Source organism: Python bivittatus, unplaced genomic scaffold (genome assembly GCF_059951505.1).
Source record: "Python bivittatus isolate LINGU-HERP-01145 unplaced genomic scaffold, Pbiv_v1 ctg000090_np1212, whole genome shotgun sequence".
Taxonomy (NCBI): Eukaryota; Metazoa; Chordata; class Lepidosauria; order Squamata; family Pythonidae; genus Python; species Python bivittatus.
In genome coordinates this window covers 3564076-3633553 of record NW_028277046.1, presented here as the reverse complement: position 1 = coordinate 3633553, position 69478 = coordinate 3564076, and the positions used below count along the sequence as shown (strand labels likewise).

At 47.9% G+C, this 69478-nt stretch overlaps 3 protein-coding genes across 3 annotated transcripts in view; 2 read left to right on the top strand and 1 right to left on the bottom strand.

The window, feature by feature from the left end:
• KLHL17 (kelch like family member 17) overlaps nucleotides 1-11199 on the top strand; it is a 19553-nt gene extending 8354 nt beyond the window's left edge. The window contains exons 6-12 of the mRNA XM_088136761.1: nucleotides 444-657; nucleotides 1954-2098; nucleotides 3568-3735; nucleotides 4686-4774; nucleotides 5945-6018; nucleotides 6252-6433; nucleotides 7076-11199. Of these exons, the coding sequence (XP_087992887.1) occupies nucleotides 444-657; nucleotides 1954-2098; nucleotides 3568-3735; nucleotides 4686-4774; nucleotides 5945-6018; nucleotides 6252-6433; nucleotides 7076-7304 (1101 nt within the window). The 3' untranslated portion in view covers nucleotides 7305-11199. The remainder of the gene's footprint in view (nucleotides 1-443; nucleotides 658-1953; nucleotides 2099-3567; nucleotides 3736-4685; nucleotides 4775-5944; nucleotides 6019-6251; nucleotides 6434-7075) is intronic.
• A 6188-nt stretch (nucleotides 11200-17387) lies between these two features.
• PLEKHN1 (pleckstrin homology domain containing N1) lies at nucleotides 17388-50813 on the top strand. The gene is made up of 16 exons (XM_088136760.1): nucleotides 17388-17587; nucleotides 21338-21437; nucleotides 30870-31016; nucleotides 31183-31263; nucleotides 32307-32394; nucleotides 36524-36648; nucleotides 37490-37639; nucleotides 38644-38724; nucleotides 43499-43568; nucleotides 44450-44604; nucleotides 45317-45502; nucleotides 46111-46377; nucleotides 46593-46745; nucleotides 47544-47765; nucleotides 48325-48373; nucleotides 48586-50813. Exons 1-16 carry the CDS (start codon nucleotides 17508-17510, stop codon nucleotides 48759-48761), a joined length of 2130 nt encoding a protein of 709 aa, XP_087992886.1. The 5' UTR covers nucleotides 17388-17507; the 3' UTR covers nucleotides 48762-50813.
• A 4724-nt stretch (nucleotides 50814-55537) lies between these two features.
• PERM1 (PPARGC1 and ESRR induced regulator, muscle 1) lies at nucleotides 55538-63227 on the bottom strand. The gene is made up of 4 exons (XM_007439956.3): nucleotides 62916-63227; nucleotides 60068-61874; nucleotides 57803-57916; nucleotides 55538-56902 (listed from the first exon to the last, which is right to left on the bottom strand). Exons 2-4 carry the CDS (start codon nucleotides 61872-61874, stop codon nucleotides 56820-56822), a joined length of 2004 nt encoding a protein of 667 aa, XP_007440018.2. The 5' UTR covers nucleotides 62916-63227; the 3' UTR covers nucleotides 55538-56819.
• Between the last annotated feature and the right edge of the window lie 6251 nt (nucleotides 63228-69478).

Sequence of the window (69478 nt, the reverse complement as noted above, 5' to 3'; positions counted from 1 at the left end):
GGACGTTGGGTTGGCTGGGGATTTGGGGAGTTGTGATCCCCCGCCTAGATGTAGGACCCAGAAGCAGTGGAAAGGTACAAGGTGGTGTCTTTGCGTCCTTCTAATTCTCTCTCCTGATTCTTGTATTGCAGTTATAGTTCTCAATACTTCCCGAATCGTAGAGCTGAAAGGTTCCTTAAAGGGCATCTAGACAAACTCTCTTGATAGAGGGACATCTCCCTGGTGGAAATCCACCTTCTCCTTAATGAAGCAGAATCTAGTGCTTGAGGGGACTGATGTTTCTGCAGCTTCTCATCCATAAGTTCTTTCTCACCCATAGTGCAAGCGAGAATTAGTCTGTTCCACGCCCAACGTGACAGCCTCTTGGTTGTCTCATGTGGGCCTCAGCTTGGTCTCCTTCTGGACTTTCATTCTTCCTCCCCTCCCGCCTCCTTCCTTTTCAGCTCATGAAGTGCGTCCGTCTTCCCCTGCTAAGCCGGGATTTCCTCATGAGCAACGTCGACACCGAACTGCTGGTGCGCCACCATTCTGAGTGCAAGGACCTGCTCATCGAGGCCCTCAAGTACCACTTGATGCCCGAGCAGAGGGCGGTCCTGAGCAACAGCCGCACCCGTCCCCGGCGCTGCGAGGGGGCGAGCATGGTGCTGTTTGCTGTGGGTAAGGCCCGGACGATGGAGCAGTGGGGGACGAGGGCAGGAAGAGGAGGGATCACCGGCGGAAGGGACCTGTCAGCCTTGCGAGGTAGTTCAGACCAGAAGCACACCCAGAAGTACTAGCTCTAACTTTATTGTCAGGTGGCATTTAACAGAATCTTGCAAGTCTGGAGGTACATCTCTCCCACCTCACCTTTACAGCCCAAGCAACTAGGGAGGGTCCCTTCTGAGACGCTTTCCACGCCCCCATTCCTTCTGCAGGCTCAGCTGCTGCTTATCTGACCATTGCGTAGTCTGAGATGTTTACCACAGCCCCATTCCTTCTGCGGGCTCAGCTGCCGCTTATCTAACCATTGCCTAGTCTGCTGCTCTTTCCCCATCTCCCAAAGTCATTCCTACATACCATTACAGGACCAGACATGGAGAACAGCTGACTAAAGTAACCGTGCACCCCCTTTTTGCTTGCAGGAAGATTCTGTTAAGGTGGCCTGCCTTGGGGATGGGTTCATCATTCCTGGAAGGGCGTAGAGTGGCACTCTTGAGGCTGTGCTTCCGAATATGAGTGGGGTCAACCTCAAGGCCACTTTTATTTAAATGCTATTCCCATGTTCGTTGGCTACTTTAGGGCAGAGTGTCCAAGCTTCCAGGAGTCGCCTTAAATGATTCTTGATTTGGGGACTGCCAGCTGGATAGATGGCATTAAAACCCCCACATACTCTAGATTTACCCAACATTAAATGATTCTTGGCTTGGAGACTGCCAGCTGGAAAAATGGCATTTAAACCCCCACATAACCTAGATTCACACGGCCTTATTCTTGGTTTGGAGGCTGCCAGCTGGACAGGTAATACAAAAGCAGATGATCCAGATTCAGATATACTCTTCTTGCAACCAGCTCGCCCTGGTTCCTGAATGAACCCATTTTCTTACCCAGTGGGCTGGGTCTGCACAGCAGGTTAACCGACATTGTGGAAGTTGCTAGCACAGTGTTTCTCAACCTTGACAACTTCATAAGATGGGTGGACTTCAACTCCCAGAATTCCCCAGCCACACATCTTAAAGATGAGAAGGTTGAGAAATACTGTGTGAGATCGTTCCGCTGGGAAGAAGCAAGGAGAGCAGGCAAGATGTCCAGAACTGACGGAGGGGAAAGGTTGGTTTCCCAGCTTGCCCTCGTTCAGAATTCATCTCGCCACAAGCAGGGTTTGTCCCCAAGCTGGTAACTGCGTTGAGTTTGAGATGCATCTTCCCCATCCTTAAGAATAATTGCCACGTTTCTCCCTTTCTCTCTCTCCTGCAGGAGGAGGCAGCCTTTTCGCAATCCACGGGGATTGCGAAGCCTACGACACGAGGACCGACCGCTGGCACATGGTTGCTTCCATGTCCACCCGCCGGGCCAGGGTGGGGGTTGCGGCAATTGGGAACAAGCTCTACGCCGTGGGTGGGTAAGGAGGACTCGCCCGCCAAGGAGGAATCGCTGCAGATGCTCCTTGAGTTGATTTTTAGATATTTGGATTGAATGGCTTGGACGAGTGAGGAAAGGATGATGATGCGAGCATCTCAAAAAAAAAAAATTGCACCGACAGGGTCAAACCTAGAGAAATATAAAGCACCCAGGGTTTTGGAGGTCTCCTGGGTGTCTAAGAGATTGTCAAGCAGGCCTCCTTAGAGGGGTACACTGAATACAGCCCAGCACTGAAGAAGCCCTCTCTCCCAGCTGTTGATTTTACCTTATTGGGTAGGGCCACAGGAAGAAAAGTGGACGAAACAGGGAGGGTTCATAGCAGAGGTTATATGGCTGAAGCAAGAAGGCCTTTTAAAGAGAGAAGGCATTTGGCCAGCCTCCAAAGGGGAAGTATTTGGTAAATTTCAGCTCAAGTCTAGGTTAGGGTCAGGACATTGGCTCACGATCAGAATTGGTGCTAAGTTAGAATCTGATTTTTTTTAAAATCTTCTGAACAGAATGAGAGCCATCCTGGACGGCATTCCCTGGTGAGCCCCATTTGATCCCGAGAAATTGTAGAAGAGCACAAGAGGGTCACTATCTCTCTTCCAACATCTTGACTCCCACAGGAGCCAACGGAGGAACACCGTGTAGAATTTACAGAATTGCAGAATTATAGAATTACTACTGTTATTGGGGTTTGTTTTATGGGATTGTTATCTATTTTAACTGCATTATAGAAAGAGGAATATGAGCTGCTTCAAATGAGTTGTAGAAAAGAAGGAAGGAGGGAAGGAAGGGGAGGGGAGGGGAGAAGGGAGGGAAGGAAAGGAAGGAGGGAAGGGAAGGGAAGGGAAGGGAAGGAAGATGGATGGATGGATGGATGGATGGATGGATGGATGGATGGATGGATGGATGAAAAAATGGATGGATGGATAAATACAAATGGAGGGAAGGAGGGAGAGAGAGAGAGAGAGACAAGTAAGTCTTGTGGCAACGAGTTCTAAAAAACCCTTGAACTGCTGTGGAAAGAAATGCTTATTTTTTGCTTGCTCGGGGTATCCTGCATTATGGAATCCCTTCTTCCCTCAGTCCCTTTTCTCCAACTTCTCTCCCCGTGGATTTTTTTCCCCTAAGAAAAAGGGGAGCAAATCTTTGCCACAGCAGATGGCAGCACTTAGCCAGCCTTGGCTGATCTCCGAAGCCGAAGCGCCAGGAAAACCCAGCGTGAGATAGATCGGAAAGTCAGTTAAAGCAGAACCCAGATCCCATCTCAGAAGTAGGCAACGTCAGGTCTTTTCCACGTTGCAGTCAAGAGAGCTGTGTGGAGATAGCCAGGGGCCATCTCACTTTCCTTCGAGGAAAACGTCTCGGCTTCTGGACCATTGTCAATAGCCTTTTCTCATTCTCTTCCAAAGTTTTGCTTCAATGTTGTCATCCTTTTTTTAAAAAAAAGATCTCTCTCTACAGTTACGACGGAACGTCCGACTTGGCCACTGTGGAGTCGTACGACCCCGTCACCAACTCGTGGCAGACGGAGGTCTCCATGGGGACCAGAAGGAGCTGCCTTGGGGTCGCAGCCTTGCATGGACTCCTGTATGCTGCTGGAGGCTACGATGGAGCATCATGTCTGAATAGGTAAAGGCTACTTAAAAGCATGAGGATCTGCCAGGTTTCCCCCATCCCAACCAAGATCTTGGATCCTCTTCTACAAAAGTATCATCATCCAAACACCTTCAAGACGAATTTCTCATTTTTCAGAGGACCCAAATGTGTGTAAATCATCATCCAAGTCATTTTGATAGCAACATACAAAAGAGAGAGAGAGAGAACCATATATCATGGAAGAAGCAATGCCCTAAAATCCACCTTTGGTCCCCAAGATGGGTTTTATACTACAACGACTCTCTTTGGGACAGAAGTTGATATATTCATTTTGTTCTGCAGGACGTTGGTTTTTATAGACATCCATGTTGGTTTCAATTATATCGCAATGGTTTGCTAACTAACCAGAGATAGATATTGTCCATTTTCACGATTGCAAAGGGAAGAAAAGCCAACTTGGAAGGACACCAATTCTCCTTCAGTTTTACAACCATCTGAAGAATCTCCCTCTCTATATTGGAATAAGCATTTTATTAAGTGGAGCGTTAAGACATTTGGGACGTGTTTACCGGGTTATATGTTTGATTTCTCTTTGTTGCTTTATTTTCTCATTAACTGAAATTTTGGTCATTTGAGGGTAATATGATTGGATATACATGTAAGATTAGCTTTGATTACTCTGTGACAAGTTTCTTCTTCTTTTTTCTTTTTCTTTTCTTCTGTTTTTACATGTAAAAAAAGAACCTTTGAACGTTTGTTTTTAAAGCCATGAATTCTTAAACAAATTCATCAGTTAAGGTAGTAAGCAAAAATAAAACTGCTTTAAAACAAGTCATGGACCTTTAAGTCTGTAATGAACAGGATCCAACTGCCCCACCTAAAATCATCCTTATTACTTTCCAATCTTTTGCCTTTTTAAAATTGAACCATCTCTTGGGCCTTAAGAGTGACTGATTCTGTTTCTTTCTCTTGATATGTCCCAGTGCTGAAAGATATGATCCACTAACAGGCACCTGGACCAGCATCACTGCTATGAGCACCAGGAGAAGATACGTCCGGGTAGCAACATTAGGTAAGACCAACTTGTCCCAAAATATCTGCCATTTTAAGGAGACGAGATGTTGTGGAATTCTTGGGGCCTGGGAACCAGAATGGACATTTGCAAAACTTTGCCAAACGAGAACGGTTGGATATTCCATCCGTCTCTGTTAAACACGTAATGTAATGGGATGTGGGAAAGACCTTGGGAGACTGGGACAAGAGACGCTACCTAGATAAGAGATGGTATAGCCCACAGATGGATAGTGGATGGAGCAAGAGAAGGGACCTTCCTTGTTTCTTGGGCTGTAAAGGAGACGGTGGGAGAATTGTCCTTTCAAGCTTGCAAGATTCTGTCCATGTAGCTTTACAATAGAGTAGAATTAGCTCATTGGGTCGTGGGTCCTGTCTGGTCTACCTAGTAAGGCTGACAGGTAGCCATTTTTGATTGAAAAAGAGTTAGAAAGAGGATCAGAGAGACTGTGGAAGATTCCTATCCTCATTCTGTGGAATGCCTCCTTGGAGGGCATGTTTTGTAGCTGATGGGGTGGGTGGCGTGGCTTCTGAGGGGCATGGCCCTTCTGCTCCAGTTTGCCAGGTTTTCCAAGCGCTACTCATCTTCCTCCCCTGCACTTCGCCTCTTGGAAAGTAAGCACCCGAGTTGCCTTCTCTTGTTGGCTGGGCTCTGTCGGCCACTTCCCTGCGTGATGAACTGCCAAGACACAAGTGGGAACTGGTTCTGATGGCCATGCAAGCGTGGCTTTCTGAGAGCGGCTGAGACTTTTTGGCTGCTGCCGTGAACTAAGTCTTCTCCAAGCTTCATTCTCACGGAGTTTTCTTTAGCAAGATTTATTGAGAAGAAAAAGACGTGGTTACAAGGATCCCAGCAACCGAACTCTTTTCAGTTCAGAACCACTGTATCCCCAAGAACATTAGGGTTGATTTTCTTTCTAACAGCCTTCCAAGATCTGACAAGAAGGCAGGTCTTCTTGTTGATAAAGGGGAAGCTTGCAGCTGGCTGTTGACATGACATCTCCAGAACCTTTTCTGTCCAGGAATCAGCCCTTGCATTTGCACGCTGAATCCATTGGAAAGACATCAGTTTGGGGAAAGCTGGCAGCAAATCTTTAGTTTCTACTTTGGATGGGGTGCCTCTGCGTGCTCCCTTAAGGTTGCTTTTTCTTCTTCTGCTCCTCCGCTGCAGATGGCAACCTCTACGCTGTTGGAGGATACGACAGTTCCTCACACTTGGCAACTGTGGAGAAGTATGAACCACAGGTAAAGGGGAAAAGGCAAAACATGGGCCATATTCTCAGACCTCCCCTCCTGCTGGGGTGGCATGACCACCGAGGGAGAGATGGAGGCTTGTGAGTAGCAGAGGAGGTAATATCTGAAGAAACTCTGGACCCTCAGGTGTGTCTCTTACGACTCTAAAAAAAGGGGAGGAGGATTTTATGAAGCTGATTTACTCTTTTTGTGAACTCTCCCCTTCTTTGTCTCTTCCCTGCCAGATCAACACGTGGACGCCGATTGCCAACATGCTCAGCCGCCGTAGTAGTGCAGGCGTGGCAGTCTTGGAAGGGATGTTGTACGTGGCCGGCGGGAACGACGGGACCAGTTGCCTTAACTCAGTGGAGCGCTACAACCCCAAAACCAATACCTGGGAAAGCGTCGCCCCCATGAATATCCGGAGGTAGGGAGAAGAATCCAGAAGGACGTTGGGTTCTCTTGCTTCCCACCAAATCTGGGCCTCTGGAAATGTTGGAAGTGGGATCTCCAAGCCTTAAACCCACCGCTTCAACAGAAGTGAGTTGGGAAGCAAATAGAGACTTTTCCAGAGCCTAAAGTGCAGGATTGTTGCCACTGAAGCGGTTGGTCCTGGCTAGTAATCTAGCGCTGGCATTTTGCACCGGCTTGTTGCAACCACTGTAGTTTTAGTAATGTCACAGAAATGGTAGATGAAGCCGGGGGAAAGCATTCTTGCTTCTCTTAGGCGAGAACAGAAGAAAACCAGGATTCGGCTCCAAACACGAGTAGATCTAGAACCCCCCATGACTAAACTACAGCATATGATGATAAAGAATGGGCATGAAGGCCATCTGAGGGTTGGCAAAATTGTGGGGAAGAGCTTTTGAGATTCTAAAGAAACCATCCGCGGGATAGTTTTAGAACTCCAAAGAAAAGCAGAGAGAGGAAGGAAGCCTGTGGTGGAACCTGAAGCCACCTCTGCTCCAGGACATCCGTCTTAAGTGAGTCCTATAGGGTTACGTTGCCCTCTGCGTAAGATCCAGCTGCTAGAGTTTGGCCATAGATGTAATCCTCTTTGTTTTTTCAGAAGCACCCATGACTTGGTGGCCATGGAAGGCTGGCTCTACGCCGTCGGTGGGAACGACGGGAGCTCCAGCCTCAACTCCATTGAAAAGTACAACCCGCGGACCAACAAGTGGGTGGCGGCCTCGTGCATGTTCACCCGGCGTAGCAGCGTGGGTGTGGCGGTGCTGGAACTCCTCAACTTCCCACCCCCTTCCTCGCCCACCCTGTCGGTGTCCTCGACGAGTCTTTGACGAAGAACCCCGTCGTTCCTCGCCTCGAGCGGACTGCAGCGTCTGTGGGAGCGCGAAGCCGGCTTGGTCTGGCCCCTGCGGAAGCCGCTCTCTGTAAAGGGGGTGCTGCACCCAGACCATTGTGGTCCAGACACTTTCCCCAGGGGCCCGTTTCAAGAGGGGATCTCCTTAAAAAGAAATAATAGAGCAGAAGGAAATAGAAAACAAGAACTCTCTGCGTGTCCATCGTTGATTTCGCCATAACTAGACCGGTGCCGCCTGGTTCTCTTCGACCAGACTCAACCACCTTCGAGTTCCATGGTTCAGCGTGATCGCCGGATTCATCTCATGCCACAGACCGAGATTGGCAATGACAAAAATCCAGAAACGGGAACAATCTAAGCCAACTACGCCGGCAATGGGGTTATTGCGTAGGCTGTGCCAACAGCAGAATCTAAGCTGTGAACGTCACAATTAGCCAAAAACTTCTTACCAAACTTACAGTATACTGTCTGAAGGTGAGGAGGCGAGGCCTCTCACTTGGTGTCTATCGAAAGAGATGCCTTAACCAGAAACACAAAACAGGGCTGAGATGATCACAGATCCTCTCAATGTTCTCCATGTCTTTCCCATCGATCGATCGGCCAGCTCATCTGCTGCCAGTTCGGACATCCCCTTGCCATCGGTTCCGGCACGCGTTTGGAGTTGTGCCCACGGGGTCGCTCAGCGCCTCATCCGAACTGGGAAGAAGTTGGTCAAAGTTAGGGCTGGTGCTTTTGTGAGTCCACTGTGGACAGTGTGGAGTGGATTTTATAGTTGTATGGGCGCTCGTGGCGTTGCTTGACTGGCTCGCCTTTGGCTTCCCTGCTTGCATTTGAACACTGAAGATGAGGGCCTTTTAAACTTATTTTTCAACATTTGTCAGTCAGTCTGCTGCCTGCCTTCTTCCTATTTATTTACTTATTTATTATTTAAATTAGAGGGTTTGCCGGACAGGAAACGGCTGCTACGGCACTTTGTTAATCTACTGTGAGTTAAAGCAGTGGGCGCCATGTACTGAAGTGATTGCCTGCTTGGGGAAACCTTGTGCAAAATATTCTTGTGAATTAACCAAGGGAGGCCTAATAATACAGCCTGCCTTTTGAATGGACAAATCTGGCATTCTGCATCTCATCTTTTTGGCCCTACGATAGGCCAGACGTTTGTTCCAGAGCCTCGTCCAACAACTCCTGTCTAAAAATGGTCTGATTTCAGAGTATTATCTTACAACGCTCGTTCCTTTAAGTGAGTGTGAAACTACAGAATACTGCTGCGTAATGTGGATTTTGCTCTCAAAGCGCTAACAAGGGGGTAAAAAAAATTCTTACGGAGGGCAACATGGTGCCACCTAATTTGGAGGAATTCTTTTTCAAGCAAGAAGATGCACTCGCGTTGGAGGACTTGCCTGGGAACGTCGGCAACTCTCGTGTTGACCCAGCACTGAAATCAAACGTCTTGAATTGGGTTTGGACTGCAAAGCCCAGCTTGGATGCCAACCTGCCATGAAAAACTTTGGGGGGGGAGGGAGAGGAAAGGAAGTTGCTTGAAGATAGGTTCCACTGCGTTGGATGACATCGTCTTTGCAGTTTGGGCGCAAAAGTGAGGATTTTGAGAGACCATCTGGGACGACGGATAAAGCTCTCTGCTTTATCCCACGGTCACCCAATGATCCGAGCTGACTTTATCGGTTACCGCTCTGCTGCTTCTGTTTTCTATTTTATTTATTTGTTTGTTTGGCCACCGGTTTTATCGTGGCAATAGCAGGCCAGTTTGCAGCGATACTAGGTGGGGCTGGGGTGGGTTCATCACCCCTCTTTCCTGAAGGGAGTCTGTCTGTGTCGAGGGACCTCCAACTTGCAAGCTTAGGAGCTTAATAATTAGAGGCAACTTCAAATTCGCCCCAGGTGGCCGCGTTTCTGGGTCAGGATCCACCCCAGAAGTGCTGCCCCAAAAGTCAGGGTGCTAACAGCAAAAGCTGTGGGTTGGGTTCATATATCAAGCCATGGCTGAACATGTCCTTCTAGGACTAGTCCATAAGCCCATGCTTTGCAGACCACAATTGTTGAGCTTCCATAGCTGGCTAAGCCACAGCCAGATTGTCTAATGCTTGCCATTTTTGTTAGCAGAACAGCTTATGGATCCACACCTTCAGTTCTCCAACCCATATGGCCATGGCTGGGAATTCTGGGAGTTGAAGTCCACCCATCTGGACTTCAGTTTGGGGGAAGCTGGCGTGAAACCACCTACAGGACTTTAGTCAACAAGCATGGTTGTGCGACCTACCCCCAGGGGTGAATCCAAAAGCCAAGATTTATCCCCACTTTGTTGTGTCCATGGTTGAGATTGAAAAGCATCGTTGGTTAGCTTTTAAGGGACGTTTGCAAAAAGACAGTTCGAACAAGCATTTCCGTAAAACTGTATTACTTTCCTAGCTCCACTGGTATCGTGCTCAGCCTTCCACCCAGATGCCCGCATTGGAGAGCAAGGTGGACCTTGGAGGAAAAGAGCTTCTGAACGTGCTTTTCCAAAACCTGAGGGCTCTGGGTGAAAAAGCTTTTATCAGGGTTTTACCAGTTGCATTCATTTTGGGAGATTTGTTTTCGTGGTGTTTTATTTTTTTTTTACAAGTGCCTTCACTTTGCTTTTGGGGTCGCTCGGTGGGCCAGATTACATGTGCCGAGCAAAGCCTGTGGGATCTCCTCTGCTAGTTTCATCCATCTGTGCCGGAGTGGGGTAGAAAAGGCTCGCCATCAGAAAATGTCGATAAAATGCCTTTTCACACCTACAGTCGCGTGCAGCCCAAAGATGATTCAGTTGCAATGCTTGGAGTTCCTCCGAGCAATCTCCATTTTCAAGGTCTCCGTGGTCCCCAGATCAGACGTTCCCAATTTGTCGTGGGAAACGGGTTACAAACGCCAGAGATTTTTGCCCCGAGATTTATCCTTAGAGAAGGCCTACCTGACTTTTCTCAAGTAGCTTCTGAATTCCTGGCCTGAGGACCACAGAAGGAAAAAGGGAAGTGTCACCTGTCAGATTTGCTCTTCACACCCCTGAAGCGAAAATGTGTAAGGCGGAAGAAAAGCCTTGCTGCAGTGAGTCCCTGAGACCTTCCTTTGGGGGTGTGGGAGATGACTTTTTTGCAGAGAACTTACTTGGGTCAGGGTCACTTCATTCCTGGAGATGGGAAGGGACCAACGGATGGGATTTTTCATCCTTTTTGCTAGAGTTCAAGTGGCATCTGGGAAGGCACTGAGCTTTGCAACCATAGAGGATGATGTGGGCTTAACAATGAGGAAGAAGGAATTGCCAGCTGTTGTCCTTGTTAAAGCCTTTTTTGCTCACTCCCTTTTTCCCCCTTCTTCCCAGTTCAGCCTAAAGCCCTTTGAAGTTCTTCCCATCTGAAGTACATTAGTGCATTAATGGCCAACCCAAGTCTGCTACAGTTGGGGACACTTTGTCATTCAGAATAGAGCTTGTATTCTGTGTGTAGCAAAAGCTGCTGGGAGGAGAAGGAAGGAAGGAAGGAAGGAAGGAAGGAAGGAAGGAAGGAAGGAAGGAAGGAAGGAAGGAAGGAAGGAAGGAAGGAAGGAAGGAAGGAAGGAAGGAAGGAAGTCTGAACTTCCTTGTTGCCCCAGTGCTCTTCTAGAAATACAAACTCTGATCTATCCATGGTGCAAATCCCCAGCTTATTCACCCTAGGTTGGAGAAGCCTTGTTTGGGGGGGGGGGTAATTTATCTGTATATGTGTGTCAGATTTATTTATGTGCTGTTAAATGTCCTCTTTATTTTGTGTTTCTCCATTTTTGCACTATAACGAGGGGGAAAGTATGAGCAATACAAGCCAGTGTGTAAAATAAAAAAAATAGATTTTTCTTGACTATCCGACGCCGCCTCGGTTTGTCTCCCCTGCCCTGATTTTAGAGGTTGCTGTCAAGGCAACAGCTTCCTGCCCATGCGATGTGGTCCAAAGTGGGATTGTGACTTTCAAACAGGTATGCCCGGTATGTCTGCACAGAAATGGCTGGTTCCATGTAGAAATTCCCTCCGTGCAGCAGATCTGGTGGTTGGGCACGAATTTTAGCTTCCTTCCTGGAAGGCTCATTTCATACATGCAAAGGCATCCCCCCCCCCCCCCGCACCCCACCTTGGAAGTCCTAACAACACAATTCCAGTGGTTTAAAAAGCAGATATTTTTGTGACAGGAGGGGGCATCATCTGCTCCAATAAAAATGTCTTGGCTAAAACGTGCATTTACGGGGGAAACCTGATCCCATAAGAGAAGCCACGTTTGCGTGTCTGCTAAGTCATATTGCATGCTCGCTCAGCCACTCTGAAAGCAAGGGTGCGTGTATATTTGTCCCCCGTGCCCCCTGCCACCAATTTTCTTTAACTGGGGTAATGAAATGTCCCTGTCCAGATCCTCACCCTTAGCCTGATGTCCTGCCCTCGGTTTGATAACAAGCAAAATCTTTCTTGATCTCCGCCGGCAAGGTTTCAGCTGCTGCTATATCGAGACGGATCTGATTCCTTTTGCAGATGGAAAAAGAAGGAAAGGGGTAAGTTGGGGGGTGGGGAGGGGCAAAGTTGTCCCAGTTTGCTAACAGTTTCTTTGTTCCCCCCATAATATAGTGTTTAAAGAGGCAATGCAATTTTCTAGGAACTTCAAAGCTGCACTGTATGTTTCTTTGGCCACAGGGGGGTCCTCATCTTGCAGCTTATAAGAATATCTCTGAGATGGAAGACATTTTTTTTTCTCTTTAGGACAAAGAGTTGGGAATATATATCCCTTTGCATTTCTAATTTCTAGCCCAGTTTCTAAGTCAACTCTGGAGCCCGACATGGAGCTTACAGGGATTGCGACAGACAGATGTGTAAGAAGAAGATGTAAACGGTGTGCTGGTTAAAAAAAGAAAAATTCTGCTGGTTAATGACCCCACGAAAGTTTTTCGTGCAAAAACCAAGGAGCAGAGTTAATACCTTTCATGAAAACTACTCCAAAGGCAAGGATGTTCTGTGGAAAAAAAGGATTTCTCAGCCCACTGAAATCGAAATGAAGTTTGGGAGGCAGTTTTATCTCTGTAGGATGAACAGTGAAGGGGCAGCCCCAAAGAAGGCCCTGTCCTGCGTTCCTATCAACCACCCATTCAATGGGATATATACAGGAATCTGAAACCATTTTTAAACTACCATTTAAGATGCAAGAATCTTAGGTTTGGAACGGACCTGAAAGATCCTCAGATCCAACCCACTTGCCAGGGCGTAAAATTGCGACAGCACTCCTAGGAAAATCTTTTGGAAGACCCTGAAAATCAAACAAGGGACTTTATGCAAAATGACTCTGAGCTGCAGTTCTTCCTAAGGAGTTAAGGAGGAAAAGCAGATTGCCAGCCATGGATTTCAGTGTTTTTTTTTAAATGTCTCTGCACGTCTGTGCTCTTTTTCTCTCTCTAGTCCAAACTTTTTCTTTATTATTGTTTTTAAAAGCAAGATACGGAACGGCTCGGTGTGACTCAGAAGCTTGCATTCCGATTCCTGCTGGAAGATTCTTACGTGGAAGAAAAATGTTTATGCAAGTAATACTGGAAAATATATGTGGGATCGGTTAACAGAATTCTTTTTCCACTCTGACTTCCACCTGCTCTGCATTGCTCCAGACTCAAATTTCTATAAATAACCATCAGTTGCATAAAGGGTTTTTTTCCTCTCTCCCAAACAGGGAGCCTGTCTGCGAACCTATTTAAGCAGGCCCCAAAACAAATATATTATAAGCAGTAATAAGTGGGGTTTCAGGAGATGGTCAAATGTCCGTGCTGGTTTTCTAGCATACTGTGCAGGATTTCCACAGTGGGAAAACCCAGGCAACGCGCTACACGCTTTTTCCTGCGAATCCAGAACTTTCCAGTTTTTGGCATGGTTTTTGATGCCATTTGTAAAAGTTTAAAGCAAACTATGAAGCCGGGTGTGATAAAATGCGGTCATCGCTTTGGCAGTCTCCCTCCCCCTAAATTGGATGGATGGATGGATGGATTAGATAGATAGGTAGGTAGGTAGGTAGGTAGGTAGATGGGTAGATGGGTAGATGGGTAGATAGATGGGTAGATGGGTAGATAGATGGGTAGATAGATGGGTAGATGGGTGGATGGGTGGGTAGATGGGTAGATAGGTAGGTAGGTAGGTAGATAGGTAGGTAAGTAGATAGGTAGGTGGATGGATGGATGGATGGATGGATGGATGGATGGATGGATGGATAGATAGATAGATAGATAGATAGATAGATAGATAGATAGATAGATAGATAGATAGATTTTCTCTCTGTTTTCGCTATTGCATTGCAAGCCCTTTCTGCAGACCTGATTTGCTTATTTTTGCTTTTTTTGATTCATTTTAGCTCAAAATTGGTTTTTAAGCCAGTGTATTTTATTGCATGGTATGTCTACTTTTTAGCCTTATGATTACAGTAATTATAGCCTTATGTATTTTTATTGTAGCGTTCTCTGGCCTAAAGACCCTAAGGTTTGATTGATTGAGTTTTTAAGCAGACAAATAGGCGTTGTTCATGCTATGCGATAATCTGGCTTGATGTAGAGGAGGCGCGTGTATTTTTGGGTCGGGAACATGGCACAATGCAACTTAAAATCATCATCATCATCATCATCATCATCATCATCGTTAAAACGACAACCGAAATAATAACTAACCAGTCCAAAGCACTGAGCAGAGAGCTGGACGAGATCATCTTTCCCAAAGTTATACAAGCCCCAGATTAGATATATATTTCTTTTATGCCTCTGATGCCAGATGTTTAGACTGGATTTGGCATTTTTATCCACCTATTTAAAATACTACATCAGGAAATCAGATCAGAATTACTCCACGGTTAAGGTTTATTCTGTGTTTAGCATCACCAGCATTACTTCTCCTTTGAAGGAGGGCAAATCTGTATTAGGAGCTCTTTATTCACCCTTTTTTCTATTCTGCGAGAATTTCCTTCGAAGCAAAATTAGATTTCCGGCTCTCGTGCAACCCGGTGGCCAAGAGTTCCATTGAACAATGGCCGCCCCACCACACACACACACACTTTCCTCTTTTCTAAAGTTGACTTTTGTTAGGGAACAGCGGTTCCTACGTCCCGTTGGACCGAGAATGAATTGATTCTAGTGCGAAAAATTGCAAACTGATTTTTTTTTTTCGGTGCGGGCTTTGGAGTTTCTCACTGCTTGGCCCATAATATGGTTAGTGGTGAATTAATATAGTTCCACAATGGAAGCATTTCTCTTCCTAAGCCTTTGTGGGGCCCTCGAACACACTTTGGCTTGGTTCACTTATTCTCTTCAAGCCCTTTGGAAGCCCAGCCGTGCTTAGCTTAGCAAAGGAAAGGAAATTCAGGTGGGCAATGCCCACGGGTTCGGACTAATTTTAGGAAGAGAGAGAGAGGAAGGGAGGCGATCCCCACATTTGGACCTGCAGCCTGCGAGTGATTGGCATGGATTATAAGCTCACTTTCCCACCCACCCCCGGCCAGTATAAATGCCATCTTGGATTTGGAAAAGAGGGCAGAAGCCCCCTCCCCAATCGCGATTCCTAAAATCAAAAAGGGACACAGAGGCTCCCTATTCTGTGCTGGTTGGAGTAGAGCACTGTTTCTCAACCTTGGCCACTTTAAGATGGGTGGACCAACTAGGGTTAGGGTTAGGGTTAGGGTTAGGGTTAGTTGAAGTCCACCCATCTTAAAGTGGCCAAGGTTGAGAAACACTTGAACAGAGACTCAATTTTTGGGCCCTGGTCCATTCTGGGCACCGCAGTTCAAAAAGCAGGGACAAATTGAGTGATTTTGGAGGAGGGCTCCTAAGATGGACATCAGGCCCTCCGAGAAACAATAAAAGGATCTGGATCCATCTCAGAGGAGGCAACAATTGGGAGCTAGACTGCAGACTTCAGTCATCTGCCGGTTGTCCTATCTGCAGGAATGGGTTGACTCCCCGTTGCCCCCAAGCAACAGCAGCAGATGAGGCAAAGAAACCATCAACTCTCCCAACGCTTCGATGGGTCAGGCAGACATATCTGGCAAAGCGAGTCGCCAGGCAGAACACCTTTGTGGAGAAAAACGGGTGCCAAGGGGCACCCTGCCTTTCATGTGGAAATTCCACAGCCGGGCATGACTAAAACCTATTTATAGCTTCTTTCCTTTGTGATGGCAAGCTTCTGCTGGATATATATATGTTTTTTTTAAACTCCAGAAGGATTATGATTACGGTTGGTCGCACCGCCAGCCAGATGTTTAGACTGGACTTGGCATTTGTATCCACCTATCGAGTCCTTCCCGAGGACCTGGGAAAGGCAGATGTGGTGGTTTGATGTATTATTATTATTATAATTATTATCCATATCTGCTGACTTGTCCTTTTCTTTAAAAATGAGCTCCCCCCCACATTTTTGGGGGGGCCTTTCTTGATTTGATCAACATTCGCAAAGCGCTTTACGAGGAAGCTCAGCGTGTGAAAGACACAACAGACAGATGGCCTCCTTGCACATCTGGAAACCCCACCAAGTCTGTCCCAGCATCTGGGACTGCTTAATTCCAACGTCGGTTTCTTCCTCCCACGTTCCGTTCCACAACCGCAAAGCATAACGTCTCCTTCGACGCAAGCCTGACTCTTTCTGACTTCGTGAACCCGTCCCTGTCGTTTTCTTGGCCACAGGTTCAAGGCGGCTTGGCATTCCTTCCTTCTGGAATATTTTCCCAGCTTTAGGATAGGGTCTCCTGGTGGTCTCCCATCCAAAGGCCAGACCACGTCCCACCCCGCTTACCCGGTCGAGGTCAGCCAGAGTAACAAAGCAAACCACCCCCTTGCCCTGCAACAATTCTAGGGCCTTTTTTGATGCTTTCAAGATGCTTTCCCCTAAGAGGGAATCGTGAAGAAATTGGACGGAACAACAGGTGCTACTTTCTCTGAACTTTTTCACCCCATGCCTAGGGCAGGCGATGCCTAGGAGGGGCTCCTGTTCCTTATCGCTGCTTTTTAATCTTGATTTTTAACTCGTTTTGCCAGCCAGCCAAAGAGGAAGAGAAAGAATACGTTTGTATACAGGTGGTGCCGGTGGATATGTAAAAGATGCAGAACGAATTATTCGGGTTGGCACTTTCGGTGAAAAGTATTGACCCATCGGATCATTTCGCGTATCGAAGCTCCCTTCAGATGAAGCGTCAACGTACGGAATGATCCGATGGATCATTACTTTTCACCGAAAGTGCTAATGAAAGTCCCCTCTCCCGAGATCTGGCCCCCCGTAACCTACTATCAATTTCACTGTAGGACCCCGTGCCTCCTTTTAAACCCTCACAAACCCATCAACTGCTTTCAGCTCCAAGGTTGTGTGTGTGTGAGAGATTGTTATTCTGCTTTCTTTTCGTTTCCTTCCCTTTCTCCTTTCCTTTCACTTTCTTTTTACCCCCCCCCCTTTGCTCTCCTTTCCTAAACCAATAAAGGCAAAAGAAAACATGCCAAACTTTAGCCCTGATCAATTCCCACCTGTTCTGAAGCCAGAGGAAAGCCGTGACACAATAACCATGCCTAACCCTAACCCTGGTTAGCTGAATTAACCCCATTTCCTGGCCTCCCGGGACCCCCAACCTGCGGCCCCTGTTTTAGCCTAGCTTCTGGCGTGATCTCCGGGGGCCACACAGACCCAGAATATTTAACAAACCAGGCTCGGCTTATCCATGGCTTTGCGCATTATGCTCAGCCAGCCTCAGAAAGGGTAGAACAGAAATCCGGAGAAACCAGATCTTGTCTTTTACCCCAAGTTTCAGCCAGTTTGGCTCCTTACAGGTGAAAATTTCTCAAGGCCCCCGGGGTGTCTTTTGGAGAACCCCTCCAGTTCACTGGCGAAAGAGCCACCGCCACGAACAGCTTGTGTGTGTGTGTGTGCACGCTCATCGGCGTGCCTGTGTGTGCATGCTATCATTCCCAGGAAGTGAGAACTGAGCACCCAAAGACTGCTTGGCCAAAAGGCTGTTTATTCCCATCACACACGCCCAGAAGAATCATTCTTGCAGAGACGGAAGTGAGGGAGCTTGTATGACCCACACCGACAGCGCACACCTTCTCAGTTTCGCACACGGTGCCTGGGGGCCTCCTGCTTCTCCTTCTACGCTGCGCCTGGATTATACACCCCGCTTTCGAGATGGGGAACATGGCTTGTGTTCCCCAAGCCCCTGGGCGGTTCAGATACTCCTTCTCCAGAAAACCATCTTTCAAGAAAGAGTGAGTATGCGCCGGGAGTTCAGCTCCCTTCCACTCTTTCTGTGTTTCTTCTTTCTCTGGGAGTTTCAAAGGGTTTCGCCTGTGCGTGTCATTTTCCCAGGATTTATATCCACCAAATGTTTGCAGAACATGATCCTCTCAGATCACAGAGACCCTCGTTCGACTGCGAGTTCTTTAAAAGGAAAAGGGGGAGAAAAACTATAAATCAAAGATTTTTTCCCGCAGGGAGGGGAAGGCAAAGCTGTTTTATTTTAATCTGTCTTTGTTTCTGTCACTTCCTTGGCATTGCCCCTTGGACAACATTAGTTTTAGACGTTTTAAAAGGCTGTGCCACTGGAGGGGGGGTTCAAAAGCAGCTTGCAGGAAGAGGCAAATGGGCCACGCAAACCTGCGGGTGTTTACTCAGGAGTAAGACCCATTGTGCTTAGGGGGGATTATTCCTTAGTTAAGTACATTTTGTGCTATCTAGGATGTTCAGCTCCTTTTTCAGTACGATGCCGAAAAAGTTAACTTTCAAGCTAACTTTGAATGCAAAGTTTTGTGGTTAAAACACTGCCCTTTGCCTATGGAGAGTGGCTAAAAATATGCCTCTTTCTCAGATCCTTCTAAGTTATTTACAATCCTAAATATTTCCTGCAATTCCTAGAGCATTCACAACTGCATTAGCCGGGGTGTGTGTGTGTGTGTGTGTGTGTGTGTGCACGCGCAAAAGAAAATGTGTAGAGAGACAGAAGAAAAGCATTCCAAAAATCTGAAAAATTGTGTGGCTTTCTCTCCCCTTTTAAACTTTCTTCTGTGTGCATGTGTGTGCATGCATATCTACAAAATTGTAAGACTGCACCCACAATAACCGCCCAAAGTCACTGGAAGTTGGGTGCCTTACAGATTTAATACAGTATTATTATTATTATTATTATTATTATTATTATTATTATTATTATTATTATTTCACAGGGCTGTTTTGCTTTCTGTACTTTACGCAGCGTGGGAAAAAAATCTCTCGACCTGCATGTTAATTGTCGTATCCAGCTAATTTCATTGCACAAGGGACACAGTGAAGCCGGGAAGCGTGTGGCTTTTTCCACACTTCTCCATTTCCACCACTGCGTTCTGCCTTAGCAAACATCAGAACAGCGTCCTTAGTTAAAAGAGACATTTTTCGCTTTTACAAAACGAGCTTGGTTCGACCCTAACCCCACAACCCTTGTCGGTTGTCATCGGACCCTCCTGTCATTCTACTTCCCCAGCAAGGTCAGACTACAAATGTCATCGTTCCCAGCTAGCCCAACCGATGGTATGGGAATGGCAGGACATGTAAGGATTTCTTTTCTCTTTCCCTCTCCCCAGTTTGAAAATTATTGATCGTGATTCTGGATGGCTCAATTCCCGGCTTCAGATTGTCAGCCGCCTAAGTAACCAGACACCTGGGCTTTCTATCACTCTGGGTGTGTGTGGGGTGTGCAGGCACGCCACGGCTTTGAAAGGACAGTATGGATTAGATTTGGCTGTGGGCATTGGAAAATATTTAACCATTTATCTGGAAACTCCCGTTTCCCACATGTTCGAGTGCAAAAAAGCGGCCTCTGCAAGGGTTGTGTGGACGTGTTTCAAAAAGCAGGCCCTTTTAAAAAATTGTGTGTGAGTGTGTTTTAAAAAGCCGGAAGAGAATTCCTAACAAACGATCAGGTTTAAACATCGCACCCCTGCTTCGTTTATTGTTGTGACCCTGCAAGCGAGGAATTGTGAAACAGTTGTGAAGCAATTCCTTGTGCCAACAAAAGCAGCCGGCTTGACGTTTCTCGCTCTGCAAAACGAGATTAAAACAAGGACAGCAAAAAGGGCTTCCCCATCTAAGACCGGCTCCAAAAAGGAACTGCTAAAATTGCAAGAACATGTGAAGGCAACATGGGGTGTGTGTGTGTGTGTGTGTTTCAGGCTCCTTTTTCCAAGAAGTGGGTCTCTTTTCCAGTGAGATGGGTGCATTTCACTTCGTCTCTCTTTTTTTTCCCCGAGTCTGATCCAGCGGTCGCTGTGTTCTCTGGAGAACTGGACAGGGAAAAGTGTGTCGTCTGTCGTTTGAGTTTGTAGTTTTCCTTCTGATGGGATAGGGAAGCGAGGAGACGCAGACTGAATGTTGGTCCTAGATGGGGCCGATTTCTTGAATCCCAAGATTTAAAACCTTCCCCTGATCTCAAACGGGTGGGAGATAAGGCTCTTTTTAATCATGCCACTATCCCCTGAAATTGACTCCTACTATTAACCAAGAGGAACGTTTAATATGAACAGCATTGTTAAGATAAAGCCTAGATAATTTTGGGTAGCCGCAACGCCTGCTGTGATTTATTAAGGCTACCAGAACCGGGATGCAAAGCTCACATCAGCCACCAGGGGGCCGTGTAGAGAAACAAAACCAAGTGTTTTCTGCCCCCTAGTGGTCACTGGGAGGTTTGCAGCCCGGATCTGATCGCGGTCGATCGATGGCATGCTGGGCTGTGTCTTCGTCTTTCCCGTCGTACCAAATTCAAATCATTAAAACGGGTTTCTGCCGTGTGTCACATTTGAACAAGTACACCTTTGCGATAGCACTTTTCGGAAGGGCGCAGAACGCCACATCGACCCCCTGTGTTGAAATGGGGGTCTTACCAAAGGAATGCACCACTTGGTTTGCCGTGACACTGATTCTGATGTTGGGAGTTCGAATATGGGGCGCAAGGGGCTTTGTATTTGTTTCGCTGCTTGTTAGTTAATAAGCCCCTGGCCTACCTGGTCTGGGTTCAGAAACTAAGCTGGGTCAGGATATTGCTTGGATGGGAGACCACCAGGATTGGCCTCCGAGGGATAGATTTGCATCAGGTCCATAACGAGGTTGGGTAAAAACCCAGTACATGCTTAAAGCTGATTAGTTTCAACTTTAGTTGTTTTGGTGGCTTACCCAGAGTGGCTTGTTTACGGTTCAGTGTATTATGCAAATCCAGGATGTAGGTTAATTAAGTAACCAGGAAAGACATATTGTGCAAACTCAGCCTATTAGTATGCACACAACAATTGGGCTATTACTCTTCTCTGAGACCAAGTTCACACCCTCCCTCCCTCCTTCCTTCCTTCCTTCCTTCCTTCCTTCCTTCCTTCCTTCCTTCCTTCCTTCCTCTTTCTATGTCTCCTTCCTTCCTTCCTTCCTTCCTTCCTTCCTCTCTTTCTATATCCTTCCCTTTCTTCCTCTTTTTCTCCTTCCTTCCTTCCTTCCTTCCTTCCTTCCTTCCTTCCTTCCTTCCTTCCTTCCTTCCTCTTTCTATGTCTCCTTCCTTCCTTCCTTCCTTCCTTCCTTCCTTCCTTCCTTCCTTCCTTCCTTCCTTCCTTCCTTCCTTCCTTCCTTCCTTCCTTCCTTCCTTCCTTCCTTCCTTCCTTCCTTCCTTCCTTCCTTCCTTCCTTCCTTCCTTCCTTCCTTCCTTCCTTCCTTCCTTCCTTCCTTCCTTCCTTCCTTCCTTCCTTCCTTCCTTCCCTCCTAAACATCACTGGACTCTCTGTGGTATAGGGGTACAACACCTGTCTTTCCTGAAGTTCAAACTGAACAAGGCAGAAAAAACAGTCCCGGGGCAATGCCATTCCACATTCTTGACGGTTGGTGAGCTTCAGATGCTGAAAGGCCCTGTGATAAAAGTTGTCCGTTCCCCCCCCACCCCCCCGTGCCTTCCTGATTCCCTTTGTTTGCTCGCCTTGATGTTTTTGTCGTCCTCTTTTATTGCTTTTCAGACAAGAGAGCAAGAAAAAACTGGCTGGCCTCTTTGGGTTTGAAGCGGAGCACGAGAGAGATGTTACTTCGGACAAAATACTCCAGTATATTCCCGGGAAGGCAAGTAACTTTGCGGGGCGGATGTGTAATTCTTTCAGGGCTGCTGAGCTCCACATTCAAGCCCTCCTTGGTCCGCAATGTGGGAATCCACGCACCGTCTGCTTTCGGTGCGGGGTGGGCTGCTTTAGACTTCAGCACCCATCATTTCCAGACAGTACAGCCTGTGGCAAAGGACGATGGAACCTGTAGTCCTCCTCACTTGGAGGTTACAAGATGGCTAAATAAATGTCTTGCCCCGTCCCCAAAGATGCAAGCCCTGGAAGACTCGATCCGTTTTGCCTCTTGGTGACCTCCCCAAAAAACAGTTCTTAACTCTGGAGCCATTTTTGAAAGTTTGGGGAAAGCAAGAAATCTGCACCCAGGGATTATTTTCCTCCATATGTACCATCATCTCCCAGTGAAAGTGCAGCGGCTTGCTCAGCCGCTGCCCACACGAGGCGCAGCAGATGTGCAACAGCAGCTCTGGTCCTGAAACTGTACTCACACAAATGAGCCAGCCCATAATCCGCCTCTTACAGCAAGAATTCAGAACAGGGGCCAGCAACGCTCTTCCTTGTTCTCACGCTGGGCTTCTGCCTGGGTGGCAATACGAGAACGCATCTCCCTGGTTTGTACAGTCAGAGTTCTTCCCCCAAAACCGAAAAATATTTCATGAATTAGTTTGCATCGTCTATGCAGGGCTACCGAAGAGCTTTTTGAGTTGCTGTAAATGCTGTCATTCTAGCACAGTGTTTCTCAACTTGGCCACTTTAAGATGCGTGGACTTCAACTCCCAGAATTCCCCAGCCGGGGAATTCTGGGAGTTGAAGTCCACCCATCTTAAAGTGGCCAGGTTGAGAAACACTCCGCTAGAATATAAATAACGGGCGAAGATTCAGAGTGTATTCTCTTCTGCGCTTATTTGAAAATAGCCTCCAGTGTGATGGGTAGGTGTGCATCAAAATGCACTCTCTGGTAGGTGTGCATCAAATTGCACCCTGGACCTCTTAACCTTTAAAAAGATCTGCATCGTGCTTCTTGCTGTGAACACCCCCAAGAAGCAGTGTAAAAACAGGACCGACTTTTTAAAACTCAGAAAAGACTGACTGACAACAGGGTACGTGAACTCTCCAGGATTTATATGCGCTTTCTCCAGAATAAAGCTCCAGGATTTATATGTATGTCTCCAGAATAAAGCTCCCGAGTCATTTAAATCTCCAAACGTTCTGGTTTGCACCATCTTAATCTTCATCTCTCAGAGCAGGCCAAGCAGCCTTCCAGATCCACACATGCTAAACCATCCTAGTTTGCTTGGTTTCGGCTGAGCGGGCTGTGAGAAGCCACGCGCTGTGGGTTGTCCACCGGGGTTGATGGCCTTGCATGTTTTAAAACCCCCGTGGCTTATTTGAGAAACCATGGCCGGACGCAGTGTTTTGTCCCCATCACGCACACCTGGCCTGGAGTAGCTTGGACATAGAAAAAAAAACTCAGGTAGAAGCTTTAGGTAGAAAGGTAGAAATTTAGACCCGCACCAGGTTGGTCCTCGACCATCATCTGGCACTTCCTATCCTGCTAGTCACATCCTCGATCAGAAATAACTGGGTGAAGAAGGCAACCGACAGAAACATCCTTTCCTTTGATTATTTTTCTAACCATCTTCATTCACAAACTGATGATGCAATGGCCCGTCCAAAGGTGAAATCCGCCTCGCCTGGCGCCGATTCCCAGTGATTAAACCCTCCGTCACTCGCTTGCCATCGCATTCCATTCCTGGGGTTTAATTTTTAACTTGCCTCCAACATGTCCGTGCAAATCACACTTGGTCAACCCTAGCCAAGAAACTTGGTTTCGGAGGGAACCAAATTAAAAGAGCAGAGTCTCCGCTCGGCTTAATCGAGAGAGGGGCGTGAGCGCGCAGGAAAAAAGACCACGGAGCGATGGGCCGGGTGGGCAAGTGCGATGAACTGACTTTTTCCTGCTCCCACTCCAAGTCCCAACCCGGTGGGATTGGCTTGCAAACCTTGACAATTGATTATTCTCTGTTTCTTCTTGTTTTAGAAGCAAGGCAGGATGGAGAATTCTTTTGCACGGTTTGGGCCCCCGGGATTGTGGCCGCTCAGGAGTTTTGGGGCCCCCGTTCTCCTTGGCAGGGATGGTGGGATGGTATTTGTAGTGGCACACGTGCTTTGTTGTGGCATATTGAGAGCGCGGGGTGCCTGTTTCTACACAACCCTCCCCTTCTACCCACGGATGAGGTCATAGACCTGAATCCAGCAGTAAGACACCACGGTAGTGTGAATAATATTTAAGCGTGCAGGGTGCTGGGTGGATAAATTAGTCCAAACTGATACTGGAAACCCCCTTTTCTATTCTTGGCTCAAACCCTCTCTCTGCCGTGATAAAGAAGTGACGAAACGGTCCCAGAAGGTGAAGTTAAGGTCCCGTTTTCATTTCTGCTTGCCCAGCAAAATCAGGGCGGCTGAAATGGAAAAGTCCCTGGATGTGTGTTAGCTGCATTCACACAGCCTGTTTGGGGGGTTATTCACACAACTCATGAAGGATGAGTAGGGCTCATCCTGGTGGGTGTTGTTAGCAAGCTGGGCAAATCGAGGTCAGGTGTTGGATTGATGGTTGAGTGTGCATTTAGTGGGTGCATTTAGAAAATCAGGTTGAGGGTGTTCTGTGAACGCGGCTTTTGTATCTCAAGAAAGAGAAAGAAAGAAAGAAAGAAAGAAAGAAAGAAAGAAAGAAAGAAAGAAAGAAAGAAAGAAAGAAAGAAAGAAAGAAAGAAAGAAAGAAAGGCTACAGGTTTGGGGTTTGGGTTTCCAGATAAAATGGAAAGAAGACCTTCTTATGATTCCCTGAGCCTTTTGGAAGAGAGCGAGAAGAATTTGCTCCTCATTAATCTTCTATACTGGGATGGGAACAGCCTGAAATCCAGGGTTGTGTTTGTTTCGAAGAAAAGCACAAAATATTTCTCTGGGCTCTTTTAATTCTTCCTGAGGTCGATGGTCTCTCCCTGGAGAAGCCTTTTATACAGTTAAATTACTGGGGAAAGGCGGTGTTCGAGGTGCCCCACCTCGCAGGGCTGGTTTTGGTCTATGCGCCAGAGGTCCCCTCCCCCTTCCCCAGGCAAACTTGGCCTATACAACTCTACACATTTGTGTTTTGGCTCCCAAAGCGTGAGATTTTTTTCAGAATGAGTCATGATGACTTCACGATCATATGGAAAGAAGGCTGGTGTGTGTTGCCCAACCTAGTTTTTCCACACTCCAGGTGTTCCCACCACCTGGAGACATTTAAAGGAAAAGTCACCTTTGCAAGATGTTTGTTTGTTTCAATCCATCCCTTTCCAGAAAACCCTCGGACTTGTAGGCGAAAATGAAATGCCAAACAGAAAACAGGCCCGGCGAATCCTCGATCGGATTTCTGGATCTCCGATTGGGACCTCATCCATAATTGCAATCCTGCCAAACCAGGTTTAGTGAGCTAATAGCCTGGAAGCTGCCTCATGGATTAGTTCAAGCAGGTCTGTGCTGAATTGGACGGGCTTTGCCGGGGAAAGCCGAAAGCCGAAAATCTAGTTGCCGTTCAAAGAAGGAAGGGCGTCTCCTTCAATGTGGGGGAGCGGTTGGCTGGCACGATGCACCAAAAGGGTGGCGTGAGAGCGAGTGGAAGGAAAAACGGGATTCCCAGCCCTTCCTTTCCCAAGGCTTTCCATGTTTCTTCTGCTAGCAAAAATCTAGAGTTCTTAGCATGATTACGCCCGGTGCGTTTTGCAAAATGCAAAATGTCCTGCAGAGGGTTCTGTTGGTGCAACGCTGACCGGTGGAGGGACTGAATGAAGTTACTTTGAGAAAGCAGCCTTGCTTATGGATTGCTGTATTGTGTGTGTGTGTCTGTGTGTGTGTGTGTTGGGGGGGAAGTGAGCCGAAACTGCTCCCCTACTAAATAATCCCCAAATTCAGTGAGCGAAAGGGGTTCTGTGCTGCATAAATAACTCAGGATTTGATGGCACGTGTTTCCGAATGGCGTGGATACCTTTGTGCCGAGAGTCTCCGAGCCCCAGATAAATATCCCTGCTACTGCATTGCATACTATTACAAGTGATGGCCCGCTACAGAATTTCCTACTTGGAGAGGTGGCCTGTTATATCTCTGCATGATTCCCTGTTCTGCCCTTTCTTCTTTCAAATTGGCCTTCTCCTGGGATGGGGATTATCACTGCTCTGTTCTGAATATGATTCAGATACTCACACTGGAGCAGAATGACTTGGCTAGGTACTACAACAGGCACTGGCTAGAACAGGGACTCACCCAGAGACAAAGGGAGTGGGGGCGTCCTACTTTTTAACATGTAAAGATTTGTGTGTTATTTCTGAATCTTTGGAAACGGGGGAGACCCGACGTACGCCTTTGCAGTTATGTGCAGCTTAAGTTAGAGCACAGATTGTAATTATAGGCCTCGGCGCATGTTTCTCCGGCAGAGAAAGCGGCACTTGCTCTTATAATTAACGGTTTATCCGTTAGAATTTGGAATACTGTAAAACCTTTTTAGGTTAAAAGTGTCTAGCGTCTGCGGCTAGCCTGCAGAATACATCCCACTAACCATGCTTTCCCACTGAGGATCTTAAAAACAAAAACCCAAAATCTTATTTTCAGTGATTTCCCGAGTGCCCCTAACAGCTGGGTTCTCAGACCATGCTAAGCCACGGACCGTTTAAGCCCAGTGTTGTCCAAACTTGGCCACTTTAAGATGAGTGGACTTCAACTCCCAGAATTCCCCAGCCAGCTGGGGAATTCTGGGAGTTGAAGTCCACTCATCTTAAAGTGGCCAAGTTTGGACAACACTGGTTTAAACCAAATGCTTGTATTCAGACAATACAAGGGTGGATCCGCGCAACATACGAAGACGGCGCATCTCGGTTTAAAGCTGGCCGTGATGCTGCAGGAGAATCTGGACACTTATGGCTAGATTTCTCCGCAACAGATCAGATCCGCGGCGTGGAAAAGTCACGCGCGGCAGACGAAAGGCAGCTGTTCCTAAACGTTCAAAGGAGAGAGCAGGAAGAGCGTGGCACCAAATGCCACCATCTCACATTCCCGGGGCCCTCTGCTCGGCTTACAATTCCACCGGTCTAGCATCCAGGGAGCCTTTAATCTGGATTCCCGAAATGCGCAGGGGTTGGACTTCACGGCCTCCGGGATCCTAGGAACACAGCACGGGGTTGGGGGGGTGGGAAGCTATTATTGTCCCACTGTTGGGAATTAGCTGTCCAGGAGATAAGTATTTGGGGAGGGGGCTTTTGAAAGCACAAGGAAAAACCAGACCGGCGTGCTCTGGGCAGGGCAGGAAAACGAACCTTTCTCTCTCCTTCTTGAATTTTTATCCGAGAGGAAAAGGTGGGCCGATTGAAATATTGGGAATCCGGATAGGTTTTGATCTGGGTTGCCCTGGATGGATAAATCTATGCTCTGCTACTCCAGAATGGGGGCAGGCATTTCGGTTACAGGTTGTATCTGCCTATCCCTGCAGGTAGAAAGCGCGCTCATTTTTCTTGAGAGGCTGATTTTCTAGGGGCAGGGATTTATGATTATTTTTTTCCCCCTCTGTGGAGGAGCACCTCATTTTCCCCACGTGGCATCTGCTGTTCAGCTGTGTTGTGACTTGCTGGCATATTTTCATTTTATCTTCTCCAGCAGTGGCAGCTGATCAATAAAACTCAGGAGCACTCACTTAATCTCTGCTTTTCTTCGGCACTTTAATTACCCTTTTGTGAAATGGCTTAATCGCTGCTTGGCAGCGTCCACCTCCAGCAAGGGCTTTACCGATGCCGGGGAGATTACGGCTTGTCCCTGCAAAGTTTCCGTGAACCAAATGGAGGAGGAGTTTGCTACTTTTTGGGGCGGGGGGGGGGCGGAGACAGAACCGGGCGACGAAGCGTTCTGTGCAATTCAAAAGCTTGCACACTTTTGCAGGGACCAGCCGGTGGCCGGAACAGATGCTTCCTTTCCACGTTTGAAGATTAAAACCTTTCATGCGCCACGGCACCCTGTTTCAGCAACAGACCTCTCTGTGTGCTAAACTGAGCAACAGAGAAGGAAATGCATGGGGTTTGCAACGGGTCTTTAGTGTGGAGCTGCAGAGGTAATGCCAAAATAGCCTCTGAACATGTGCTGATGCTTTTATCGTTGAGAGCTCTCTGTTCCCTTATCCACAGACAGAATGGACTTCAGTAACCCAGCTTGAGTGGAGGGGAAAGGCATTTGCTGCAAAGACACCTTCTAGTCCAGTGTTTCTCAACCTTGGCAGCTTTCAGAGGGGTGGACTCCAACTCCCAGAATTCCCCAGCCAGCGTGCTGGCTGGGGAATTCTGGGAGTTGGAGTCCACCCCTCTGAAAGGTGCCAAGATTGAAAAATGTGGCTCTAATCCAACTCAGCCCCTGGTTATTTCTTGCCAACAATACTATATATAATAAATGTTTAAATAAATGTCCTTTTGGTCTCCCGTTCCCTCCCCCACTAGGTCCAGCCTGCTTCGCTTCCCAAGACCAGCCAAGTTCTCACTTTGAGACGAAATCAGATTGCATTTAATAACTTGCATCCTAGACCCCAGCCAGCGTTTTAGGAGAGACTAGGAATTCTGTCATGCTCCAAAGCCTGCTTCCTTTGACCCTTATCAACCTAACTCAGTCCTGAAAATCATCCCCTTCGCATTCGGACTCTGGTGACGGCCCGCAGTTCAGCCCCGCATTTCCAGACGTGGTTCCTGTGTGCGCGCCAGGCTCCGCTTTAAGACAGCCATGTGTTGCGGTTGTTTTCCTTTGCCCTCCCCTGCGCTTTTCCTTTTTCGGCTGTTTAATCAAGGGGAAGCGGGGAGATGTTTTGCCTCGATTAGAAACAGAAAGAAAGCCAGACTGGAGGGGAAAAAAATAATAATAACAACCCCCTTTGCAACTCCTTAACCAGCCTGGCCAAGAATGAAACCCATCCCAGAGAAATGGGGTTGGAAGAACCCGAAATGAGGCCGGGTTCGTCTTCTGAATATCTGCTGAGCCCGGAAACGGGCATGTGTGGATTTGGACCGGCGAGCTCCAGCAGCTGATCGTATCCAGATGGTGCTTTCTGCCCGCCGCCCAATCTTGCACACTTTCGGTGCTTGTCTGCGGCGGTGGGGCGGATTTAGTACGTGCCCTCGGGCAAGACAGCCTTGTGATGGGAAAAGAGGGCGAAGACAGCTGGGAGAGTTGCTTCCCTTGCTAATTACGGGAGGTTTTGTCTTCGGTTATTTTGGGTACGGCTGGAGAAACCGACCCAGTCTGTTTGGGGTGGGGGAGGACAATGAGAAATGCGTGTGTGTCTGTGTGTGCGTGTGTGCAAGAGACACAAAAGAAACCAAAGCTTGTTCTGTACCTGCAGGCCAAAAAGCCAGGCAGTTATAAATTGTACCTGCATTCCCCAGACAGAGGTAAATCTCTGCAAATGCTATTCCGGAAAATAAAATCCGAGCTGTTTAGGACTCATAAAATATGGTGGTAAATTTGCATCTTCCCTGTGTTTAGAAAAGTAGCAGGTTAGCTAGAATACCCCTTGATGCACGTGTTTCTATGAGCAGGGATTGTTAAAAAAACGGTTGTGTGCCTACCTGAATGAAAATCCACGCTTTTGCTTAAGATACGGTTTCTGTCTCATTGGAGTGTTTTATCCCATCATGGTTGGGAGTTCGTTGTCCCAGGCTTGAGGGCTAGAAACGTGTGCTTGTGTTTTAAAAAGGAAATCTATTCAATTTTGCACCGGGTGACAAATTCACGGGGTGCAGCTGGGGAACAGCAGAAAAGCCTCGTGGTTCATTTGGGCTGGGCTTCGGATCAATTGAAAGACCAAAAAGATGGGTTTTGGATTGGATCCAGGATCCATTCAAGTTCCCAGGGATATCAGTATACTTTCCACACTGCTCTTCACGGGATTTAACTTTTCCCAGCTTAGATAAGACCTGAGTGGGTTGGAGTGTTTCACCATGAAATCAGGAAGACCGAAGTTGAAAACCCATTTGGGCAAGAATGTAATGGCGTAATGCTAAATTCAGCCTATCTTATCTCTGGAAATGAAAAGAAGGGGGATTTTCCCCTAGCTCTGTCCCAGAAAGGTAGAATACACATTAAAAAGGAAAATCCAGCTTCAAAAGGACGCGGCGCTTTCTTGCCAGATGCGCTATCTCGGGATGTGGACGTTGCTCCAGGACAGTGTTTTTCAACCTTGCAGAGTCCTTGGGGTTCTCTGAGCTTGGCTCTTTTCTTGCAAACGTTTCGTGACCCGGCTAGGTAACATCTTCAGTGCTAGAAGGGAGTGGGGTTTGCAAGACAGAGAGCAAACCCCACTCCTTCTAGCACTGAAGATGTTACTTAGCCGGGTCACGAAACGTTTGCAAGAAAAGAGCCAAGCTCAGAGAACCCCAAGGACCCCACAGTTCAACCCTGAGCTACACATATGCGCTTCTATTGGTTTTTCAACCTTGACCGCTTTACGATGGGTGGACTGCAACTCCCAGAATTCCCCAGCCAGCATGCTGGCTGGGGAATTCTGGGAGTTGAAGTCCACCCATCGTAAAGTGGCCAGAATGGTTTTGGCACAGGGGAAAACTCAACAGTAGAGGTTTGGGGCAACTGTCCCTGCAGAAATATGGAGGCAAAATCAAATTGATGGAGTTTGTGGGCCGGTAACAAGGTTTATGGGGGAAAAAGTCAAGAGTGTCCACAGAGAGGAAGGGAAAACTGAAAACAGCTGAGTTTGGAAAATTGGTAGGGGTGCCTTTGAAGGTCCCTTATAAGAACTCCTTTTGGCTCCTCCTGGGCTGGAAAGCATTCATCCTGAGGCTCAAATTAAGAGACTGATTAATCACAATCTAGAATATAGACGAGATTCAAGCCGCCGTTGACTCCTCTCCGGGGTCCAAGCCAAGCGTAAAGCTGCAGTTCTAAAAATCTTAAATCTTCAGCTGGCACGGAGATCCATCCACAAATATTTTCCCCGTGACATTTGCCCTCTGGGGAACGGCATCTCGGCTGAATTCAGGGTTGCCAGCTTTTTGATCTTGGAAAGATTGCCCGCGGGCTGTGAATCCGGGCAGGCCGATCTCGTCCGAGAAGAGCCACGAAGCTAATCTCTGCCACAACGGCTTCTGTCAGATCTTCTGGCTTTTGGGAAGGGAGATACAGCTTTGGTCTTTCAATAAGCAAATTGCGCTTTTAGCCATTGGCATTCTGTAAAAATAGATATTATTTCTCTTTGGGTTATGGTACGTTCTCTTGGTTAACACTGAGGAGGAGAAGTACAGTATATTCAGAAAAATATAGGTTCCTTTGGTATTCGTGGGACTAAGCCATTTGTTGGGCAAAGCCATATCTGATGCTTCCTTTTTTTTTTAAAAAAGAGTGTTTTTCGGTTTGGCTGCAGAGCTTTACCGGCCAAGAGAACGAAAAGGAAAATTTTGACCAGCCGTTCCCAAGCTTGTTCAAGAAAGGACGGAGGAAGACGGTGGTGCGGAACCTGGGGAAAATTATCTATTATTCCAAAGTCAAATTTAAATTTCAGCACTGCCAGGTGAGAACCCATTTCCCACGCGTGAAGCTTCAGAAGGGCTTGTGACTCCTTGGTGTGGGGGTCTCCTTCTTTTTATATCGTTCAGTTGTGAACCTAGATTCAGCGCGAGCCCCCCGGAAGCACGACTGAAGTAAACTAAAAAATCTCCACGTCTTTTCTTTGGCAGGAAGTCAACGATTGCTATTTGGAGCTCTTTCAAGAGTACCTCTATTTTCAGTCCCTCGGCCCCAACGTTCACGCCTGCCAGGTAAAAGAGGGTTTGGTTATCCGTAAGGAGAAAGAACAGCCACAGAATCGGGAAAAGCTGCTTTTATGGGTGTGTAGCGGGTCTGCAAGAGGTTCCATTTCCAGGCACAGCATGGAAAATTCCCCACCTGAAAACCCCAAAGCCAGTCGTGGTGGAAGATTAGCCACTCAACAGTCCACGACAAACCCTTGTAAGACACCATCTTATGCTTTAGAGCACCCCTATTTTTCAAACCAACCTTCCATAGGCTTTGTAGTCACCCCCTCTGTTTCCACTTTCCGACAAGCTGGAGCCGACGTTCCTTTTTATCTGCACAATGACTCTCAGAGGAAGATTCCCAGCCGGGGCGCATCCCGGTCCTCAAAGTAGGACTTTGCTTCCTGGCTCAGCCCCTCTTATAGAAGCAGAAGGAAATTATGGGTTGCAAGGGGGGTTGTGTATCTCCCATTTGACCTGTTTTGAACTACTCGGTTTCTTCTCTCTTTTTTGACCCGGTGACTCCCCCTGACTGGATCCCCATTTTGCTGAGTCCCCTCCCCTGCTCTCTGGCTCATCCCCAATCCAAGTTGCACCCTTTCAAATGCATTCCTCTCTAAAGATGCACACGCCAAGGTCACACAAGGCGAAACACAGCTGGCTGTTGCATGCTTGTGAATCATTCAGTGACACGGGCTATATGATGAAATGGCTCTGTTGTTGTTGCTTTTTAAGGGTGGTTTCAAAGGTTAAATTTTTACACTTATGCAGCCCCTTTGCTGTACCTTTTCTAGGCGGGCCAATCCCCATTCACCTAACCCGCCAATTTTAGAAAAAGTAGACCTGGCTTTGGATAATACATGCTGTGACTTCTTCTCATCACAGTAAACAGAGGTTGGAGACCTCCTTAGACACAGTCTGAGGTTTTTTCATTGCCCATAAACTATAGTTTGATAGACAGACATGAAAAGTGCCTCAATCAACTTTGATAAAGTTCTCGTTATAAAAAAGGAAGGTTTGGCGAAGAACATGAGGTTAACCACTGTCTTCTCCTCCTCCTCCTGAAGGGTTTGCTACCACTGACAGAACTCCAGCTGACCGAACTTGAAAATGAAAACGAGGTTCAAGGAGATCTTCATGCTTTTCAAATTACAGGTGAGAACAATTCCTTGGCTGAGGCTCAGACAATAGGCGAGAAAGGAAAAAGAGCGTGGTTGCCTTTTTTCAGCCATCCATTTGGGTCCATCCAATGAGAATTGGACGGGACCTTGGAGTTCATAAAGTCTAACCTTCGTGTTGAGATGAATGACCCAACCTCTGTTTGAAAGCCTCCAGCCAAGGGGAAGAAAACTCTCCCTGGGACTGACAGCTCTTACTATTGAGAAGTTCTTCCTAAAGTCTAATCCGCGTCTTCATCTTGACGTTTCATCCCATTCGTTCTAGTCTTACACGCCGTGAGTATCACCTTGAGGAACAGGAGGAAGAGCCCCAGCCAGGGCAATGGTCAGAAAGAGAAATCTGAGTCCAAAGCAGGAGTGTAATTTGAGAAAGCCTCTCAGACTTGACCCTCCACAATTCTCTTGCATGTAAAGGCAAGGAGGGGAGAGGCGCATTCAGACTTGCAAGATTATGGCAACCTTATAATAAAAGTAGTCTTAGCATTCATAACTTTGGTTTCCTGGTCTGGACTACCTTGGAGGGCTGACCTCAATCTTCTTCCTGCTCCTCAAGGTGATTCTCACAGCCCCTTATACCCTCTGGAGCAAGGGAGAATAAGTCTGAATCCTCTAAACGTTGAAGCCTTTCAGATATTTGAAGATGGCTATCATGCCCCTTTCAACCTTCTCTTCTGCATCTAAGCATACCTACGTCTTGGTTTCAATACTGGTCCTCATATATCTGAGTGCATCATCTGTTCTTTTAGTTTTACCCTGGCCCAGAAGCACGTAGGCAGGACGCCTAAGCAAACGCGACTCATAGGTGTTCAGCAGCATCCACTACGTGGATCAGCCAACTATCGGCCAACTACGTCACGCTTATTCAACTATCATTCATGGTGGCAGAGTTGCCGTAGCTCTAATGATGACTCAGGAGTTATTCTCCCAGGAAAAGGGAGTCATGACTCAGAACGGGGGAAACAGAGGAAGAGGAAAAAGGGGGGAATGTGATGGACCGGAATAACTGCTAAATTTGCAAACACCAGCTTGAAGGTGTGTTGGTCTAGCTGAGAAGGAGAGTTGAGATCTTGAGTTTGTTGCTCAGAGAAACGCCGGTAGGAAGACAGTAGGTGTTTGGAACAGGAGCACCTGCCTCATAACTGTGGGAGAATCTCTGATCCCTTTCTTGGAAGAAAGGCTAACTAAATTCTGAATTTGCTCTGCACTTCATGTAGGTTTTAAGACCGAAAGATTGCCATCCTCTCTCCTTCAGGAATTCTTTGGAGGAGGCAAAGCATCTTCTCCTTTGTCCCCTGCCCAGTCTCTAGTCAATTGCACATCGGGGCTTGTCCATTTCAAAATTCCTTGCAGTGCTGGTAGAAAAAATCCCCTGCCTTGACTTACAGGTTTTGTTCATTAATTGATTTTATAAATTCGATCGGCGCCGCCCATCCACGAGCAACTCCAGGCGGCTTCGAAAGGCCTACCCCGAAAAGGCAGTAATAAAACAGCAAAGCCACCACTGCTCCAGGGGAAGATAGAAATGCAAATCGCTCCAGCCCAGCACTTGCTGGAAGATTCAGTTTTGTAAGACAGCAGAACTGGAGCTGTACAGACTGAGCCAACGCCTTCCCGTAGTAGCATTGTCATAAGCAAAACCAGCAGTGCCAGAACTCTGAAATGCACTTTGCTCCACAGTCCTCCCAGGGCCAATATATCCAATATAAAAATCATTTTCGAGAAGGACAAATCAGCCCCAGCGTTGCGCGCTCTGTGCATGAATCAGCTGTTGCGCTCAGAGAACAGAACAACCCCATTGTTTATTGCTCCCGTCCCACCATCGTAAACTGAACTACTATGATATTTATCAGGGTGCAACTCGATAAAGGTGTTGGATCATGAACTGAAAAAGCAGGGGTGGGCCATCCAGCCTCAGACAAGAACACCTGAACTTTAAACTGTGAGTGTTGCCACTCCTTAGCTCTGTATATTTCTCCATCTTTTCCGGAGTGCATCATTTAAAGCACCTTCAGCGCGGGTCAGTTTTATATCATTGACGGCGGGGCGGGGGGTTGCTCTGAAGAGGCAGAAATGACCTTCTTAAGGTTTGACTCCTCTCATGTTTGGGGGGAGCCGATGGAAAAAAGATCTCAGATCGACAACAGCCTAGGGGCGGTGAAGAGGAAATGTTTTTCCCTGGTCCGAGATAGCGCTGCCCTTTGGAACGGAGGCGAGCAATTCAAAACTTTATTTTCAGCATTTCAGGCAAAGAGAGGTGGGTGATTTTAGATGGCAAGGGGGAAAGTTCGGCATCTTCCGATCAGCCCCAAGTGGCTTCTTATAACCCTCCTGTAAAAACCCCGACCCGCCCAACGGAGGTGCTCAGCTCAAGTCTGCAATCTAGGAGGGGTGAGAATCTGGCCAAGCAGCTACGGTGACTCAGAATTGTGCTATTCGGTCTGGCACCATTTTCCCACCTAGTTTTGTGCTGACATGCGGTGAATCAGCTCTCGCTGGCCCCCCTAGAGATGTTGGCAGTGCACTTCCCAAGTCCCCTGGTGTTACCCCATTTTTTTCCCCTGCTCCCATTTTTTCACGTGCAAGAGAAACCCCAGGAACCAAGCCGAATAAGGCAGGCTGAACTTAAGTGGTTGTCCTGGGATGAGGTGTTGTCGTTAAGGGGGGAAAGCGATCCGTTTCAGCAGGGTTTGGTTTCCTCTGGAAATTAAAAACATACTGGATGGAGAATCACGAGGAAGAGCCTGGCCAGAACGATGGACAGGAGGACCCATGTCGCCAATGTGTGTGTGCCTCTAACGGGGCAAGGAGTGGGGAGATACCATCTCGCCCTCCTCTGCCTCGCTTTCCCCAAGTTGGCACAACGTGGAAGAAATGTCCCCCCCCCCCACTTCAGAACAAGGGGAAAACATCTAATTATTCTGAGCTTGTGTTCAAACACAGGGCACCGCCAGGCCAAAGTACTCATTCTGTCGATAATGGCTTGTTATGACGGCTTGCTGCGGTCTCGGCTTATCTTGGCGGTCTGAGCACCACCGTTCAGGCCCTGGCAGAGCGGGACTGATATTTGTTTTATTAAGAGGTAGGATAGGAAATGATTAAGGTTAAAGCCGAGGCCTGATCCCGTTGATGGGAACTGGTGTGCGGCTCAGCAGGATTCCCACGCTTATCGCGGGTGAGGGTTGCCACAGGAGACCCAGCTGGGGAAAAGCGGAAACCGGTGGGCATCCTGCTTTCTTCCAGGCCAAGAATTAATGCTGAAGGGTTGCCCAGGCTTCTCTGCAGCAACAGCTCAACAAAAGCCAAATATATTCAGTGGGCACTGAATACTGATTGATGAAGTGCAGGAGGCGCAGAACAGGAATTGTCTTCAAGAAGGGGGAATGGCTGATTCTAGAAAAGGGCCTGGATGCTGGATCCGGACCGTCCCACGCTGCTGGATTTTGTTGCTGGTTTTTTCCCTTGTACCAGTTATTTATGGGTGGGGAGGAATGCTAACCGCCCCTCCCTATGGAGAAATAAAATACAGGCATGGTCAGAAATTATCAGCTTTACACCCTGGGCTTGTTTGCTGAATCTGGGCACCCCGATCCCGGGAATAAATAAACGAAGCTACCTGCTTCAGACAAGGTAAAGTTGTGTCAACACAAAGAGGCTGGATGGGGGGACAGCAATGAGGTCCCTTCAGGGACAAGAGGATAACAGGTCTGTTTGACATCTGAATCGTTCGCTTCTTTTGAAAAAGTCTACTAACGTTGAGTCTTTCTTAAACCGTGTTGCTACAGGCAGGCAGGGAGTCAGCTGAAGCTTGGAATGTCCTTCCCCTTCCAAAAAAACAGGACCGCACAGCACCTCAGCAGGAAAAGCCTTTCCATTTCCTGAGTGGCTGGCTTTCTACATGCAGGGCAATAGTTAATAACAGGAAAGCTTCCAGTCATGTTTGCCTTTCGGGTGCAGGGACAAGGACTTCCTCTGTGTGACCTTGCTAAGGACAACCAATCTTTCTTCAGCTCTCAGGGTCAGCTCTGAGTCTGTTTTTTAATTTCCTTTGCAAAAACCTGTGCAAGAACTTAACTGAAATCAACTCAAGGCCTCTCTTGCTCTTCCAGGGCCTCTGCTGTCCCCACTGACGATCTACTGCTCCAGCCAGGCAGAACAGAAGCAGTGGGTCTACCACCTGGAGAAACAAATCCATTTAAACGGAGGACGCCCTGATTTGCCCCTCGCGACTCAGGTGAAGACCTAGAGGTGACTTGGAGATCAGCCATCGCAAATGATGGTGCCAATTCCATATCTCACCACCCTCTGCAAAAGATGGCATTGTTGAGCCATGCAGGGTGCTCTCAATCTAGCTTAAAGGGGAAGGAAGGAAGGAAGGAAGGAAGGAAGGAAGGAAGGAAGGAAGGAAGGAAGGAAGGGGTTAATTGATGGAAAAGTTGAACAGTGTGTCCAGGAGTACTGAAGTTTAGTTTTGACAAATGCTAAAATTTCCATCTCACTGTTGGAGGCCAGGGAGGGCTCCCTCTGCCACCCTGTTCCATAGGCAGGGCTGCAAAGCTGATCACTCTCTGTTAGTCAGCATCGGGTGGGAATCCCCTGACTAGCAAGGACAGAGGCTATCGCAGTCCCCTGGCCACGAAAGGTAGATTTGGCCCCATTTTCTGCCTCCCCTAAACCCCACCCCCCGGCAAGCTTTCTTTGTGTCCTGGGAAACTCTTCTCCCCTGCTTCTCTCTGTGTTTATGGCTTGTGGCCTCCCGGCATGAGTCATTTTGCCGGGATGAGGAAGAGAGGCTGAAAGAGAGAGAAGAGCCCCATCAGCGTTTCCAGTCTGGCTTTGACAGCTCAGCCCTGCCGGCGGAAGCTGCCCCTGACCTACGCGGGGAAGGCCTCCTAGGCCAGCAAGCTTTGCCAAAAGCTCAGCTGAGGGTGGAAACTGGCATGGCCAGTTTTTCCGCAGCCTTTTTTTCCCCACTGGCGGGCACCCTGCCCGCCGGTCAGCCTGGGCAGGGGGTCTGGAGAAGACAAGGATGGGGATCGATGCTGGTGACGGTGAGATGTGCTTTGCCCTTCTAGAGCGATTGGACGCACGGCCCCCTCGGGAAGGAGCAGCTGCGGTGGTCCATGCAGAACGCCCACGTGCAAGAATGGAAGGGCACCCAGCGGAAGTCACTGGGCGACATCCTTTGTGTCTCAAAAGTGAAGCTGCAGCATTTGCCTTTCCAGGTGTGACACTCTTTAGGGGAGGAGGAGGAGGAGGGCTGGGGGGGCTTTTCCATGGAGTGAAAGAACCTCAAAGGGGAGACCTTCGGGAGGAGCAGAAATGTCATTTTCTTCTGGACCAAAACAATAACCTGAGATAGATAGATAGATAGATAGATAGATAGATAGATAGATAGATAGATAGATAGATAGATGGATGGATGGATGGATGGATGGATGGATGGATGGATGGATGGGTGGGTGGGTGGGTGGGTGGGTGGACGGACGGACGGGTGGACGGGTGGACGGATGGGTGGCTGGGTGGGTGGACGGATGGGTGGATGGATAATAGACAGCAGAGTTAGGCTTCTAAATATATATTTGGAAGCCTCTCTGCCATTTTTCATCCATCCATCCATCCTTCTCTAGAAGAGGCTCCAGGGCCTAGATGGATATGTTCTGCTCTGCTGTTTTGGGCCTCTTTTTTGATCTCAGTTTTAATCTCCGTGGCAACTAACTCCTTTCCTCCTTCATGCCAGGAAAAAAAAAACGAGTTTCCAAATGGAGGTTACATAAGCCTCGATCAGAGATGCCCCAGTGAATCCTGCAAGGGGTCAGACTAGATGGCCTCTAAGATTCCCTTCCTAATCTAAGATGTTATGATTGCTTTTTTCCTCCCCTCTTCCCTCCTGAACCCTTTTCCTTTTGTGTCATGGCTTTCTATTTAGAAGCCTAGTGGCAGAGGCTGTCTAATATTTCTGAGGTTTTCATATGCACAGGAAAATAATAATAATAACAAGAACAACATCTGTCTATCCCAGGTCCTTGGGAAGGACTCGGTAGGTAGATAAAAATGCCAAATCCAGTCCAAACATCTGGCTGACGGTGCGACCAACCATAATAATAATAATAATTCTTTTTTGCATCTTCTGTGCATAAGGTTTCACCAGGTAATAATACTGTAGGTAGGCAGATGGCATCTCTGATTGTTACTTTATACGAATCTTGGTCTTGTTTGACACCACCAGGAGCAGCATCATCGCTTGTTGGTCCTCTATCCTTCTACACTAGTTATTGTATCTGAAGAACGCAATGGCCTCTACTTTAAGGTAAGACACATTCATTGCTGGTATTTTCCTTATCTCATATAATCCAGGGTACTTTTAACAGTAAGGATAAGGGCTACAACCTGACTTAAGGATACAGTGGTACCTCGGGTTACGAACACTTCTGTTAACAAACTTTTCGGGTTACGATCAGCTCCGGCCACAAAAAATTGCCTCGATTTGCGAACTCCGCCTCAGGGTACGGACAGGATACGCGGCCATTTTCCTTCCCATGACACGTGGTCCGCAGCCATTTTCCTGCCCGTGACACGTGGTCTGCGGCCGTTTTCCTGCCCGTGACACGTGGCCCGTGGCCATTTTTCCGCCCGTGACACGTGGCCCGTGGCCATTTTCTGCCCTGACACGTGGTCCGCAGCCATTTTTCTGCCCGTGACACGTGGTCCACGACCATTTTCTGCCTTGACACGTGGTCCGCAGCCATTTTTCTGCCCGTGACACGTGGTCTGCGGCCATTTTCCCTCCCGTGACACGTGGCCCGTGGCCATTTTCCGCCTTGACACGTGGTCCGCAGCCATTTTTCTGCCCGTGACACGTGGTCTGCGGCCATTTTCCCTCCCGTGACACGTGGTCTGCGGCCATTTTTCCGCCCGTGACACGTGGCCCGTGGCCATTTTCCGCCTTGACACGTGGTCCGCAGCCATTTTTCCACCTGTGACACGTGGTCCGCGGCCATTTTTCCGCCCGTGACACGTGGTCCGCAGCCATTTTTCCGCCCGTGACACGTGGTCCGCGGCCATTTTTCCGCCCGTGACACGTGGTCCGCAGCCATTTTTATGCCCGTGACATGTGGTCCTCGGCCATTTTCCCTCCCGTGACACGTGGTCTGCGGCCATTTTTCCACCCGTGATACGTGGTCCGCGGCCATTTTTCTGCCCGTGACACGTGGTCCGCGGCCATTTTCCGCCCTGACACGTGGTCCGCAGCCATTTTTCTGCCCGTGACATATGGTCTGCGGCCATTTTTCCACCCGTGACACGTGGTCCGCCACCATTTTTCCGCCCGTGACACGTGGTCCACGGCCATTTTCCGCCCCTGAGACGTGGTCGTAGGGAGGGGGACTCTCCCTCCAAGCAATAGCCGCCTCCCTGTCCTCCACGCCAGAACGGATTAACGGTAATTACATTGAACCTTACGGGGAAATTTGCTTCGGGGTGCGACCAATTCGGGTTGCAACCAGAGTCACGGAACGAATTAAATTCGTAACCCGAGGTACCACTGTATTTGGGTTGATAAAAAATGTATTTCTTGTTGCCGTCACTTGTTTATGGATGACGTATTTCCAAAGCTTTGGAAAGCATGGGGAATGTTTTCCTAAAGTCGTCTTAACGGGCTGACATAACCAATGATACATGCCAGCCTTCATCATCCCTGTAAGGATCTATATGGTGTTCAGAGCAGCCAAGAATGATTTATCTTAGATCAATAATGTTTGAAGATCTCCCCGGTTCATGGGTCAGCCTGTTCCACTGGCTAACCGCTCCTGCAGCCAGGAAATTCCTTCTCCTGGCTTATAGGACTGAGCCGTTGGATCTGGTCCTGCCCTCTCAAGCCACGGAGAATAAGATCACTCCCTCTTCTATGCCATGAGCAAAAACCGAACGCAGGTCTTGCAGCTTTAAGACCCTCCATAAGGTGAGGAGCAGATCATGTGGGGCTCAACATTAGAGAGATCATCTTCAAAGGGTTCGGGACAAGCGATGAAATCTGAACTGGGCTGTTCCCGGTTTTATTTTCAGTCTCGCCCAGCGGAATGCCAGGAGCCTTTTCCGCATGCCCCATCTCAACCTGTTTCTCCACTATGCCCAGGAACTTGCCCAGTCCTTACTCAGCGTGGTGCCCTCACAGCAGGGTACAAAGACTCTCGACCGGACAGGCACTCTGTCCCTTTAAAAGAAGGAAAAGCACCCGGCTTTCGTTCTCCTGGAAAGGCGATGGCGTCTGAATAGTTGTGGTTACGCCGTCAGCAGGGTGGTGCCCGCCTGCAGTCACATTCCTCGAACCGTGGAGCAAGAGCAGCTTGGAGGCCCAGCCCGAACGTAGCCTAGTTCTCACGGAGCCAGCCAACCTATTTTCCAGCTGCAGGTGGGGCCTTGCATGACTCAACGCAGCGCCAGGCGCACAGATGCCAGCGTCTCCGGAACGAGGAAGCAATCGATCCGTGGTAGATTGTCCTCCTCCGTTCAGCCCTGGTGCCCGGTGGGAAAGTGGACCAGCTTTGCTTCACCTCCCATGACGCTTCGTTGATGCTATTCAGGGTCTGGTGGCCCCTTCTTGTTGTATAAAGCAGAAGAACCCAACGATTGCCCTTCGCTTGGATTTTAAACCAAGGTTGTTCCTCTGCTAGATTTGGCTGTGGAGAGTGTTCGATCAAGCAACACAGGGTTAGGGGTGCTGTGCTGGTGTATCAATACATTCAGCCCAGGAACGTTTTGAAACCCCCCAAAGGGAGGATGCTCTGGGTCTGACAATCAGCACGCCCCGACTTATGCATTTCTTTTTCCTATATCCAACCCCAAGTCCAGCAGAAAAGCCAGCGTCCCGTCTTTTCTTCTGTGAAGGGCGGGCATGCGTTCTGCCCTGCGACGGTCTTGGGATTCCTTTTAAAAATAGTAGCAATTCCTCTGCGAGAGCCGGGACTGTGGGGTGGAGGTCGCCCCGCAAGCGTTGCAGAGCGCAGCCTGTGGCTTTGTGGGGTGTGCGCTAGGACCCAGCTGTTGCCAGCAGCTGGCTGAATTGGAGGGCCTCCCGTTCTTTCAGTAGGGGTGGTTTGCAGAAAAAGATCATTCTTAGAAATCTCTTTTGTGCCTGATAGTTATAACCGAGGGACTTCATACTTATCAGATGCTGCCAGTCCTGCGGTCTAACCGTTGCTGGCCTTCTGAATGCACCAGGAGCTGTTCAGATGGAGGCTCCCTTGCTAGGGGACTGAAGGAATGGGGGTTATATCTTTAGGGGAGATGGGATGGAAAGGTCAACACCTCGTGAAGATCCCTGGCCTTAGCTTTTGCTTCTCGTCCCATTGAGAGGTTTCTTTCCAGCTCAGGACTCCAGATCTGTATCTTGCATGACTGCACCAGCACGGTGCCCCAAGACCTAGCTGTAGCTCTCAGGTGGGAGTAAATGTGTTGGACAGGCAGCAAATTGACGAGTCCTTCCTCTTTCATTCACAGCAGAGATGTACACGGGGCTACAGTTTGGTGAGCGTGTGATGCCAGCTGTAGGAACTTGACTTTGGGCAGACATGTCTGGGCACAGGGCCACCTTTGGGGTGTTTGAGTTCCCGTTCCTGCCGGATGGAGCTGAAAGATGGGCCCGTTTGCAAATTGCCAATGGGCAAGCGGGGAGGACAGCAAATTGAATCGGGTCATTTCTGGAGTTGGTACCGGTGGATAAAGGGCATCCTGCTAGGATCCCTGGAGATTAGGTGGTTAGTGTGGTGCACGATCTAGAATGAAGAGAAGGAGAAAGAGAAGGGGAAAGAAGAAGGGAGGAGGAGGAAGAGGAGGAGAGGAAGAGGTTGTTACTGTAGTTGTATTTGAATTGTGGCCTGCTCTCAAAACACCTTTTTGGCAACTCATCGTTTTCTGTATTGCATTATCATAACCTTGCAAATACCTTCGTCTGAGCGCCACAGTTGCTCTGAGAACCGGGGATTTTCCTCACTCCCTCTGCTTGACTCATTCCTGCGCTTATCCTGACAATTTCACCTTGACTGGTTTGGCAGGAAAAGCAGCACGTTGTTAGGGCTAAAGCGGGAAGGCGGAGGGATACGGTCTCCCCTTCACGTTCTCCCCATTTGGCTGTGAGGTTCAGCAAAATCCTCAGGGCCGTGGCGGTTTTGGTGTAGGAAGCGGGAGAGGGGAAGTCTGTTTCCTAGCATGGACATTTTGCAAGGCAAGTGCTGAGGTCTGGAAGAGCGTCTTAAAACGGGGCTCCTGCCAGTAAATCGGTGACTTTAGAAAATCAGATTAAAAGCCAATACGGTTGGCATTCTGTTCCTAGGGGAAGCCCAGAAACTTGACCAATGGCTGTCCTTTTCCATTTCTTTCTTAAAAAGGGTTCTCCTGCACCTATTTCTTCCTTTAGACCTTTCCCTTGCGTTCATCCTTCTGCACACAAGCGCACGCTCTTAGTTTGCTCAGTTCTTTGGGAGCAGAACAGAACTTTGTTCCTTCCAACAGCATCGCCTCCCTGAAAATCAGTCCCAACCCCCTGGCCGCCCTGAGCAAACTGTTGGAGAGAGAAAACAGTCTTGCAGACCCTTAAAGGATCTGTGGTTGGCAAACCTCTCGGGGTACAAAGTCCTTTGGGTCATGGAAATTTTCAGACAAGAGCATTAACTCTAAATGTTTTGACTTCAGACACAAGAATTATCTTTAGCGAGCGATAATCCAAACCCGAGAATCCGTGCAGAATGTTTCTGGATAGTGACCGATTTTTAACTAAAAACAAGGGGGATGTGCAAGGAAATGTTGCAATATGAGTTTCTCCTTAGGGTTCTGGCAAGTCCAGCCCCTGTGGTGGATACCCCATTTTATTCATCATCTGGCTTCTATAAATTAAAAACTGCAATTCCAATCCTATCATTTGTAGCCTAAACCAAGTAAGACCAACACTTGCTTAATCAGGCTGAAAAAAGAGGATTCATTTCTAGCTTGAGAAGTAGAGTTTATCTGTTTCCACTGTCTATCTGGGTGGGTTTTAATATTTAATTAATATTTAATATCAAACGGTGTCTGATTTTTCCTACAAACAGGGTGAATTGCCCCTGAATGCCATCCAAATACAGTTTGAAGAAAACCAGAAGACTGCTTTTTTAATAGAAGGTAGGCCCCTGCTTGCACATATGAGACTTTTCACGTGTGTGTGTGTGTCTGTGTTTGGATATCAGGGGAAGGGATTAAAGATGGATTTGCACAGAGGACAAATCAAACTGGTTCTAGGACTCCCGTTTCTAGAGCAAGCTAGAGATGATGCCACTAAAATTCCCAGGATTCCCTAAGGATTGGCTAGGAACTCTGGGAGTTTGGGAACCAGGATTCAGAAGATAGTTCAGATCGACGAGGTAACCTTTTGGGTGGTCAGGCTGAAAATACTACAAAATGCAAGGTCGGATGAAAATCACAGGAAGCCATTTTCGCCTTGAGAAAAGAAGATGGAGGGAGGATATGGTGACCAAATTCTCAACATCATGTAGAAGATTCAGAGTGTAGGACGCACAATAAAGGATTTATGTTACAGGAATGTAAATGATGGATTTCTGGTTGAAATGTTATGTTTCTAAAACTCAGCAAGTCTGTGGTATGGAAGTTTATCTCTGGGTTGTTATAACATGTGAATTGCAATCACTGAAGCTGTGTTTCTCAACCTTGGCCACTTTACGATGGGTGGACTTCGACTCCCAGAATTTCCCAGCTAGCATGGCTGGCTGGGGAATTCTGGGAGTTGAAGTCCACCCATCTTAAAGTGGCCAAGGTTGAGAAACACTGCATTGGAGGTTGATAATTTTGGGCTCAAGCATCTACCCTGCCAGAGGGAGACTCTGAATCCAGTCCTGGATGTCCCCCGTTGAAAAGAGGCAAGGAGTGGGGAAGATCCCTAGCTGAGTTGGTGAAGGATCGCTACCGGTTCAAACCTCAAGACCAAAAACAACAGCCACACAGACTGAGTCTTGCTGCAAACAAGATGGGACCTCTATTTCTTGCAGGCCGACTAATCAACTCCATTCGGGTCATTTGCTCCAGCTATGAAGATTACCAAGAGTGGTTGTATTATCTCAAAACCGCTCAGTTCCGCCACGCAGATTCCTCCCTCTCAGGATCAGAGAGTTTCTCAGGGTTAAAACCTTCGCACCTGGCGCAGGTAAGGTGCTATTTCCTTTCTAGCTTATAACACAATTCTGCATTATGCGTACCAAGAGAATGACTCTTTGTTTCCCTGGCTAATCCTCTTCCGAGCATAACTCTGTCAAATAGACTTGGACAAGCCATTTTCTCTTAACCCAGGCTGAAGTAACAGCACACAATGGCAGCATTCATTCAACATGGCATGCTTCACAAATAAGCCATCTTCTGGCTTAGTAGGTGGGCTGGGTGCTAAAAACACTCCAAAGCTCAATTTAGCTTAGTATGGTGTGATTCCCAACCCCACCCTCAACATTTGCAGCAGGAGGAAAATTACTTTGGCCTACGAAGCTGATAGATTGTAAATGGCATTCAAGTTCTTAGGTTCAGCTCTTTAAATTGCTGGTCATATTGTGCCAGTCAGCCCTTTGGAGTAGGCCAGATCCAGAAGGGATCTCAGGAATGCTACTTTATTGTTGTAGGGTGTAATAATAGAATCTTGAAAGCCTGCCTGAGTTTCTCACTACTCCATCTTATACCAAGCAAAATCAAGGTGGTTATTGTGAGTTTCTCTCTCACACTTTCCTCTTTCTCGGGACAGAGTAATCTCTTCTTCCCCATTCCCAAGGCCAGGACCACATTCTTTCACCATGCCAATCATTCAAGAGGGTGTTTGGTCTTCTCTCCCCCATCCTCAATTTCCATACATTTTTATTTCTTGGTTGATTTAGTTTTCAGGAAGTGGAAGAGGGTCACTCACCTCAGAGGGCAGAACAAACTCCTGGGCTTCCGCCGGGAAGGGGGCTACATCCACACACCACTCCCAAACCAGTACGGCTTCTTGGTCTGAGAGGCAGTCGTTCGATGCGGTGCCTGAGAATCGGTTAGCTGAAAACCCTCTGCCACAACCAGTCTGCGTAAGTCGGATTTTCGGAATCGGGGTGGGCTTGGTGGGCGAAGGTTTCTTCCAGGAGTAGCACCGACTTCATATGGTCTGTGGGAAGGAAAGGAGTCGAGTTGAATTGAAACCTTGGTTGGAAGATCTGGAAATGTTGCGTGTCCTTGGTCAATCCTTAGAGCCCATCCAAACCGGATTCCCATAATAGATGCTATCAAGAGCTCCTGTTCCAAAGCGTTTGAGTATAACTGCTAAATAAGAATTCCCCTGCTGGAATATTGATTGCATCACTCCATAGAAAACCCTTGTCTCTGGTTTTATATTGATTTCACGGGATTCCAGTTATTTTCTACTTGAAGCTAAAGCTGGCTGGAGATTCTAAGAGTAAAGTCCACCTATCTGGGGGGCATCATTCGACTCTCCAACTTCTCCAGGCTGGCTGGGGACCTCTGGGAGTTAATGTCCACACAAGTGGAGGGTGACCAGATTGGGAGAGGCTGGCCTGAAGGGCTGGAGATAGAATTCCAAACAGAATTCCTTCTGATTGAATGTTCTTGCTGGTGGCCTACACCTACCAGTATCTCAAGGGTTCTTCAAGCACTCAAATGGTGTCTCCTCTTGTTGCAGTGCCCAGGAAACCGAGTCCTGGCAGGGACAGGAATGCCGAAACCCGAGTTGAAAAGAAAAGGGAGCTCTCGAAAGTCCAAAGGGAAGGGCGGCCCACCAACTCAGCAGCCCCCGTGCCACAGCGAGGACTCTGAAAGGAGCCGCTTCCAACTCATCTCAGAGCGCCCACATGGAGAAGGCGTCTCTCCGGTGTACAATGAACCATACCCAGCCCCCATCCAACAAGAGCATCCTGCCATTCGCCCACTGCATCTGGACTTAAACAATGTACGAGGCCTGTAGATGGGAATGATCTTAGAATTTGGGAAGGGTGCATAGGAATAAAGGCCCTGCTTTGTGTGGCTAACGTATGGCTAGGGTTCAGCTAGATGGGCTGAGGAGAGTCTGGAATGGCCTATGGCCCTGCGAATCCCCAGTCCTTCCAAAGATTTCCTGTGCAGCTGGATTTCTCTTTCAGTGGACTTTTTTTGTCCCCTCTGCAGCTGAAACAGTGGAACACGCCAAGGAGCCAGACCTGCACAGCTCCTCAAACCTTGGAAAATGCCTCTCTGTCTTCTTCCCCCATGTATGCTGACCCCTACACGCCCAGTTCCCCCTCCCCACATGGAGCAGCAGGCTCCTACTTCCTAGAAGAGGTAAGGGGGGCACCTTAAGCAGATGGTAGGGCTTTCCAGGAGAGTCCCAAAGTGATTGTACAAGATTCCTGATCTGCCTGTCGCTGGGGAAAATGAAAGGCTATGTCCAACTGAACTGAAATAAATCAGGCTAAAAGGTTGCCTGGATCAGCATCGCCTTCCCAAAACAGCCCATTAGAGGCTTTCCAGAAACCTGCAAGCAGGTTGTGAAGACCTTTGTTCTTTTTTTACCACGGGTTTTGTAGCCTCCACCTTGGGGTTCCTCACTCATAAAGGGAGAGCACTACTGCATCTTCTGATGAGTTACTGTGCTAGGCTGATCCTCTTTCGGAACAATTAGGCTCAAGAACATGGACATTCTCAGAAATAGGTGGATGGGTGGGTGGGTTTAACATCCCTGGGCACAATTTTTAATTCACTCCAAAATAGCAACCTTCTTTGGATGCCAACGATGCTTCTGATTTAGTACATCTAAGTGTTGGAACTTCTGAAAATGGTAGAGACTCAATAATCTTCTCCTTCTCCTTCTCCTTCTCCTTCTCCTTCTCCTTCTCCTTCTCCTTCTCCTTCTCCTTCTCCTTCTCCTTCTCCTTCTCCTCCTCCTTCTCCTCCTCCTTCTCCTTCTCCTTCTCCTCCTCCTCCTCCTCCTCCTCCTTCTCCTTCTCCTTCTCCTTCTCCTTCTCCTTCTCCTTCTCCTCCTTCTCCTCCTCCTTCTCCTTCTCCTTCTCCTCCTTCTCCTTCTCCTTCTCCTGCTCCTTCTCCTTTTTTCCTCCTCCTCCTCCTCCTCTTCCTCCACAGCTTGAGAGGTGCCATGGGCCATCCACTCTGGAGCACAAGAATGGCTATCCAGCCATGCCGGTGTCTGTTCCCATTTGTCATCATCCTCTCGGGTGGAAGAGCTTTCAACCTTTATGTGGGAACCACTGGCGAGAACCCATCCCTGCACAGAGATGCAACGCCTCAGCCCCTGCCTTTCATTTTGCCACAGAACCCTCATCAGATGTCAATTATTTGACCACGGTGAGTGCTGAAGGGCGTCTCGGTCAGAACAGGTGCCCTGTTTTACGCTTTTGCACCAGATCCAGTTTGTCACCAGTCACAATTCTCACTAGAGCTAACTCTGCCCTCCATTTCCCTCCCAGGTGAGAGAGCTGTAGTGCAAGAACCCTAAATGTCTTGCTTTTTGTAGAGGGCTTTAGAAATCAGGACCACAGATTCTTGCATTGCTACAAGAAGGAGATTTGAAAGGGGGGCAGGGAGGAGGATGCAAAAGCCGCTATAGAAACATGAAGGCAGTTTTTCTCAATCCATGTTATTGGCTGCAACAGGGTGGAAAAGTGACCTTAGCGCCTTCATTCATGATCTGGTTATCCCCCGTGGAAAGAAGAACTAGTGGGGTCCCTCTTTCAAAGTAACGTTTTGCTTAGATTCTGCAAAAGCAAACATGGAAAGTCAGGAGGGTTGGAGCAGCACGTTGATGGGGTTACTAAGAGGCGGCAGGGGTGGAATCTGAAAACAAAACTGTTCTGTGCATTTTGTAGCTCTCAACTTCTCGCTTCTCTTCCCCACTTGCAAACAGAGCACCTCATCGAGAGATGGCCTTCAGATGCGTTCCTTGCCAACTTCAGGTGAGTCTTTAGCAGACCTGGGCTTTGATGCAGTCTTGGCTGACAACCTTCTAGATTAGAATTCATGATCAACGTATAAGAAGGGGTAAAGGTTGGACAATTAAGAGGGAATCAAAATGAAAGGAAGCAGCATGACCTCAGGAGGACCTTTCTGGGAAGGGATTTGGGTTGGCTGCATCACCTCCAAAACCTTAACGGCCCATCTCTTCTAGATGAAAGCCTTGGAGCCTACAACCTGCCCAAAACAGGACGGGAGCAGCTTGACTCGACCTATCACGACTATGCTGAGTTGCAAAGCTTCCATGAGGACTACAGTTATGACAACATCTGGGACACAGAGGCGAAGAAGCCAGGAGCACCCTCTGACCATGAGGTCTATGACTGCTAAAGGAGGGCGATGTCAATCCGTTGTAGCAGGAGGACTGAGAAGGGAAGAAAGGAAGCTCGACTCTGCTTTTATGTTAGATAATGCGAAGATTGGATGGTGGACTTCTGGAAGGCTGTGATCTTCTGGCTGTTTCTGGACACTTTGCCCCATTCCTGTTCCTCCACTTTCACTTGTGGTGCTATGAAAAACTGTTCTGAGAAAAAGGTCTTGAATTCTTCCACCCAGTCATCTGTTGTGTATAAACACGGAGAGGTATCACTTGGACCCTGTTACCCTTGGTCATTATGAAGAAAACGCTGCAGCTGTCTGTGGGGTCAGAACCAGTCCAGACTTTTGTACTCCATTTACAGATCTTGCAATTCACCAAAAAAAGCCCAACAACAACCAGAAGAAAACGATCTGCTAACAATAATTCCCAGGTATAAATGCAAGGCTGGCTTTTAAAAGCTGCAAGGGAGAAGGACTGGATCCGCTCTGGGCAGTAGAAAATGGATTTGTGTCTCTTGCAGGATTAAGGATTTGGAGACGCGAGATGGCTTGTAGCAACTGGAGTGCAATTTAAAAAACACCCCCCCCAAAGCAAACAACCATAAGACACCCCTTCCCGCCACAAAAAAGGAGATTTTTGCTAGCTAAAAGCACAGCTGTTATGAAGGTTTGCCAATAGAGACAGTGTTGCTGGTGATTCTGACTTGGTATAATATGAGGATGGGATGATGGATATATTCTTGGTGAGTTATATAGTAAACTCCCCAACCCTTATGAGTGTGGTTGTGTGCACACAGACACGCACAGGAATGACAGCCCGTTTTTACATCCTTGACACTTTTTAAAGAAAGTGAGCCAATCCTCTGCCTTTTGGCGTATGTAATAAAGAAGGGTGCTTTGGGTGGAGAAATATTTGCTTTGTGAAAGCTGGCTGGGGCTCGTTCCTGGGCGTCAAGCATGCAGCACAGCAAATGGTATTCCCCGGGCCCAACTCAGCCTTGCCTGGCCTCAGGGATGGTCACCCTCTCCTCTGCGGATCCTTCTGTGAAACCCACCGTTTTGTCGGTCGCTATTTTAAAAAAATAATGCTGCTTCCGAGTAAGTTTGAGAAGCAGCAGCAGAAAGCTTGCGTTTGGGCCCATGTGCTGGGAGACATGGTTGCAAGAACGGCAGAGGAGAGGTGAAGAACGGGTGGAGTGCTCCACCGAGAATCAGGAGCATTGCCCAGCGAAGTCTCTAGCATCCCCACGCGTTACGTTGCTATTATTTATTATTCATTGCTCTTATAGACCACCATTCCTTGAAGAAACAAGTTCGATGCCAACGTCTTTTTCTCTTCAAAACAATCTCATCTGATCGGTGGGGCGATTCTAGCCCACGCCTTTGCTCGTCCTACCATCCAGCTCTTTACGGTGTGGGCGCTGGGCCCGGATAACCCCCCGTCTACTTTTGTTACTTGAATTTAATATATAAAAATATATACTGCTCAACAGCCAGCATTCAGCAAAGTTTACAGGGAGAGTTTTGCTGTTGGCTGGTCTGATATTCTATTTAATATGCAGATGTGTTTGATTGGGGTAAGGGGAGGGGGAGGAATTAAAAAAAAAAGCTATTTAATTCGGTAATCCCGGCGGGTTTGACATCAGCTGCTTCTTTACAGCTGTCTAGGGTTGGACTAAAGCAGGGTAGGGAGACGATTGTGGCTGTCATTTCGATTCCAGGTTTCCTTTTTGTACTTTTGAGGGGGGGGGGTCCGTGTGGGTCTGTGTGTGTTGGCTTTAACGTGAGAGCAGGCTGTAAAATGAGATCGGATCTCGAATCACGCGGCTCGGGTTACACTTGCATTGCAGCAGTGTTAGGCGATATTTGGGAGCAAGTTTGAGTGCATGGGAGTGTGGGTCTGTGTGCAAGGGGGAGGTGTATAGCACTGACACTGTGGACTGTTCTTTTGGTGATTTCTTTGAAGACCCCCAATAAAGCTAATATAACTTAATTAGGTGTGCCTAGTTTTTGCTCCCTAAATGAGATGTTTCTATCTCCCTTGGATTGGGACCACAGATCTGGAGACAATCGAGTGCCCTGTGTGTTACTAACCCTTCCTGGATGATGGATCCATTTCTTCCCAACACGCTCCACTATATCCCGTTATGTCAACTGGGATATGGTGGGCTGATGTGTCCATTTTAGGGCACTGCTTATGCCTCCTTGAAGACGATGCTACCCACAGGAGGTTTTGTTCAGTCACATGGAAACTTATCTGGAAGCCAACTTTTAAAAGCGCATATCAGAGTGTCAGATTTGCAGCAAGATGGGTTCTCGGATAGTTTTAAGTCTTGGCGCTTGGTCGCTATCAGCCAGAACATCTGGGAAGCTGAGCTCATTTCCTTTGCAGGCTTGGTGAAGTTTTGAGAGAGGCAGGATGGAAAAGTTAGTCCTAGCAAAGCATCGTTGACCGTGTTTTTCAGACTTGGTCTGATGCATGGATAAATGTATAAAAAATAAATATCCAGATGCCTGCCCACTTTCCATATTGTTAGATGACCATTTCTATCACAAGCTGAGATGACCGCACTGGCCCGGGATGCTGAAGTTGTAGCTGAATGCATTTGCACCGTGCCAACTTGAGGTGGTTCGCATATACGGTTATCCCACGTTACACAATTAAATTATTAATATTTAAGTAATTTGCTCAGCAGCAAAAGGGAAGAAAAGAAAACCAAGCATATAAACTAATGTATAGATAATATGCTCGATTTGGAATGCATAGTCCTCATTTCAGGTTAGTCTTTCAGACAGGACTGTCGGTGATAAAAATGCTTGCTTTTCAAAAGAGGAGGATTCTCCAAACCACCATATCCTTGAAATCATCAGTGTCCTATGTATTTTTTGCAGATGTAAAGCAATATTTATAATCCTGAATTTCAGAGCTGTTGGAACCAGGAAGTTTTCCACGACAAGCTTTCATACATGAGCTAACTTTTGTTCCAAAGGAAACCCTTCGGACCCAAAGCTGCATTTCAGAGCACCACGTCTCCAAGAATTAGCTGTCCCCACCCATTTCTTTCTCAAAACACACATAGGTGCCTAATAGATCCAAAAGAAATCTTACGGAAGGAATCACCATTTTAAATTGAGCCGCCGTTGGGGGAGATGGGTGGCATACAAATTTAATAATAAATAAAAATAAATAAATACATCTATAGAAATGTGGCTGATAAATGCCCCCAAAGATCTTCCACTGGCGTTCATGCACTAGAACTCCGAGTGATGTTTGAATAATATCAGATGGAGAACTTTTAAAAAGGGGCATATAAATTGTATGCACTAAGAGCCACCTCGGTCAAAATCTTTCCCTCTTCTTTTCATCTTGCTGGTTGATCTCCAGCAAGATCTTCAGGATTTCAGGCCCAGGTAGGTCATCCCTGTCAACTGCTCATGCTTTGAACTGGAATGCAAGAAACAGAGTTTCAGGACACTAAAGCTGAATTTTTTTTCGGGCTAGTTCAATCATCTGAACCCAAGCAGAGAGAGCAAATCAAGGAAGGGGCAGCTGGCGGCTCTGAACCAGATGTTCTCTCCCAGGTTTTCTTATCTGGCCCCTGCATTTGAAAAATGTTTCCAAGTTATAAAAATTCCACCCATTTGTGCTACTGTTTCCTTTTGCTTATGGTGTGTATCTGTAGTTATGTGTACAGCTATGGGATTCCCGAGCCCGCAGACGGGCAGCGAAAAGAGAGAGAGAAAGAGAGAGGACGATTTGCAGTCAGAAGAAGCCAGGATCACGCTATTTGGTTCTCGCAAGGCTATTTCCAATGAGGTTGGACGTCGATGGGGTTTGCAGCCGACTCCTAAACTTGTGGTGTCACAGGCATTGCGGGGAGCCCCTCACCACCTGGGAGCAGGCGAGGCAGCAGAATTTCACAGATGCAGAAAATAAATGTAATAACATTTGATCAATCAATCAAATCCAATCAATCAATCAAAAGTTTCCCTAGGGGAAAGCTCACACATCTTATGGGAGATCTCTTTTTTTTCCTGACTCTCCTCATTCCAACACGTCTCTTTGGAGAAAGGAACATTTTGGAAGCAGAGAGAGGGGTTTTAGAAACTGACCATCATCGTCCTCTTTCAGAAGCAAGCCGGTTTGAGCAACCTCTACCTTTGGCCTTCGAGACGATCGTGTCATTCCCATGCAAGACTCCCCTGTTCTTTTTGGGAACCAACTGGGTTTTGGAGTACTTTGTTTCCAGAAGTGACGATGGATCTGTAAACGGATGAGTGGCTCTCCCACAGGGCCCAGGAAGGATGACGGCTAGCCTCGTCCAACTCATGAAAAGCAAGCAAATTGTTTTGGAAAGTAGTTTTCTGCTTTTAGGGTGTGTGTGCACGCGCGTGTGAGCTCTGACCGTGCATTGATATTAATTATAGGTCCATTCCTAATGTTCTGTAACATCTTGGAGCGACTGAGAAATGACATGGTGGAGAGCAACGTCACATTGGAGTCAGCCTTCATTTGTGGTGACTTACTTCCATGTGCTGAAGAGCTCCTTGGTGAAACGGTTGTGGTTGTTAATACAACTCAGGTGCACCCCTCTCTGACTCACACACTAGTGTTCTTTCTTATGCACATACACACACACTTTTTCTTTAGGCAAAGGAGGAGGTGACTGTAACAGAGGTGTGTAACCACCACAGGAACTCTCTGCCTTTCCTGGAATATCCCCAATTTCTGACATGGGCTTTCTGAATTGTTCCCCTTCAGGCTGCCAGTGAATTAATTCTTCTCCATTGCTGGGGGCAGGGAGACCGCTAACATGTCATGGAAAAGGCTTGGCTGAAGACGTTCTCCCGACATTTGATTTTCGAGGTGGACTAGCTCTCAACTCTCTGTCCGAAGAGAGTCTGTTATGGAAAGAGACCAGGATGATGGAAGGGACACCTGTTTGACTTTTTCATTCCCTCGGCAGCGTATAGCCCGACGCTCTTCTTTCGAAATGCCAGCCAACTGTCCTCGCCGAGGTAGAACGAACCAGCAGGACGAAGGAGAAATGCATCAAGGACGCTGCTCTCCAGCAACATGGACAGGCGCCGTTGTTAGCAACTATGAGCGGAAAAACAGTCCAAGCTGAAGAAGAGAACTAAAAAATGAGGTGTGGACAGTGATGATCGTGCATCTAGTGAAAAGGAAAGAGCCTGTCCCCCCAAACATTTGGGGAGCAGGGAGGTTACAAGTTCACAGCTCTGGATTAATGCCAAGTGTGAGCTGGAAGTTATGTCCAGTCAACTCCTCTTGGAGGCTTGTGGATTTTTCCACGCTGGCCACTGGCTGGAAACAGGAAACAGGACGAGAGAGACCTTTGGTCTCCTCTAGCAAACCTAGTCTTTCTGGCTTACTGAAAATGCTCCAGGGGTTCTATATCTTTATTTGGGTTGCTATGATGCAAATGACGAGAGGAGGAGAGATGGCATTATCTGGTGAAAATACTACCAGCAGGATCTTTCTGCCCCCGCCCCACGTCCCCAAGCTCAGAAGTCAGACGTATGGAAGAGGATATAGAAAAATAATTTGCTTGTGATTCTGCCCCACTGCAGGCTACACCAGAGGCGGCAAAAATTAGATGGTCCTGCCCAGACCCCAGGAATGGAGCTGGGTGAACGGGCTAGAACAGAGCGCGAGGTCTTAGGCGGTGCGAAAGATCCCTTTGCTCGCTCGAGGAAGTGCGAATAGCCCTTTCAGAGAGGCAGGGAGGAAAATAGAGTTAAATCCACAGACCAACCCCAGACTGGAGAGGGCTGGGAGCCTTTATGCAAAACCTCCTGCTGACTACGGACCTAGGTTGGCACCCAGGACAGCCGAATGCCCATCAATTCTGCCTCGAGTCTACCCCTCGTGGAAGGTCAAGGCAACGAACCAACTGTTTCCAGGAAGGTCGGACATGGATTTGGGCTGCGCCAAGAAGACCGGTAGAAACTCCAGGGGGTTTATCTCGGATAGCTTAGTTGTGGCTTCTGAAACTCCCCTCTCTCATTGCCCCTCTATTTTCCTGGGTCCCATCAAGGGGAGAAAAGCGGCCAGCCCACCCCAAATAGAGCTTTATTTCACCGGCCTTCCCTTCTCCGTTGAGAACAGAGCAGCAACTCTGCAGACCGAAGACCAGCCCGCTACGATCTCCATTAAGCTAACTCCATCTCCCTCTTCCTCATTTAGCCCAGTAAAGGCCGGGGGGCAAAGTGGGGTTAGCATAATTCCAATCCTTATTCCAAGGAAGGAAGACATACTCCACGTCCTGCCAGTAGACACTACGTTCCTCAAGGTGAACTAGATTCCTGGTGACTTCGTGGACACTTCCGTGTCATTTTCTCGGCAGCCTTACGCAAGCTGTTTGGCCCTGCCTCGGTGCAAATGTTTGCCCCTGTTTTCAAAGGTGGGGTTTCCAAGTGGTCTCCCATCCAGTTGGGAGTTCTGGATCTGGTTGTTTTTTTTGAGCTCGATGCGGTCTCTTAGCTAGGCTTCCTGCATCGTAAAGACAGCTTATTATCCGTGCCCTGGAGTCCCTGAAAGCATTTTTTTCCTACTTATTGCAGTTATACCTCACCTTTCCCCCCAAGATTTCAAACCAGAACTTGGGTTTCATTTATCATCCCAATCAGCCTGTGAGGTGAGTTTGGCAGATACAGAGCCAAAGAAAGACTTCCCTGCACACATAGTCCAAGATTACATTTTGTATTATTCACGTTTTGATGTACGAGATGGCTGAAAGAAACGCTTTAAACAATGCTAACAGTGGGCAGGTCATGAAGATTTTAATAGTTTGGTATTTTTCTTCAGTATACAAGTATCTTTTCTACTCTCATACTGAATTTTGGAGAATCATATACACAGAGAACAGGAGTGGAAAAGTCATCCCAACTAACAGTTGAAGACAGAGGGCTGTTTACGGATAGCGGCCCCAAGACTGAGAAATAGGGGGGGAAAATCTTTCACGTGAATCTCCATTTTGATTCAGGTTCTTCTGGCCTCAGTTTGCCATTTTTGGGGAAACTAAACCGATCTACGTATAAGATAGTTATAAACATCACAGCAAAATAATGTACGGTATATGATGTGCTTTGAGCATTCAGAAGGGCAGTGTGTATAAATGTTTTTTTTTTTTTTTAAAAAAAAGTTTGTTTACTGCAACTATTTATAAAGCACCCAAAAGACAGAGCTGAGAAACAGTATAACAATAGAAACCAGTCAACTGTCTGTGTACGTTTGCGGTCAACTTAGTATCTGTTGGATGGGAATTTACAAACTTTCTAAATTCCGTAGAACTGATCCTCGGATAACTTTGTAATATTCGTAGCATCTTGCCAAGTCATTTCCTAATGCTCACCAACAGAGATGGGTGGGCTTCGACATGTAAGCAGTCTCCAGAACCTCTCTCCATCCACCATGTTACTGCCCTCTTCCAAAAATCAGCCTGTTATCTTCTGCAACAAACCAGGTTACCCGTCCCACCAAACTCCAGCTCCCTGCCCTAGTGTGGGGAGGGCAAGATCCTATTAGTTGAAAAGGTTTCTCATTACGACTCTACCCTACTGGGTGAACTTCTTCCCTCCCATCGTGTAGGAAATGCCTAAACACCCTTCGGACGATCTTGCCCTGCAGGTATTCCTTTTCCTAAACCTAACTGTATTTTTTTTTAAAAAAGCTTTTTGTTCCTCTCCCTTACTCATCTGTGAAAGTCCCCTCTGAATCCATTTGATGACCTCCTTCGGTGGTCCTTTGGCTCCTGGGTCTGTCGAGTCATTTATTTTATAGCTTTCCTTCTCTTGTAAGCTTAAGATAAGTTCCCAACTGGGAGACAAAGGGAAGAAAGTGGGATTTGGGCTTCGACTGGGTAGCCCCCAACTGGTGACAAAATGGTAACAAAATCTGATTTTTAGGGAAGCCTTCATCTTTCTCACCTCTTGCCCTCCCAGTAAATTTGGAGTCCAGGAATCCAAGCTTGCTTGCTTTGCAGAAACCGGCATCACGCTTTCAAAAGCATCTCCATCAGGAATTGCAGAGGATCGACCCATATTTCCTTAAGTGCCAGGATGACTTTCCGTGACCACGTGCCGCCTGAAGTAACGGATGGCTGAGAGGGTACCGACGTTTGCCAGCAACACTGGAAAAGAAAGACATGGCTCCAGATGAATGAACGTGATCAAGACATTTCATCTTTTTCCTTGGCAAGAACAGTGAGCCAAGATGAAGTATTTTTTGCACAACCTCTTTTTCCTTTCTAAAATTCCATTTTCTTCGGCCCAAAAAAGCTTTTTCCATTTACACGGTTTTCGACTGCCTTTTACTGTGGTTTTAGCTAAGGGCGGGGACAAGGAAACCAAGCCTCTTCTTTCCAGCCTTTTAAACCTTCCCCAAGCTTCACCGCATCCCAGTCATGAGGACTAGCAGTTTAAAAAAAGAAAACGAAACAGAAGGACTTTACTATTTACTTATCACTCTTTTTTTACTTCACTTGCTTTTTTCTTTACGTTTGTACTGTTTTTACTTGGCAAAAGACTTCTTTAATAACAATTAATTTTAAAGAGAGAGAGAGAGCGCGTGGGAATCTGCAGGAGCCAAAATATCAGATGGGTGACTGGGTGGAGCAGTCGCTTCCTACGCACAACAGCATCCTGTATTGTCTTCGCATGAATTACCTCTCTGAGTTTGCTTCTTTCTCAAAAACATGCTCATTCGGAGAGGAGGAAAGGCCTAGGGGATTCCTATTCCTACATTCTTTAAAAATAAACTTTGTTTTAAGGCGTAAGGGCGAAACAGGTCTCTCTTTCTGCTGTTGCTTTGTAACCCATGGGAGGTTGCTCTGAGAAAGAAAAACAGGATAAAGGAAAGGAACGGGGTGAAGCGAGAGAACGAAAATGGCTTGAGAAAAATGGAAAAGCTCTTCCTGGTGTTTGTCCTGTCGGTCAGCATTCCTGGGTTATCTTTTCAGCCTCGATCCACCCCCTTCCCAAATCCATCAGAGGCTCATTTCTCCCCACACCGGAGCCCTGGGACGCATTACCAATCTTCCAAGCATCTGGAGCTCGTAGGTCGGAGGTCTTCACAGCCCAGGAAGCGAACGCCAGGAACCCCAGACACATATCCCTGGGCGTGAGGACCAGCTGGAGGGGCCTCTCTGAAGACAAAAAAACCAGCATGGTTAAGGAGGTGGCAGCGAGGAATCGGTATTGATCATAGCTGGAAGGCATCCAAGGGACATCTAGTCTGACCCCCTTAGTGCAGGGTCCACACAGCAGTGTTTCTTAAGTGTGGTTCCCCAAGAGCCTCTCAGGGCTCTGCAAAATCAAAATTATTTGCCAGTCTATATTGAAAAACAACACAATATTAAAACCCCATCAATCATGAGACGCAGTAGTAATCCATTTAAATTTTTAATCTGCAGCAGTAGATATGGATAAATACGAGCCATAATAAAAGCGCTTTTGGGGTCCTCGTGATTTTTAAAAGTGGGGAGGCGATCTGAGAGAAGATAGGTGAAGAACTCTGCACTGGAGCAGGGTTTCTCAACCCAGGGGGACTCTAACTCCCAGAATTCTCAGCAGCGGCTATGCTGGCTTGGGAATTCTGGGAGTGGAAGACCACACGTCTGGAAATCGCCCAAGGTTGAGAAACACTGCACTAGAGCAAGGGATTTCATTTTTTTTTTTCCCCCAGAAACCTGTTCGTTTAAAAAAAACTTCCCTGATCAAGAGACAAAGATCTGGGGATGGAGTTTTGCCTAAGTTTGGGTGAATTTTTCCCCCTTTCTTGCCCAAAATCTCCCATGGGACCCCGTCCACCCTCGCAGAACAGAGTTTGCAAAACCCAGAGCACTTTGGATAAATGGCCATCCAGCCTGTGTGGGAAGACTACAGGCTGTGAGATTCAATGCCACTGTTCCGTTTAAAACTTCATTTAAACTTCTAAATAAATTTGGACCGATGCTTTGCTTTCCAACTCTCCAGATCTGGACATATCCAGGTTTTTCTTGAGACCAATAAGGAAAGAGGTTTTCCCCTCCTTTATTTCCCAGTCTAGCCCACAGCCTGGGAATTTTCCAACCGAACATCTCCAGGGAAACAATCAAAGGCAGAGGACACCAAGAACCCAACATTCAACATTTAATTTGCACAACATAATTGTGGATCAGGGTTCCAGGGCTTGCGCCTGCTGGAGAAATGGAGAGAACTGAGCGTTTTTTTCCAGCTGCCCATTCTTTTTTTAACCTAATGATAAAATACCGCGTGGCTGCCAAAAGAAGGGAACACGGCCCGTGTTCGGCTCGCTGCGACCAGCCAAGGAAATAATTTTGTTTTCTCAAAGACCTACATCTTAATCTCCCCTCGGCTGATGTCGAGGCTGCGACAGGGCCACAATCATAGTTTTTAAACACTCAAAGGCCAATCTTTGCTGCAGTTCCAAGAAGAGGGACGTCTCCGCAGCTATGTTTGCTCGTGCCCCGTAAGTGTCCCTGAAATACAATTTTTCCTTCCGGAACCTGGATCTCTTTGCTGTCCAAGTCACAAGCCCAGTTTAGCGTTGGAAATAACTCAAAGGGGGGGGGCTATCGGAGTCAACACCTCTTGGCTGAGCCTGCCAAGGCTTCTTAGCCTTCGAGGCATGTCGTAAAACGAAAAACAAAGATTGCCGGAGCACCTGAAAGGCTAACACGTTTATTGCATTTAAAAATCGAGGCTGCTAGGCTGTATCAATTCAGCCCACAGCAAATGTGATCCTCCTTAATGGGTTAGCAAGGAGAAAGCCTCCTTAGATTTCTGCAAAACGGCATCTTTTCAACACCTGCCCTGCCTCATCCACGGATTTTAATCATCATCATGTTTTCCTTGCAAGGGACACTCCTGCCTTTTCTTTATCCACACAAAATAAATGTTTTAAAGAGGACAGCTGTGAAACATCTCTCGACACACACAGCACCAGGACTCTGACCTGAGGTGCCATTAATGTGGTCAGACTTAAGCCTGGGTTCTTTTCTTGGATTTGCAATGCTGATTTGGTCTAGGCCGTCGGTTAACCCCGACAAATTGATTAGTCCACAAAGGCAGGGAAGATGGATTCAGCAAATAATGTCCAATGTGATTTTTTTATGCCTACCGCTGAGGGGGATACAAAAGATCTCACAGGGGAAAGTGGATTTTAGTTGGCCAGGAGTGAAAGCCCCCCAGGAACGATATTCCACAGTCCCAAAGCCTGATTTAGCCATGAAATTTGGAATGTTATCAGCATGTTGAGCCAGAAGCTCATTTAGAGATGGGAGGAGAAGTAATACCTGGTTGTAAGACAGCCACCCCAAGGTTTTCTGGTCTTGGGTACCTCCTTTCCCCGGGAAGTGGGAGAAGCGTGGGAGACAGGACCATCACTCTTGCTTGGGATCCTCTCTGCTTTGGCTGGGATCTGAGGAAGCGGACCGGTCTACGTACAAGGGACGTTAAGGCTCTCAAGGCCTTTCTCAACTCTGAAGCTGGCACGGCCAAGAAATTCTGCCTCTGGCTTCGCTTGCCTCGTGGGTGGTGTGCAAAGAAGTGTTCATACACCTCTGGGAATCCCATGGGGTCGGCGGTCACGTCGGAGGCTGGCTCTTCCCACGCATCGGATGGAGCCACGCAACGGTCAGAACTGAGGGACGTCTCCGAAGGGCTGGCTTTGCCCCCGGTCTCCTCGTCTGCGTCGAGGAAGAAATATTCGTACATTTCAGGCCCTGACATTGCTGGAAGCTCCGACTGATGGCTGTTGCTGGTCTGCCTCGATCTTTCCTCCCGCGCTGGTCTTTCCACTTCTTGGGGATCATTGTAGAAGAAATAGTCGTACACTTCTGGCCATGTCATGGTTGTTAAAGAGTGTTCTGGAGAGTCGTTTGATTTCAGAGGGTAGGAAACCAGTCTCTGGCTTCCTTGAATCCTAGCTGGATGCTCTCCTTCAGGGGGGGTGACCAGACCAAGATGGAGGCAGGGTTCTCCATTATTCTGTGTTTCCACCTTTCCTGGTGAAGAGGCGCGTCTTCTGGCTTCAGCTCCCAGAGATGGTTTTGGACATCCGTTTTCTTCCAGAGCTCCTGGGCTTCCGTGTACCCCGTCGTCTTTGACTTGGTCTCCTTCTTGCGAAGTATTAGGGCTTAAGCTCCTGCTGTGGTCTGCTCCCCTCTCACTTTTGAGGGGCCTGGCATCCTCTTCTTTCTTCCCTGAAGTCCTTTCCCTAATGTTGGCCAGCTGGACCGAATGTTCTTGAGAAGGGGAATGCTTTTCCTGGAACGGCGTCCCCAAGTCAGTCGGAAGGCCCTTGACTTCCTTCTCTGCTTCTGAAGAAAGGAGAGAAGGAACCTTGATGGAGCCGGGAGGTGAAGCTGCATCTCTTGGCTTGGGAAATTCTAGTTTTCCAGTGTTGCCCGTTGATCCTGGAAATGGGCAGCCTGCAGAAGCTGTCGGGGAAGTATTGTCTTGGGCGCGCTGTAATTCCAAGCCATTTGCTCCCTCCGGGCTCTCCGTTGCCTCTGCAGCACTCAAGCTAAGGGGTGGCACCAAGGAGCTTTCTCCCATCTCTGGCCTTGGACGTGGCTCTTGTAAACCCCTCCCTTGGGTGGCAGGGGCTTCCACCTTCGTTTTTGGATCCATGGGCCAACCCGCTCTTGCTGCGCCTTCTTCTTCAGCAGCAGAGACCAGGGCAGAGCTTGTGGCAGGTCCTGGCAGCTGAGGCCAACTTCTCAGAGGGTTCGAGGTGAGGCCGGACAACTGACTTGGGAGGGACCGAGAAGGCAGGAGAACTGGGGGGCTTCCGCACAGAAACCTGCCGACGGAGCCTAAGTCGGTTTCATCTTCGCTGCCCGACAAAACGTCTTCCGCCAGCAGGTGCCCACTTGGGGATTCACGGGAGGGGCAGCTGGCTTTTCGGTGGGCTGGGGCAGGGCCCGCCGTCTCTTGGATCCCCCTCTTTTCTTCAGCCTCCCCGTCCTCAGAATCACTCAGGAGCTGGTCTTCAGCAGTGGCCAAGGCTGGGGGGATCAAGCGGCATTCCTCTGAGGCCAAGTAAAATTCAGCCCAATCCCGGTCGTTCAGCTGGATGCTATACTGAAAATTTTCCATCTGGAAAGAGAAACAGTGGGGGGAGTTGGAGGGGAAGAGGGAAAGGATGGGGTTGGGGGAAGAGAGACTTTGTGAGAACAGAAAACCGTCCTTTTGGCCTGGCAAGCTAAAATCGTTGCCACAGACCTTAATTCTTTTGAACTTATTTATTTAGACAACCTATATGACTGTCCATTTTAAAACATAACTCTGGAATAAGAAAGCAATATAGAAATCACCGGTAGAGGGCAGCACCTAGCTATTCTTGGCTGATCTCAAAAAGAAAACCAAGTTCGCACTGGGATGGGAGACCACCAGGAAATCTTACAGCTAGACTGGGAAGTTGGAAAAAAAACCATCTTGGAAGAAGGGCAAGCCATATTCCTGCCCAGAGAACTACAGGGACCTGTCCATGGAGTCCCCGAAGGTTCAACTTGAGTCAGGGAAGTCTTTAACTTCTATTTTTCTCACATCTTCTGTACCGAAGGAAAAAAACAGAGGGCGGATGGATTCTGCAAGAGGTAGGGATGAGGACCAATGTTTGAAGCAGATTCAACCCTGGATCACCAGGAAGGAAATGGACCCCGCTCCAGGGATAACCCCCAAGTTAATTTGTATTATCGTTCACCCCTAGGCAGAAAAATAAAGTCCTTGCTGGAGCCTCGTTAAAGGGAAACTAAATCTGGAGTGGGGGAGATTTTCCTTTTCTGGTGGGGATCTTCCTGTGTGCAATGTTCCTCGGTGTTCCCAACTTTATTAATAAATTATTTCCACCACAAACCCAACGTTCCCCCCATCACCAAGACAGGGGCTTTGCTGGCGAATAATAGTCATGGCCACGGGTGACTTTCCCGGCTGGTCCTTCTCTCGGGTGACCCAACCAGGCAGGAGTTGCCAGAAGTGTTTGAACGCCGCTGCTCCTTCAGCGTTTGAAGGAGTTTGCTTGTACCCTCCCGAGACCTCAGCAAAGTGACTGTGCTGGGCACCCCTCCCCAGGCCGGACTGCTGTAAAATATGGGTGCCAAGGAAAAGACGTGGGGGGAGAGATTTCGTAGATCCTACCTTGCAGAAAGCTTATGCCCAGGACGGGGCCATGCTGGGGAGTTCGTGGTAAGCCTCTCCTGGGGTGACATGATGCTGTGCCCGGTGCCCTTCACACTGGCACCAGGGGCAGCGGGTCCCTGGAAGCTTGGCAGGCCCAAAATAGCTCTCTCTCTCTTGCAGACGGGTCACATGAAATTCTCCAGAGGCAAAGGGCCGGTCCAGAAATAGCAGGCAAGACGCTCCACCGCGGTCTTCCCAACGCTCCCGGCTTACGGTTTCTTCTTCCCAACTTGGCCCAGGCTGGCCATTTTGCTGTTGGGAGGAAATCGAGAGCAACGTTTTGCTGCAGCGGTGGCTGTTCGTGCACCCACGTGTTCCAGTTTCGGCCCTGTTTCCGAACTCTGTTTGGGGACGTTAAAGGCGTGTGTTTCTGGACTGGGAGGGACATCCTGCCCTTGAGCGTGGAAGCTTGGATCGAATGACCAGATGCCAGCTGGAGCTTCCTGTCATCGTTGCCCAGGTAGGAAATGAAAAAGCACAGCGATGCAATCCCGGCGACGGCCACTGTGAGATGAAACAGTCGGTTTATAAATACGATCTTCCCTCTTACATAAAGACTTGGCTTCTGAAGACTTCACAGCATGTTTTATTGCCAGAAACACAGTGGTGGCTCGCCATAGCCTTCTTTCAGAAACTTTCTGGACTTCCCAGTCCAGCCTCTGGCCCTGGGGTTTTCCTGGTGGTCTCCCATCCCCGGACCAACCAAGGCTGACTTGCATGGCTTCTAAAGTCAGCCAAGGCCAGCTAGGGGCTTCCTCTATAGAGACTGCAATAAACTGGCTGGCTGCAAACTTTACTCTCCCTTAGATTAACCTAAATCAGAAGAAATCTGGTAGCACCTTTCCTGACGAACCCATTTTTTTTTATTGTAAGATTTGTTTGCGGGAAAAAGTGCTACCAGACACCTGAATTCATAGATTAACGTAGTTCTCTTCCTACATTAGCTTAACCTACTAACCTTAACTTAATCTGCAAAGTTACAACAGGCAGGGATGATGTGTACGATACCACTTGAGCTCCTTTAAAGGAGAGACAGACAAATGTAATAATGAATGTATTTCCGCAGAAGGGAACTACTTCGATAGGAAAGGAGCATCTTTGATTTCCTGAGAATAAAGCAATAGGGGCCCATAAGAGTTTCTTTTCCCCCTTGTCTAATCTTCCTTTTACACAGGCTATCGTCTTATATCAAGCCTGTTTCCTCTTAGATCAATAGGGGTAAAGAATTTTAATTTGGACTCCAGCTGTACGTGCCGTTCAGCATCAAGACAGTGCCGAGCAGTAACTTCATCATCATCAGCCACGTGGGTTGGGGATGGGGAGGACCCCCAAACCTCACCCCTGTTTTAAAAAGGGGCGAGAAAAATTCCTGGGGCTGGGGGCGGCTTTGCAACCGCTCTAGATGAAAATAGTCAAATAAAACTTCTGAATGCTGGAGGAGGGGAACAAGAGAGGGGGAATGCTGTCAACAGGGAGAGCCCAAGAAGCATTGGCTTAGTCATGTCTGAGAATCAGAATGACTGTAAAGATGTCCTTGAACCCACTTTGATTCCTGCTGGCGACCCAGGCGCAACCGCGCTGTTTCTGTGGCCACGGGAGAGGCGTGGTTCACTCCTGCCCACTTTGGGGGCGTTGGGTTGACTTCCCAATCTATTCCCAACCCCGAATTCAAAACAGAGCTTCATTTCGGAGCCCAGGAAGGTTGGCGAGATGCGGAAGAAGAGAAGGTTGGCTTTGATCTTGGAAGACGCTTCCTAATGAAGGGATGCAAACAATTAAAATGCAGATTGATCTTTTGGGAGTCCCCTTCAGGAGGGCTTGAAGAGCACGGAGGAAATTTCTCCTCGTTTCTCCTCTCCCCTTTTACAAGATGCCAAGATGCCCAACGCCGCCGCCGTCTCCGATCAGCTGCTTCCTTTCCTCCCCTCCTTGCTATGGAAAGAAAGCTTCTTCTGGGCCAGAAGGACTGAGTCAGAGAAACCACAAATCTGGGACACCAGACAGACAAAAGAAGTCTCCCCGCCAGGCCGATGCAGAAGTTAAAAGCGGGAACGGCGATGAATACTGTTACAGTAAAAGCCGCCAGGATTTCAACCACCCCCATTTAGGACCCATCGAGATTCCAAAAGCGGGTTGGGGACCAATACAGTGGTACCTCGGGATACGAACGCCTCTACTAACGAACATTTCGGGTTACGACCAACTCGGGATACGTCCAGAGTCCCGGAACGGATTAAGTTCGTATCCCGAGGTACCACTGTATTTATATTTCATTCTCTGAGTGACCTGGTATATTTATTTCAGGGCTCTTCTACGCCTCGTGGAAGTGGACGGCTGGGGGGGAAGCAGCATAAACCGAGTGTGGATATGTGTTGGTGGAATTTCTTATAGAGCAAGGGCAGAATTATGAGAGACCCGCAGCGTTGATGGCAGAGGAGCTGGTCCTGGTTGAAAAACAAGCGGGCCTAGCCAAGAAGGGGCCCTGAATCAAGGGCTGAAAGGGATCCCTGGAGGTCATCCAGACCAACCCCTTGCTTGGGGCAGAATCTACGAAGAACTTTAACAGAACTTTCTCACCCGCCTCCTTTTAAATAAATCCAGCAACCTGCACTGAGGGCATCCAATCCACCCACCGCTTAATTCTCCTCTTCCCTGAATGATGGATTTTCACATATGTGTCTCTTCAGATTGTCTCCTTGTCATTGTCCCGCCTCAAGGCAGGATTTGGCCATCTACCTTTCAATCAGTAGAGAGACAAAAACTTTCATTCTTTCCAAATACCGGAGGGCCGTTAGAAGGTTCACTTGTCTTGCAATTTTATTTTGCAACCCAATTTTGCATTTTATTTGAGATAGGTCTAGGTAGTTATCCTTCTAATCTTACAAAGTTTTCCGTGACTGGCTCCTTTTGAAAGGAGGTCATCTTTCAAGAAAATCCATGCCTTCAGAAAGCGGTGACTTGATTGATGGATGGATTGATTGATTGATTTTTAAGGATAGCACAAAGTCCTCAAAACTTGATCCCTCTGTATTATATCCAGACAGGAGAATAAGAAATCTGTCTGAGGTCCGCCTCCTGCAGGCCACAAAGCAGAAATACATCCATATTGCAAGAGTTTTGAAAATACTGAAATTTCAGGGGGTGAAATATTGTAATTTGGGTCGGAGTCTAGAAGAAACAGCTGCCCGGATCAGCTGAGGAAACAGCTGCTCGTCTAGCCACCTTAGTTCCCATCCCCATTCATGATCCACACAAAAGAAAGAGGATGCAGGTCAGAGGCGGCGTTTTAAAATCCATCCGAGGCTTCAAGTTCATAAAACAAGCTTCCAGGTGTTTCCAGAGCTCTTCAACAAACATGGTCGACAAAGCAGAAAAAAATGAAAAAGGACAGAGACTCGATGGTGGAAAGAGGGTTTCCCCCCCATTTTTGCTTTCTTTATCCTCTTCCTTGATGGTGCTGATGATCTCAAAATCTTGCACACTACTTTGTAGAAAAGGTATTGTCATAATATGGCATTTATTACCTCCCTTGTTCAACCCTTTCTTTTCCCTGGATTCAATTTTAGATGGCTCTTCTGCAGCTTCTATTTTGCAGAATCATTGCAGGCATAACATTACATAGTTACCAGGGCAGCCAAAAAAAGGATATTGGCAGTTCTGTGAAAGCCAACGACGGCTGGAAATTGGATGAGGGGCTAAATATACTTCCGATCCAACGAGGCAGTTCTTCCAGCCATAGAAGTCAATTCAAGCCCCACCGCTCACCCGTACTGAAGAAACTTCAACAATAATCAGAAGGATCGTGAGGTTAAAAAGTTTAGCCACGGACAAACAAGGCTTTATGCGTAAAGTTAATGAACTAGAACTCCAAAGCAGGGCAACAAATCGTATAAACCAGGGTTTCTCAGCCTCGGCAACTTTAAGCCATGTGGACTGCTGGCTGGGGAATTCTGGGAGTTGAAGTCCACACGGCTTAAAGTTGCTGAGGTTGAGAAACCCTAGTATAGACTCTAAAATGATGCAGAAGTCTCTTTTGTGTTTGAACAATGATGCTTTCTATCACTAGGTGTCACTCAAGGACAGAGAACCCGATCGTACTAAAATTCAGGATAATCCATTTGGGGACCTGGGGGATGTTGTTCTCCCAGCCCTTCAAAATGATCAGGTTTTCGGGGCAGAAATGGAGTGTCCTGCAGCTGGCTCTTCCCAGTCCCGGATGAGCAGAAGTCCTCCAGGATCAGCAGCCAAGTTCATCGGAGACCGCCTTTGGGGTTCTTTTTGTTAATGCCACACCTCTGGCAGGGGTGGGTTTCGAACTCGGCTCGCGAGGAACCAAGATCGCGTGGACTCTGTGATCTTCTCGATGGCGCGGCCCAAGATGGGTCTTCTGGCTGGGGCTCGGGGCTTAGAAGGGTGGAAGATGTAGATCTCTTGGCTCGGCTGCTGATTCTGGAGGACTTCTGCTCACGCGGGACTGGGAAGAGCCAGCTGCAGGACACTCCATTTCTGGAAAGGCTTTGCCCCGAGAACCTGATCATTTTGAAGGGCTGGGAGAATAACATTCCCCAGGTCCCCAAATGGATCTCCCACCCTTCTCGTGCAACTGATGACCAACGTTCCCCGCCTGATCCCGTCGGAGCGAGGGTGCGCGCCATGCTCAACATCTGTGGGCTTCCATTAGTCCCCCTCCCACACAGCCCCTTCTCCCTCTTCTCCCTCCCTCCCACCCACCCACAACTCTGCCTTCTGAGCCTCCGAGAGAGGAGCACAGAAGCAGATCTTCCGGGGCCAGCTGACACCACGCCAATCTCTCGCCCACCCTGTCTGTGCCTTCAAAGAGCCAAGGAGGAGGGAGGGAAGGAGCGAAGTCTGTTTGCCATCATCCCCACACATGCACTCCGGTAGACCTTTCAGCAGCAGCTCCCCACAGGAGCAAAGAGGAGGATTTCCTGGGGAGGAGGCAGATGCTGGCTTCCAAACCCAGTCTGGTTTGAATTAAAGCCACAGTTTGTAAAAGAGAGGGGAAGGGGCTGGCAGACAGACAGGCAGGCAGGCAGGCAGGCAGGCAGGCAGGCAGGCAGGCAGGCAGGCAGGCAGGCAGGCAGGCAGGCTTAACCCTGGAAATGCCGGTGCCAGGTACCTTCCCAAAGAGCAAGTGGTACTAACAACGCGGGGCTTTGCCTGCAACACAATGTTGCAGTGTGACGCTCACCCAGCCAGCCTGACACCTTGCTATGCCCCTCACCACCTGCATTTCCTCCTTTCCCTCGACAGCCAAGCCAAGAGTCCTCCGGTAACTCGATCTGTGTGGATCTGTTCTACAGAAAGCCTTAAGTTTTGGTTTTTCCCTCCCTAAGCTCTGACAGTTTTGTTCTTCTGCAAACCTAGACATTTCCTTAAGGCTTCCTTTCCTTCATGGGCCGTTTAAGCTGAAAATGACAGTTCAAGGAAGTGCCCATTTTTTCTTGTAGTGATTTTGGAGATAGCCTTGCAGAATAAAGAGGTTTTATTATCGATTCTCCTCGCTGCAGATGGCTAAAGACCGAAAGACATGACCAGGGGAAAAGAGGGTCAGAGCAGCAGAAGGGGAGAAGGGGATCTGATTTAAACAGGGTGCCGTTTCCACAATTTTAATTTGGTTCCCTAAATTCCCTAATTCTCCCATCTCATCAGGGACCAGAACCTGACTGATCTTGTATGGGCTTGAAAGCTAAGGAGGTTTAGAGGTTTACATGGGTGGGGGACCACTAGTAAAAGCCCAGGTTTGCACACTAGATGAGAAAGTAATCAAAGAAACCGAAAAAGTTTAATGGCAAACAGCCTCTGTATTGTCGGTAAGGTAACAACAGGGACGTTACACCACCATGAAATTTAGTTTTGTAGGCTCAGCAAATTCCATCTCCCACTGTTGCCTGAACTCCAATTCCTTTTCAATTAAAAAGCACAGAAATCGAGAAAAGGATCGTGGCTCCTTGAGTACATTACAAATTCATTTCTGCCACGAATAAATCAAGGGCAAATAGCAGCAGTCAAAATAAGGGGAAGCACCAGAGAAAGCTTAGCTAAAAACCAGGCCATTAATTCTACCCCAAATCCCACTTAACGAGACGCTGGTCCAAAACTCCAGGATGTTTTCTCACAAAGGCTCCATCTAATTGACCACCTCTGGATCCCTTTCCTGAGACCATCTTTAGGGAGGCCCCAAAACCTCTTTTATTTCAGCCTTTGCAAGATGCACACACACACAGACACACACAGACACACGCAATTGTCCAGCATCCCTGCCTGCAACTTCTGCTCTCTAACGCATCGCTTTTATCGTGAGAGGGGTCAGCTGGCTCCTTAGCCTCCCCCCCAGTGAGTTCAGTGGGGGATCCCCAAGAGCTGGGGAGTGGCACCCCAACAAGCAGAGCAGCTGGAAACCTCTTGTGGTCAAAGGTCAAGCAGTGGTTCTGGGAGAGGCCCGAGAAATATATACCTTTCCCCTTCTCTCTCTTTTTCATCCCACCGCTTTAGAACAT

Excerpts from the sequence above, each read along its gene's own strand:
- PLEKHN1 (XM_088136760.1), top strand. The coding sequence starts at position 17,508 with ATGGGGAACATGGCTTGTGTTCCCCAAGCCCCTGGGCGGTTCAGATAC. Across the intron at positions 43,569-44,449 it reads GACTGCTTTTTTAATAGAAG|GCCGACTAATCAACTCCATT; the intron begins GTAGGCCCCTGC and ends TATTTCTTGCAG. Across the intron at positions 46,746-47,543 it reads GCTCCTACTTCCTAGAAGAG|CTTGAGAGGTGCCATGGGCC; the intron begins GTAAGGGGGGCA and ends CTTCCTCCACAG.
- PERM1 (XM_007439956.3), bottom strand. The coding sequence starts at position 61,874 with ATGGAAAATTTTCAGTATAGCATCCAGCTGAACGACCGGGATTGGGCT. Across the intron at positions 57,917-60,067 it reads GGTGGCTGTCTTACAACCAG|AGAGGCCCCTCCAGCTGGTC; the intron begins GTATTACTTCTC and ends TTTTGTCTTCAG. Across the intron at positions 56,903-57,802 it reads TCCAGATGCTTGGAAGATTG|TGTTGCTGGCAAACGTCGGT; the intron begins GTAATGCGTCCC and ends TTTCTTTTCCAG.